A 72089-nucleotide genomic window follows, 5' to 3' on the forward strand; every position below is an offset into this window, starting at 1 on the left:
TACACTAAGCCCTTGTACACACGGTCGGAGATTCAGACGGAATGTGTCCTAACCGACCTTTTTGTCGGATAATCCGACTGTGTGTGGTATGCATCGGACTGATTCCGTCGGAAAATCCGTCGGACCCAATTTTCCAACTTGCTGGAAATATTTTCCGTCAAACTGGTCCGATCGGACATACTCCGATCATGTGTAGCCTACTCCGACGGACAAGGTGCCATGCATGCTCACATTCAAATTCCGACACGAAAGCGCTCGTTCAGGTAAAACTACTGCTCTTAAGCAATATAGCACATTCGTCACGCTGCAATCTTAAAAATTCTTTCATGAAGCGCATTCTCTTGTTCTTTACAATGCTGCAAGAATGAACTTCTTTTGATTCTCATAGTCACACACACTTCTCCCGAACATATTTCATTACTCTTTTTTAACCATTTCAGCAATACAATATTAGTTTGCGTCACATCTACACAATTTTAGATTTTGTTTATTTTTGGGATTTTTTTTTCTTTCGATTCCCTAAAAATCTCCTTTAAAGACAGTTTGCTCACTCCTCCTTTTTTGGGGTTTTTTTTGGTGTGTAAACTTACCACAACAACATTATTCTATTTTTGATATTTTTATTAATTTTTTTTAATCTGCAGGAGGTCGTTTAGTGTTGGTACCCCTTGTTATTAATTTCACTTTGTTTTTTGGAAATGTACCTGCCTGCTCACAAATAAACTGGCCTTTTGGAAGGAAAACACATACGCAAGTATTAATGAAAAATAAAGATCTATATAAAAACCGCGCTATTCAGCACCAGGAGAGGCTTAAACCAAATCAAATAAAAAGCTCTGTATGAATATGACGTACCTGCATGTAAAAACACTACATAGGCTGCTGCCCCCCGGACAGAAGGAAACCCCTTAGTAGGGTTCCTTTTAAAGAGTGAAAATATTAAAATATTAACGGGTTAATTGGCGCTACCTAAAAAACAGGTCTCCATTACAAAAGGGTCTTATGGAGAATAAATGAATGGAGAGGCAGGACACGGTCTTACAAAAAGCCCAGTATTCCCTCTCAACCTGCTTCTAATGACACTGTATATTGGCAAACCCAGAATCATATAAAAAGCCAGGACACCATAAAAAGCCCCAGCTCCGCCCAAAGAAAGGTTTAAATCAAACAATAAATGTAATAAATCTGTGGGCCACCATAGAAAAAAGGTCCCAAAACATAAATTGCTAATGACGGGGATTACTAATCAAACCCATTATAAATTAATACTACAAAACAGCAGAAATATCAGGAACTAATGGTGTTAGAACAAGCCAGGATACTTCCTTAAAGAATATATATTCAAACACACATTCTCAAGTATGTTAAAAATATAGGCCAAAAAACCACATGTACCAGACTACATGTACAACCTGTTGTGATTAAAGATCAAGTCGCCTGAGATGCGACAAAATACATTCAGTGATAGGCCTATTAGCAACAATAATGAAGAACCCTTTATCAGTGTAAAGTGATAAAGATATATATATATATTTAAAGTCCCGTACACTAGTGAACAACCTGGGGTCACATAAGTGTACCCACCAGTGTGTAATGCCAAAAAATATATATATATATATATACACCTCAAACAATATTGATATTAGATCAGTGTATAGTGAAAACCAAAAAGAAAATTATATGTGTAGGTCAAATAGCTGAGAGTGTGAACGTTTCACACCCCAGAACCCAAACGGTTAAAAATAAAATTGTGTGTGTATTAGTGCATACAAAAAGTGAAAATACAATAATACAAAACCTTTGCGAAAAAAGCTAAAAAACATGTGCGAAGTGCAATAACACCTAAAGTGAAAATAGTGAAATAAAAATGAAAATGAAAAATTAAAAATAAAAATAAAAAAATAAAATCTGAAAATAAGTTACAAAAAATATATATATAAAAAATATGCAAGATAGAAAATATATATATATGAAAATAAGTCCCAAAAAAAGTTCAATGGTATTAGTCCAAGGGATCCTAAAAAAATCCTTAACGTGACTTTTGTGCTTCCTATTCAGTCTTCACTGTGACTTCTGTGCTCCCCCACAAGGAATCCTACTCACCAGAAGTAGATACCCCTACAGGGGTTATGCGCCTTAAGAATCAATCTCCAGATATCCCGTTCTTTATTTAGTGATAGATGCCTTCTTGTTAAGGGGGTTCCCACATTATCGCTAGTCACGCCCTTTAACCGGTTTATATATTTTTTACTATTATCCTTTAATCTGTAAACCCTGACATTATGATATTTGGGGGTGTAGGTATGGAGTAATGGGTTTCTTGGACCATTGTGTTCTAGAACATACTCATTTTGTTCACTCTGTTTCCTCCATAATAAGGTTTTAGTATCTGTATTTCTGGGGTATTTCTTCTTCTGTCCCCTGTGTGATGCATATGAGGTTTTTTTCCCATGCACATTTATATAGGTATACTCATGTGTATCTTTACATGCACTTTCTAATGCATAACCTCACAGATATAAGCTTTGTTGACTATATCTCTGGGTTTCAAACCCCGGGTTTTTCGTAAATTATATATTTTTTGGGCATTAAGCGCTATACTTTTAGTATTATTATTACTATTCTTATTTTGTTCTCCGTTTGCTACTTAAAGTCCACAGGATATGGAGAGAAACATATGGTGTATATACAGAGAGAGAAAACACCAATCTTTTTTGATGTACAGGGAGAAGAAATATCAGTCTGCATATAGATAATAATTTCTTGCATATATATAGCAAGTATTTAATGGAGATTTCGCACGATGTGAAGAAAATGTCCGCTGTGAAGAATTTAGCAGTGTCTTTTACAATATAACGTTAATACTGATCAACTTGTAGCTAGTGAGGATTATTGCTTAAATAGCTGGTCTGTAATGTACCGCATATAGTTCTCTTTTCTATTAATCACCTGTGTCGCTTATGGTTTCCTTTTCAATTAACCATCATTTTTATAAAATCCCTCCTAGTCGCAATGAGGGAATTTTTTCTAGTAGATATTTGTGTAAGATGCAAAAACATCTTCATTACACAATGGGTTAACTCTAATTGGATGAATATAAGCTTTCCTTCTTAAACATTCTTGGAAAACTGTACTTCCCCTTTTTTGAGGTTATTTTTTAATGGCCAGTAATTTACTTAATTATATTATCTAGTTTTAAAAAAATTAGTTTCTAAAGCCGTTAGAGTATACAATCAAGGTGTTACAATATTGGTGCTGTATTCTCCTTTGGGATAGATCACCCTTTGAGCTGACAGTCCTGAGTGGGATTCCAATATGAGAAATTAGATTTGATCTTGACACGGTTTATATAAAAAAAATTTTACTCATTACCATATATGAGTCGGTCAAAAATAGTCTCATTTTTTATTTTTTATTTTTTATTGTTATTTTTATTTTTATTATATATATTTTTTATCCTTATCTTTTTATATTTTATTTTTTATTTTGGAGTGCATCGAATAGGCTCCAATATTCCTTTAAAAACGTAGGAGCGAACGTTCTATTCGAGTGTATCGGGACTATGTATTGAGCCTGTTCGATCCCCAGGGTAAAAGTGTTCTCCCGTATGAGCTTACTAACATTTGCGTCGGATGATTGCCTGCCCGCTTGTATACTAGGTCCTCCCCGTTGGTGTATGATTGGACCTCGTACTAAGAGTAATGGCCAATCAGATCACCTAAACAAAAAATCTTTTTCTATATAACGCATGCGACGTGGTAGCGTGGTACCGCCGCTGAAGACGTCTATGACGAAACGCGTCCGACGGAACCACGCCGTTACGTCACTTCCGGGTTGCCGTTGGTGTTCTGGTACGCAGGTGGAACGCAAACCGCGTATCCATCACACGGTCCCCGAAGGAAGGATTTCTTTTTGCTCTTGAACACTACGGAAAGGGCCCTATCCCAGGGGGAACACAGCCGTGATCTACCACCTCTATAGGGAGGTTTGTTCTGGTTTCATGAACTAGTGTTTCCACTTTTCCGTTTGTGTTCTTAATGATACTACATATGGTCTATGGTAGTTTCTGGGGTTAATCCGGAACTTTTTAGGGGAGATTATCATACTAACCCCCTGATTAACTGTGGTTCTACAATATAGCCCACTTTATGAGAATTGTGGCCATTTTGAACATCTTTTATTTTTTGGTTGTTTATTTTCATTTTTTATTTTTTATTTTTTGCTGTGCTGTTTTTGCCTCTTATATATATTTTTATTTATTGTGCCAATAAATCATTTTTATACGGATTACACTATGGAGGCTTCCATTTTTTTCTCATGAGGACTTGTGGATTCCAAGTTGATACAGGCTCGGGCATCTATCACTAAATAAAGAACGGGATATCTGGAGATTGATTCTTAAGGCGCATAACCCCTGTAGGGGTATCTACTTCTGGTGAGTAGGATTCCTTGTGGGGGAGCACAGAAGTCACAGTGAAGACTGAATAGGAAGCACAAAAGTCACGTTAAGGATTTTTTTAGGATCCCTTGGACTAATACCATTGAACTTTTTTTGGGACTTATTTTCATATATATATATTTTCTATCTTGCATATTTTTTATATATATATTTTTTGTAACTTATTTTCAGATTTTATTTTTTTATTTTTATTTTTAATTTTTCATTTTCATTTTTATTTCACTATTTTCACTTTAGGTGTTATTGCACTTCGCACATGTTTTTTAGCTTTTTTCGCAAAAAGGTTTTGTATTATTGTATTTTCACTTTTTGTATGCACTAATACACACACAATTTTATTTTTAACCCTTTGGGTTCTGGGGTGTGAAACGTTCACACTCTCAGCTATTTGACCTACACATATAATTTTCTTTTTGGTTTTCACTATACACTGATCTAATATCAATATTGTTTGAGGTGTATATATATATATATATATATTTTTTGGCATTACACACTGGTGGGTACACTTATGTGACCCCAGGTTGTTCACTAGTGTACGGGACTTTAAATATATATATATATCTTTATCACTTTACACTGATAAAGGGTTCTTCATTATTGTTGCTAATAGGCCTATCACTGAATGTATTTTGTCGCATCTCAGGCGACTTGATCTTTAATCACATCAGGTTGTACATGTAGTCTGGTACATGTGGTTTTTTGGCCTATATTTTTAACATACTTGAGAATGTGTGTTTGAATATATATTCTTTAAGGAAGTATCCTGGCTTGTTCTAACACCATTAGTTCCTGATATTTCTGCTGTTTTGTAGTATTAATTTATAATGGGTTTGATTAGTAATCCCCGTCATTAGCAATTTATGTTTTGGGACCTTTTTTCTATGGTGGCCCACAGATTTATTACATTTATTGTTTGATTTAAACCTTTCTTTGGGCGGAGCTGGGGCTTTTTATGGTGTCCTGGCTTTTTATGTGATTCTGGGTTTGCCAATATACAGTGTCATTAGAAGCAGGTTGAGAGGGAATACTGGGCTTTTTGTAAGACCGTGTCCTGCCTCTCCATTCATTTATTCTCCATAAGACCCTTTTGTAATGGAGACCTGTTTTTTAGGTAGCGCCAATTAACCCGTTAATATTTTAATATTTTCACATACGCAAGTATTTCTTCAAAAAAAAATACCTTTATTTCGCTGTCAGTAACAGCTAAAGAGGGAGGCAGCGATGTAGAAACTGGGGAGATTAGCGAAGCCTTTGGCCCCCAGGGCACACATCAACTATTTAAAAAAAATTGGTGGCCTGAGGAATACATGTCTGAGGGAGAGAAGTCTGGTCCTGAAGTCCATGAAACCCAGAACAGCAGCAGATGACATCTATGTTCCCAGGCTGTGGTACTACAACAAGCTGCATCTTCTGTCAGACCAGACTGAACCCAGGTCATCACTCTCTGGTCTTCCTTCCACGCTTCCTTCCTGGCTGTGACTGTGATGCTGGAGGTGTGGCAGAAGGAGGAGGAGGAGGAGGAGCAGGGGCATGGGCCAAACCACACAAGTGTGTTTCTTGTGTCATTTGGCCCAACAGACCCTTGTTGAGGGTGTGCAGAATAACCTACTCACACAAGATCTGTTGCCCCTGCTCCATTTTATCAAGCTTGCACGCAACCATGGTGGCAAAGGACTCTTGGTAGGTGGGTTTTGCTTGGAGTGCCGCAGAAGCCTCACCAATCAGCCTCAGGGCTGACTCCTCAACATTCCCCCCCTTTCTCGCCCTTTTGCGTGGAAGGTGGAGGGGAGGGACCTGGCATTCAGTGAGGCTCCTTTGGCTGCCCACCGCCTGGCTGCCGCTTACCCCCGCCTCCTCCTGGCTGCCACTTTCCACAGTCACCCCCTGGCTGTTGCATTCCACACCCTCCTGCTCCTGGCTGAGTTCTTCCTGTGTATGAAAAAGGGACATAGTTTGAGTTTTTGGTTCATCAAACAAACACAATTTTCATATCAACACTGTTGCAAATTGTTAACCAATAGAAAAGACTACCATTCTGTGCCCCACATTTTTCTTTCTTGTCCCAAAGGTTTTGGCCACTACTGTCTATTGATATGTGAAACACTTTCAAAACTCAGCAATTAGTGAGAAAAAATCAAGTTAACATCATTCATTTTGACTCCACAAATATGTACAACAATACTATACCTGGCTCAAGCTGGGCTCCCCCAGTTCTTCCTGAGTGGAAGGCCCAGGTTGGGCGTCGGAAGACTCATCGGGTGTGGAATGGAGCATAGAAGGACGCGTGGGAGGAAGAGTAGAGAGGGATTCTCTGACCTCAGCCTGGTCTGCAAGAAAATGCATCCTGTCATAATACCACAGGGTGGGGACATAAACGTCATCTTCTGAAGCTCCAGATTGCATGGACTTCAGCACCTTGCTCCTCTCCCTCATATATGTACCCCTGAGGCTACCAATTTTCTTTTTTAAATAGTTGACGTCTGCCCTGGGGACCACCGGCTTCACAAACTCAACCAGTTGCAACATTGCTTCCTGCCTCTTTTGTCTGTTACTATATAGTGGGTGTGTTGCTTGTCACAGGAAGGGCGTGTCTCTGTATTTATCGATGAACAGAGGGAGGAAGCTATGGTCGTTGAAGCCGTCCATAATGTCTGCAAGACACAACACAAGACAAACCCTAATGTCAGTCTAAAATCCACTAATGCAGGCCTCAATCTAGAAGCAGTGTAGCCTAGTGATGTAACAAGTTCAAAATTTTACCTTCGTTTGCACGTTCGTCGCGTCAGCTTCTCCCTCTGTTCACCGATCGTACGGACGACACACGCGTGTTGCGTTTTATATACAGTGCGCATGTGTGAAACTCCGCCTGCCCCTGACATTCTTTCTAGACTATTCCCTGCCCCTTCACTTCTGGTGCAGTGGGGAGAGCACATGGTGGAGAGAACACAGGTGCGCACTAATAATAGTTCCACTAACGAGGAGGAGGGTGAGGAAAGCCCGGAGCCTGAAACGTCCCAATCCAGGAAGAGAAGATTTAAGGCCTCGAATATGTCTTTTGGAGAGATGTTGGAGATGGTGGACATATAAATAACAGGACCGACTATGATGGGAAGTATGGACCTTACCCAAACTCAAATATCAGAAAGGCCAAGATAATGAATAAAGTTGTGAAGAGTCAACATAAGAATTTTGGGGTACAACGATCCAAGGATCAACTGAGAAAATGCTGGTCAGACCTGAAACTGAGGGAGCACGAGCAGTACATAAGGATCAAGCGTGTTATTGACAAAAGTAAGTAGTTGTTGTGTGTTCATATGATTATTATTGCTTGCATCCTGCAACATGTGCTTTGATTTCATGTTGTGCAGTTTAAAATGGCCACTTTCAAGTTCATGGTTTCATTCGTTCGTAGGAAACATCGTTCTGCAGGTAAGTATTCTAGCTGAACACAGTGTCCCCAATAATGTTATGACCTTGAAGCTCGGCCAAAATAAACAATTGTACAACACTTCCAAACAATGTTTCATATTGTTAATTCTGCCCTCTGTGTGCTAATTCTTTCTTTTTTTCCATTCTCATATGGGAGAGAAGACTCGGCAAGTATGAGGACACCAGGGACCACACCCCTCCCAAAGAAGGGCAACTTCCAAAAGCAGAAACAGAGGAGCAGGAGGAGGAGGAAGAAGGAGAGATCGTGGAGGTTGGGCAAATTGTCACCACAACAGGTGAGTGTCGGAGAACACAGATTCCGGTAAGCTCATCAATGTATATCACCATATTTGGATTACACGGTGTGTTTGTTTGCTTTGTTTTTCTAGGTGATGTGGAGGAAGATTCCCGTTTTTTTCATAGGGGAGAGAAGACTTGGCAAGTATGAGGACACCAGGGACCACACCCCTCCCAAAGAAGGCCAACTTCCAAAAGCAGAAACAGAGGAGCAGGAGGAGGAGGAGGAACGAGAGATCGTGGAGGTTGGGCAAATTGTCACCACAACAGGTGAGTGTTGGAGAACACAGCTTCCGGTAAGCTCATCAATGTATGTCACCATATTTTTATTACGTGGTGTGTTTTTTTGCTTTGTTTTGTAGGTGATGTGGAAGAAGATTCCCGTTTTACCAGTGAAAGTGCCCAGATCCTGATTGGGGAGATAATGGGGTGCAATCGGGATTTGGAAAATATACAGAAAAACAGCAATGATGTTAAAAATTAAATGAAGAACATCATTGATGTTTTGGGGAGAGTATGAAACACACCAAACTAGATAGGGTTTTTTTTTGATATTTTAAACCAAAAATGTTGTATTTCTCGAAATTACAAATTTGGAAGATGCACAGAGTGTGTAAACATGCACTACCTCCCATCATGGGGGATCAATGTATGTGTTTTGTGGAAAGTGTCTGAGATGAAGGGGTTGCAGCCCCAAAGCATGTACATTGATCCCCCATAGTTACATAGTTATATAGTTAGTCAGGTTGAAAAAAGACACAAGTCCATCCAGTTCAACCCCCATGATGGGAGCTAGCACATGTTGACACACTGTATGCATCTTCCAAATTTGTCTTTTTCAGGGGTGACACCCCATGTGATGAAGGCAATATCAGCCCAGTTTGTACATACTCATGTCTGATATTGTCTCCACTTTTCAAAGTTGAACTTTGTAAGTTCCTGTGTTCTGTATTTTACGGTTTGATACATGCCTGTTTACACAAAAACACCAAGTAAACCAAATTTTGATTAAACTCTGTTTTTGATACACACAATTTCGTGGTTTGTTGTAAAAACCTTTTTGAAACGCACATGTGAATGTGCTTGTATTAAAAAGTTTAATTATCAACAATGTGTGGCTTCCTTTTTCATTGCACCAAAAATGTATTTGGAGTAAAATTTTAGTTTGTGCTGAGAAGGAGTGTGATTTAATAAAGGCAACTCCACTTTGCACTCCAAGTGCAGTTTCAGGTGTACTTTTGCAGTGCACGTGTAGTGCATAGTGGATGTGCCTTTAGAAAAAAACACCCACAGTGAGTTGTAAATTTGGACAATCTTGCCATTTTTCCTGCCATGGTGCAGAAAATGAGCACGATTTTGGTCAGTAATGCACTACATACATTAGTTACAAAAGGAAGGGGTGTGTGTGTGTAGCAGACCCACAACATAATAAGATTATCTGAAGAAGAGTCTGTCCCCTCATCTCGCTCTAAACTTGGGTTTGCACTGTTGGTGAAAAAGGCACAACTTGAAAAAACCTAAATATACCTAGGAGACACTTAAAACCAAGCCAAGCAGTAAATGAAGGAGTTTCAGATAAAAATATATTCTTAAAATGCCGCTCAGACATTGTCTGGCATATCAATGGCCCCCTAACCACAAAGTAGTCCATGTATTATGTTCTAACCTCATGGGCGCTTTGGGGGGGGGGGGGGGGGCAAGCCAGGATGAGCATGTTCAAGGCCCGTGAGGTTATTCATTTTCCAGCAAGTCTGCTTCTTGTTGGCCAACTGAGACCGCATAGTTCACAGAAACTTTTTTCATAAAATTGTGCAGGACACAGCACGCCAGCACTATGTGATTCAGTTTGTATTCTGCCATGTGAATAGGCATAAGAAAAAGGCGGAACCGGCTGGCCAGTATACTAAAAGTGTTCTCCACCACTCTTCGGGCTCTGGACAGGCGGAAATTAAAAATCCTCTACTCTGGGGTGAGGGTCCTATGGGGAAAGGCCGCATCAGATGGTTCGCCAGGGCAAACGCCTCATCCGCGACAAAGACGAACGGGAGTCCTTCCTGATTCTCCTCTGGGGGTGGCAAGCCCAGACTGCCACTCTGGAGACGCCAGTAGAACTCCGTCCGTGCGAAGACTCCACCATCCGACATCCGTCCATTTTGCCCAACGTCCAAAAAGTCATATAAAAAGTCATATGTCGCAGACACCACTGCCAACATCATGATACTATGAAACCCCTTATAATTATAATAGTACGACCCCTAGTTGGGTGGTGGGACAATGCGGACGTGCTTCCCATCTATTGCTCCTCCACAATTGGGAAAGTCTCAACGACTGGCAAAGTAGGAGGCCACAGTCTGCCATTTCTGTGGCATTGAAGGACACTGTGGAGTGAAACAAGAACAAAAATTAGTAATTTGACAAATAAACATTGCAAGCAGATTAGACACCAACATTTTTGGTCAAAATTAGTATAACATTTTGGGAACGGAGTATTTAAAGCCTAAAGTCTAAGGTCCCCTTATGAGAGTCATCAGCCCCCCATCCCTCCCCCATCCCCCATATCCCCCATCTGATGGGTCCTTGCTAAAAAATGAGGGGGGGATGTTTAGGACAGGTAACCCTATTCACTTGATTGAGAGATGAATGGCTAAATAATGTGTGCTACTTTGGGAAGCCCCTCCTTAGTTACACTATTGGCAGCCCACCGGACAGGTAAGAAGTGTCATAATACCAAAAAGAAACCAAAATTGAAGCACTTTTTGACATTATGCTATTACATATCCAGATAATTAATAGGTTAAAAAAAAATTGCATTTGAAAGTATTGAGGCAGGCCCTTGCACTACATGCTTTGGTGAATTCGTCCATAAATGTGAGCATCAAAATGGTAGGTATAGTGTGTATTGGGTTTGGTAAAGTCAGCAGATAGAGGATTGCTATCAGCTGAGCTAGCAGTTGGGGGGAGGGGGTTCTTAATGAGTTTGGCACAACCCCAAAAAAAAAAAATGTCACTCTGCATGAATTGAAGCACACACATCACATTTGTAGACATTATAGGGGGTGTTTATGGGAAAGCAATACTATGGAGCTGACAAAAGACATTGGTAAGTGACTAGACCAGTGATGGTGAACCTTGGCACCCCAGATGTTTTGGAACTACATTTACCATTAGGGATGAGCTTCGAGTTCGAGTCGAACTCATGTTCGACTCGAACATTGCCTGTTCGCCTGTTCAGCGAACAGTGAACAATTTGGGCTGTTTGCAGCAAATTCGAAAAGCCGGAACACCCTATACAAGTCTATGGGAGAAATCTAAAGTGCTCATTTTAAAGGGTAATATGCAAGTTACTGTCCTAAAAAGTGTTTGGGGACCTGGGTCCTGCCCCAGGGGACATGGATCAATGCAAAAAAAAGTTTTAAAAACTGACGTTTTTTCAGGAGCAGTGATTTTAATAATGATTAAAGTGAAACAATAAAAGTGTAATATTCCTTTAAATTTCGGAGCTGGGGGGTATTTATAGTATGCCTGTGAAGGGGCGCATGTTTCTGGTGCTTAGAACTGTCCCTGCACAAAGTGTCATTTGTGCAGGAAAAAAAGTATTTTAAAATCACTTGCCGCTAAATTGTCTGCTCCCCGTAATACAGAGAACACTCAATGAGTGTTCTCTGTATTAGCCGACAATTCATTCATTCATTGATAAAAAAAAATAAAAAAAAATAAAAAAAAGCGTGGGGGTTCCCTTAAATTCAATTACCAGGCCCTTCAGGTCTGACATGGATATTAAGGGGAACCCCATGTCAAATTTTAAAAAAAAATTGACGTGGGGGTCCCCCTAAATATCCATACCAGACCCTTCAGGTCTGATATGGATATTAAGGGGAACCCCGCATCAAATTAAAAAAAAAATTGACGTGCGGGTCCCCCTAAAAATCCATACCAGACCCTTTATCCGAGCATGCAACCTGGCAGGCCGCAGGAAAAGAGGGGGGGATGAGAGAGAGCGACCCCCCTCCCTCCTGAACCGTACCAGGCCACATACCCTCAACATTGGGAGGATGCTTTGGGGGTCTGTGACCCCTCAAAGCACCTTGTCCCCATGTTGATGAGGACAAGGGCCTCATCCTCACAACCCTGGCCGGTGGTTGTGAGGGTCTGTGGGTGGGGGGCTTATCAGAATCTGGAAGCCCCCTTTAACAAGGGGACCCCCAGATCCCGGCCCCCCCCTGTTTGAAATGGTAAGGGGGTACTTTTGTACCCCTACCATTTCACAAAGAAAGTGTAAAAATGGTTAAATGAGACCAACACACTTTTGAAAAATTCCTTTATTAAAAATAAAAAAATAAAAAAAAATAAAAAAATATTCCAGCGGTGCTAATCCACTCTTGCTATCCAGCGACGAATCTCCGTTGTCCAGCGATGGATGATCATATCCAGCGATGGGGGATCTCTCAGTCCAGCGCTGTCCATAGATCCATCTTCTGTCTCCACTCTGCAGACACTGCAGAGAGCCCAGCGACGGATTTGGTTGCCAAAATCTCCTACCGTGTGTACGTGGGCTAAGAAAGGCTTGAAGAAAGATTGTCTCATTATTTGGACTATATTCTAAAGAATGGGTAACATAAAATTATGAACCACAGTCAAGCATGGTAGTGTGAGTGTCCAGTGACATACTGAAGCATATCATGATCCCCTCCACTCGGTAACTGGGCCACAGGACAGTATTCTAACATGATAAAGACCCCAAACACACCTCCAAGACAACCACTGCCTTGCCAAAAAAGCTGAGGGTAAAGCTGATGGACTGGCCACGCACGTCTCCAGATGTAAACCCTATTGAGCATCTGTGGGGCATCAGAAGTTGGAGTGCAAGGTCTCTAACATCCACCAGCTCCATGATATCGTCATGGAGGAGTGGAAGAGGACTCCAGTGGCAACCTGTGAAGCTCTGGTGAACTCCATACCCAAGAGGGTTAAGGCAGCGCTAAAAAAATAATTGTGGCCACACAAAATATTGACACTTTGGTCCCAATTTGGACATTTTAACTTGGGGGTGTACCCACTGATCATCATTGAAAAAAATGTCATGGAGAGCGAGGTCACCCAATTATGTCACCGGGTGGCCCCGCCCCTCAGCTATATAACAGCTGTCATTGTGAAGAGGCTTCAGTCATCGGGAGCCTCCCATGGAGGCAGGGTTTTTTCCATGGTTCTTTTTCTTTTTATCGGGTTGTCAGATGTTGTGATCGAAGATGAATGGACATTGCGGGAACGTTTTTATTTTATTTTAATAAAGGACTTGTCCCAAATTGTCTACTGTCATTTTTAACATTCTGACACGTTTTTGGTGAATGTGAAGGGGTGCATTGTACCCAATACCCATTCAAATAGAGGGGTGGGATCTGGGGATCCCCTTGTTAAAGGGGGCTTCCAGATTCTGATAAGCCCCCCCCACCCGCAGACCCTCACAACCACCGGGCAAGGGTTTTGGGGATGAGGTCTTTTTCCCCATCAACATGGAGACAAGGTGTTTTGGGAGGGACCCCAAAGCATCCTCTCCATGTTGAGGACATGTGGTAGGGTACAAATCAGGAGGGGAGAGGTTGCTCTCCTCCCCCCTTTTTCCTGTGGCCTGCCAGGTTTCATGCTTGGATAAGGGCCTCGTATGGATTTTGGGGGGGACCCCTACGCTGTTTAAAAAAAAATTGGCACAGGATTCCCTTACTATCCATACTAGACCTGAAGGGCCTGGTATGGATTTTGGGGGACCCCACACATTTTTTTTTACATTTGGGTGTGGGGCTCCCCTTAATATCCACGCCAGACCCAAAGGACCTGGTAATGGGCTGGGGGAACCCGTTTGTTTTTTTTCAATGATTTTTATCTACATTGCTGGGACCCGACAATACATTACAGTCGCTAGTCGTTTTAAATGAAATTTTTTTCCTTTGAAAAGGTCATTTTGCTGTGGTATTGTTCTAAACATGGGAAAAATGCACTACTTTACAGGCATACTAAGCACACACCCCCAGGCACAATATTTAAACGAATATTTCAATTTTATTGTTTTCACTTTAAACATTATTAAAATCACTGCTCCCGAAAAAACAACCGTTTTTAAAACTTTTTTTTGCATTGATACCTGGGGGAGGACCCAGGTCCCCAGACACTTTTTTATGGCATATGGCACCTTTAAAATGAGCACTTTTGATTTCTCATGTTTGTTCCTATAGACTTTAACGGTGTTCGTGTCTTCGGAAAAATGTTTTGCCTGTTCACAGGTTCTGGTGCAAACTGAACTGGGGGGGATGTGCGGCTCATCCCTAGCACATCCACCCTCATTCATGCTCCATGCCTGGCTCATCCATCCATCCCTGGCTCATACATCCACATTCATGCTCATGCCTGGCTCATCCATCAACATTCATGCTCCATCCCTGGCTCATCCATCCACATTCATGCTAATCCATGCTCCATCCTTGGCTCATTCATCCCCATCCGTGCCACATCCATGCCACATCAGTGATCATATGTGTCACATCAGTGATCATCCATGCCACAGCAGTGCTCATCCGTGCCACATCCATGCCACATCAGTGATCATCTGTGCCACATCCATGCCACATCAGTGCTCATCCGTGCCACATCAGTGATAATCCATGCCATATAACTGTTCATTCGTGCCATATCAGTGATCATTTGTGTCACATCAATATCACATCAGTGCTCATCCATGCTACATCAGTGCTCATCCATGCCACATCACTGTTCATCCATGCCACATCAGTGATCATTTGTGTCACATCAATACCACATCAGTGCTCATCCATGCTACATCAGTGATCACCCGTGCCACATCCATGCCACATCAGTGATCATCCATGCCACATCCATGCCACATCAGTAGGGATGAGCTTCGTGTTCGAGTCGAACATACGTTCGACTCGAACATCGGCTGTTCGCCCGTTCGGCGAATTCCGAACGTTATGGGCCGTTCTCGCCAAATTCGTGTGGCGCTCACGGCCCACAATGCACTGCGTCATTGCAGTGCATTGCTGGCTCATGATTGGCCAAGCATGCACTGTGACCCCGCATGCTTGGCCAATCACAGCGCCAGCAGCGAGGAGAGCCATGATTGGCCACAGGCAGGATGCATGTGGCCAATCATAGCTCAGGCTGTGTAGTACACGCCCCACACTATAAGAGGCCACCAGCGCGGCAGCCTTGTGTAGTGTGTTGGCGTCTGAAGCAGTTAGTGGGTGTTCTGTGTACCTTCAACACAGTGTACACTGATCGTTTTTCGATCTTGCTCTTCTGTAGTGGTTGTTGTCTGCGTGCCCTGACCGCAGTATACACCGCTATATTCACCTCACCTATATAGCTAGTGATCTATCTTTCATAATAGAGCTTGCAGTCAGTAGTGTTAGGAGCTTGTGCGTGCTGTCTGTGTGCTCTATACCCAGTACACACTGCTATATCCACCTACATAGCTCTTCTCTATTTGAGCCCACTTGCCATCTGCAGGAGTTATTGGAAGTTGTGTGTGCCTCCAGCACATCACAGTATACATCTGTATATACCCCTTTATCTCTGGTGTTCTATAATAAAGGCATCTGCAGGAGTTAGTGGGTGTTTTGTGCCTCCAGCACAATATACACCTGTATCTACCCTTTATTGCTGTTCTCTAATAGAGCCATCTGCAGGGCTTAGTGGGTGTTGTGTGACTCCATTACAGTATACCCCTTTATCTCTGGTGTTCTATAATAAAGGCATCTGCAGGAGTTAGTGGGTGTTGTGTGCCTCCAGCACAATATACAGTACCCAACTGCTGTTTTACCCAACTCCCTTCAGGCCATTACCATGTCTGGAAGGCCAGCAAGGAGAGGCAGACAGGTGCAAGACGATAAAAGAGGGCAAGCAGGCTCTGTGTCTAGAGACAACAGTGCTGGTCGTGGACGCGGTGCATTGTCATCAGCACGTGGCCATGGGACACGCTTGTCCTTCTTTTCGGCAGCTGGACATGTTGAACCGCAACATGCCAACGACTTGGTAGAGTGGATGACCAAGCCCTCTTCATCCTCCTCATCCTCTCTCACCCAGTCTCAGGGTACTAGCAAAGCAGCTGCCAACGCATCGTCTTCCCTTGTCTCAATGTCATCAGTGACTCCTTCCCTAGACCCACCACGTCCTCCTGAGGAGTCTCCTGAACTCTTTGAGCACAGTGTTGGGTACATGCTCCAGGAGGATGCCCAGTGTTTTGTAGGCTCTGATGATGACACTCAGCTAGAGGAAGGCAGTAGCGTGAATGTAGAGAGAGGGGATGCTCAAGAAGGACAGCAATCTGGCAGTCATGTTCCACAAGCTGCAGCATATTGCCAGGTTTGCTACAGCGATGAAGAGGGAGGGGATGATGAGGGCACTGACTCCACGTGGGTGCCTGGTAGGAGAGAGGAGGAGGAGGAGGAGGCACATGTCCAACGAGGCAGGATGCGCTCCGGGGCCAGCTTAGGGGCAGCACACCGACTGAATCACACCGCAGAGCTCCGCCTGTGCAGGGCGCTGCCTCTGCGCGTTATTCTAAAAGTTCTTTGGTGTGGGCCTTTTTTGAGACAAGTGCATCAGATCGCACCGCTGCTATTTGCAACATATGTCTTGAGCGTATCTCGCGTGGCCAAAACATTAGCCGCTTGGGCACCACATGCTTGACCAGACATATGTTGACCTGCCATGCAGATCGTTGGCAAGCGTACCTCAAAGACACACACCAAAGAACAAAGCGGACCTCTCCTTGCTCCTCATCAGCTGGCATCTCGAACCCCACTAGACCTTCAGTCCTCTCTGAAACCTGCTCTGAGAGGAATGAAGGTGTAGAATTAGGTGTGTCACAGCCAAGTGCTTCCGGGCACTCTGCTAGCAGTACACCCATGTCCGATTATAGCAGGCAAATGTCCCTGCCCCAGCTGCTGGACCGGCGAAAGAAGTTCACTCCCTGCCATCCACATGTCCAGCGGTTGAATGCTAGCTTGGCTAAATTGCTAGCACTTCAACTGCTGTCTTTTCAGTTGGTAGACTCGGCCCCCTTCCGTGAGTTTGTACAATGTGCGGTTCCTCAGTGGCAGGTCCCCAAACGCAACTTTTTCGCACGGAAGGCGATTCCGGCTCTCTACCGGCATGTGGAAGGCAATGTCCTTGCCTCGCTGGACAGGGTGGTCAGCGGTAAGGTGCATATTACCGCTGACTCATGGTCCAGCAGGCATGGACAGGGACGTTACCTGTCTTTCACGGCCCATTGGGTCACTCTTCTGGCAGCTGGGAAGGATGCAGGACAAGGTGCAGTAGTGTTGGAGGTTGTTCCACCACCACGCCTCCAAAATGCTACTATTGGTTGTGACACACCTCTCTCCTCCACCCCCTCCTCTTCTTCTTCCTCCATGGCCTCTTCCAGTGCTCTGTCCTCAGAACCAGCGGTGCTTCGTAGGCGTTCCAGGGGCTACGCAAGTACGCAGGCAAAACGATGCCATGCCGTGCTTGCGCTGGTTTGTTTGGGGGACAGGAACCACACTGGAGCGGATGTTTTGTCAGCTCTGCAGGGGCAGGCCGAGAGGTGGTTGACGCCACGCCAGCTTAAGCCAGGAATGGTGGTTTGCGACAATGGCACCAACCTCCTCTCTGCCCTCCGACAGGGACAACTGACCCATGTGCCCTGTGTAGCTCACGTCCTTAACCTGGTGGTGCAGCGGTTCTTGGGCAGGTACCCCGGCTTACAGGATGTCCTGAAGCAGGCCAGGAAAATCTGTGTGCATTTCCGCCGATCATTTAATGCCTGTGCTCGGCTGGCTGAGCTGCAAAAGGAGTTGAACCTGCCTAAGAACCGCCTTATATGTGACATGCCCACCAGGTGGAACTCAACGTTGGCCATGCTGCAGCGACTGCACACGCAGCAGAGGGCCATCAATGAGTACCTGTGCGACTACGGCACCAGGACAGGGTCAGGGGAGCTCGGTTTTTTCTCACCACGCCAGTTGGGCATGATCAGGGATGCATGCACTGTCCTGTCACCGTTTGAGGAGGCCACAAGGATGGTGAGCAGTGACAGTGCATGCATCAGTGACACTGTACCTCTTGTCCACCTCTTGGAGCATACGCTGCGTGGAATAATGGACAGGGCACTTGAGGCAGAACAGAGGCAGGAAGAGGAGGACTTCCTTGCCTCTCAAGGCCCCCTTTATCCAGACAGTGTTCATGCTGTGCCACCCATCACACAGGAAGAGGATGAAAAGGAGGAAGAGGAGGAGGAGGATGATTGTGTCAGCATGGAGGTGGAGGCTGGCACTCAGCAGCAGCAGTCTTGTAGGGATGATTTACAGTCCCAAGAAACACGTGGACTTGTACGTGGCTGGGAGGAGGTAGCTGCGGATCATGTTGTCCTTACCGAATGCCTCAGCTAACCTACGCTGCATGGCCTCCCTGATCCTGCAAAGCCTGCGGAAGGATCCTCGTATTCTTCGGAGCAAGGAGAGGGACCATTACTAGCTGGCCACTCGCCTTGATCCATGGTACAAGGGTAAGGTTGCCGACCTTATCTTGCCATCGCAGAGGGAGCAGAGGATGAGACATCTCCGGGAGGCCTTGCAGAAAGGTCTGTGCAACGCGTTCCCAGAGACTGGGAGGTTACAAACTCCTGGTCCTGGACAACGTGTTGCTGAGGCATCGGTCAGAAGGAGCGGTGGAGAAGGTGGCCGTCTGACTGATGCTTTCAGACAATTTTTTAGTCCGCAGCCCCAAGGTATGATCGGTTCCAGCAACAATCGCCAGCGTCTGATTTACATGGTGCAGGAATACCTAGGGGCAAGGTCAGACTTGGACACCTTTCCCACCGAAAATCCTCTGGCTTACTGGGTCTTGAGGATGGATCACTGGCCAGAGCTTGCACAATATGCAATTGAGCTACTGGCCTGTCCTGCATCCAGCGTTCTTTCGGAACGCACCTTCAGTGCTGCTGGTGGCTTTGTTACCGATCACAGGGTGCGCCTGTCCACCGAATCAGTTGATCGACTGACCTTCATCAAGATGAATCAGTCTTGGATCACCCACAGCTACCAAGCACCTGAAGCTGATGTAACCGAATAATTTTTTTTGAAATATCACATCCCTTCAAGACTGCCTATGCTGATGCTGAGTGAATGTCCTGTTATGTTGATTGTCTATCCTCTTCCTCCTCCGCTGATATGTTGGAAGAACATTTCTGGTTCTGGGTGATGCCATCAGCCCAATTTTTCTGCCCCTGTTTAACAGGGGCGTTTAATTACAATTTTTGATGCAATGCTTTGCAGCAGGGCTAATTCCTGCAATAAAAATAGAGTATATGGGAGAGGTTGCAGTGTGGTGGCACCAGCACCAGTGCCTAAGGCCCAATTTTTCTGTCCCTGTTTAACAGGGGCGTTTAAGTACAATTTTTGATGCAATGCTTTGCAGCAGGGCTAATTCCTGCAATAAAACTAGAGTATATGGGAGAGGTTGCAGTGTCGTGGCACCAGCACCAGTGCCTAAGGTCCAATTTTTCTGCCCCTGTTTAACAGGGGCGTTTAATTAAAATTTTTGATGCAATGCTTTGCAGCAGGGCTAATTCCTGCAATAAAACTAGAGTATATGGGAGAGGTTGCAGTGTCGTGGCACCAGCACCAGTGCCTAAGGCCCCAATTTTTCTGCCCCTGTTTAACAGGGACATGTAATTACAATTCTTGATATAATATTTCACAGGAGGGCCCGTTCCTGTGCCCACCCAGAGTAACTGTGAGGACTTATAGTGTTGTGGCACCAGCACCACAACCACCAAAGGTCAATTTTTCTACCACTGTTCAACAATAGCATGTAATTACAATTCTTGATATAATCGTTCACAGCAGGGCGCTCAAGCGCCCACCAAGAGTCACTTTGAGGGCTTACAATGTTGTGGCAAAACCAACACCTTGTTCCGCCATTTCTGCAGAGCATATAGGGCAGGCCCCTACTTTCAAACATCCAACTTACAAACATCTCCTACTTGCAAACGGAAGGAGACAACAGCAAGTGAGATGAAAAAAGATGTACGACAAAACAAATTATACAGGGGTGATAACCCTTCCCTATGTTTTCCAAAAAGCTTAAAAATCGTTTTTTTGACTGGAGCTACACTTTGAAAATGTACCAGTTGAAAATTACAAACAGATTCAACTTAACACAACAAACCTACACAGTCCCTGTCTTGTTTGCACCGCCTGTATACTGCTGTTCTGATATAGGGCCTGGGGGCCACACACATTTCCTTTTTTTAATATGGGTACTGGGTTCCCCTTAATATGCGTACAAGACCCAAAGGGGCTGGTAATGGGCAGGGAGGGCTACCCATGCCATTTTTCTCAATGATTTTCAACCATATTGCAGGAACCAGATATAACATTAAAACCGCAAGCAGTTTTAAATGATGCTATTTCCGTTTAATGTCATTTTGTGCAGGGACTGTTCTAAACACGGGAAACACGTGGCACTTCACAGGCAAACTACAGACACCCCCCAGGCACCATATTTAAAGGAATATTTCACTTTTTTTTCACTTTAATCATCATTAAAATCAGTTCTCCCGCCAAAACTGCCATTTTTAAAAACATTTTAGGCATTGACCCATGTCCCCTGGGGCAGGAGCCAGGTCCCCAAACCCTTTTTAGGACAGTATATTGCATATTAGCCGTTAAAATTAGCACTTTTAATTTCGAACGTTCGAGTCCCATAGACTTCAATGGGGTTCTACAGTTGGTACGAATTTGGGGTCCGTTCGAAAGTTCTGGTGCGAACCGAACCGGGCAGTGTTCGGCTCATCCCTACACATCAGTGATAATCCATGCCACATCAGTAATAATCCATGCCACATCAGTGCTCGCTTGTGCCACATCAGTGCTCATCCATGCCACATTGGTGCTCATTTGTGTCACATCCATGCTACATCAGTGCTCATCTGTGCCATGCCACATCAGTGATCATCCGTGCCACATCACTGTTCATCTATGCCACATCAGTGATCATCCATGCCAAAATCAATGTCATATCAGTGATCATCCGTGCCACATCAGTGATCATCTGTGCCACATCCATATCACATCATTGCTCATCTGTACCACATCTATGCCACATCATTGCTCATCCGTGCCACATCCATGGCTCCTCCCCTCTCCTCATGCTTGTCGGTACAGTGGGCTGGATCTGAAGTGCCCACAGCTCTGTGCCCATCACAGACTCATACATTCATCCCTTGCTCATCCATCCACATTCACGCACAGCCATGCTCCATCCCTGCCTCATTCATGCTCATCCATGCTCCATCCCTGGCTCATCATCCTCATTCATGCTCCATCCCTGGCTCATCAAGCCACATTCATGCTACATCAGTGCTCATCCTTGCCACATCAGTGATAATCCGTGCCATATCACTGCTCATCCATGCCACATCAGTGATCATTTGTGCCACATCAATACCACATCAGTGCTCATCCATGCTACATCAGTGATCATCCGTGCCACATCCATGCCACATCAGTGATCATCCGTACCACATCCATGCCACATCAGTGATAATCCATGCCACATCAGTGATAATCCATGCCACATCCATGCCACATCAGTGCTCGCTTGTGCCACATCCATGCCACATCAGTGCTCATTCATGCCACATTGGTGCTCATCTGTGTCCCATCCATGCTACATCAGTGCTCATCTGTGCCATGCCACATCAGTGATCATCCGTGCCACATCACTGTTCATCTATGCCACATCAGTGATCATCCATGCCACATCAATGTCATATCAGTGATCATCCGTGCCACATCAGTGATCATCTGTGCCACATCCATATCACATCATTGCTCATCTGTACCACATCTATGCCACATCAGTGCTCATCCGTGCCACATCCATGGCCCCTCCCCTCTCCTCATGCTTGTCGGTACAGTGGGCTGGATCTGAAGTGCCCACAGCTCTGTGCCCATCATGGACTCATACATTCATCCCTTGCTCATCCATCCACATTCACGCACAGCCATGCTCCATCCCTGCCTCATTCATGCTCATCCATGCTCCATCCCTGGCTCATCATCCTCATTCATGCTCCATCCCTGGCTCATCCATCCATTCCTGGCTCATCAAGCCACATTCATGCTACATCAGTGCTCATCCTTGCCACATCAGTGATAATCTGTGCCACATCACTGCTCATCCATGCTACATCAGTGATCATATGTGCCACATCAATGATCATCCATACCACATCCATGCTCATCCGTGCCATATCCATGCCACATCAGTGATCATCTGTACTACATCCATGCCCCATCAGTGCTAACCCGTGCCACATCCATGCCACATCAGTGATCATCCATGCCACATCAATGCTCATCTATGCCACATCAGTAATCATCTGTGCCAAATAAGTGATCATCCATGCCACATCAGTGCTCATCCGTGCCACATCGATGCCACATCAGTGATTATCCCTGCAACATCAGTTATCTGTGCCACATCCATGCCACATCAATGCTCATCCATGCTGCATTCATGCCACATCAGTGTTCACCCATGCCACATCAGTGATCATCCATACCACATCCATGCCTCATCAGTTATCATCCGTGCCACATCCACGCCACATCAGTGCTTATCCATGCCACATTGGTGCTCATCTGTGCCACATCCATGCCACATCAGTGATCATCCGTGCCACACCAGTGAACATCTGTGCCAAATCAGTGATCATCTGTTCCACTTCCATGCCACATAAGTGCTCATTCCTTGCCGCATCCATGCCACATCAGTGATCATCCATGCAAGATCAGTAATCATCCATGCCACATTAATTCCACATCAATGCTCAACAGTGCCGAAATTCATGCCATATCAGTGATCATCCATGCCACAGCCATGCCACATCAAATTATAGATATTGTCAATTTTTTATAGATACTGTCAATTTACTGTAATCTTTATGTCTATATCGATTTATGTGTGTGTATAAATAATTAAAGGTGTCATAGTGTATATTCCACTTACATAGGAGGAGTGCCCAATCTGCGTTTATTAACATAAGATTACTAGCAGGCACAATGATATATTTCCTGTATGGCCGGCACAATAATAGGCTTAGTAAAGGCAATTCCCTTAGCAAACATGGCGGTTAGGTCCCGCGCATGCGTGATTGGTAACTATACCCTATATAAGTGGAAAGGTGTATGAAGATGGCCGCTCCAGATGACGTCTGAATGATGAAACGCGTAGGGCGTGGCCAGATACGTACACCTCCAGTGCAAACGGCGTGGTAGCCGAGCGGATGTTCCGAACGCTTTTTTAGCAATACAATACGTGTTTTATCGTACTAAATGTGAGTACTTTTAAGGTTGTTTCAAATAAACTGAGTTTCAAACATACTACACCATGGATAGTCCTCTTTTCTATCACATGTAAAACGAGGTACAACATCCCCATGGAGGAACAAGGGATCTCCCCAGCATCACAGCAGAGACAGCCCAAGAAGCGACACAGTGGCTTATACTGTGGAGGCTGATCCATCCCGGACGGGGTTATATCTCTGGTGAGAGCAAAATTCATAAACGTTCACTGCGAACGGATAGCGAAGTCACTCCCTCCACTCCTCTTCTATACACAGAAGACCTTTTTCACCATCAAATTTTCATTTCATTTTTAATTTTTTAACTTTTTAATCCTTATTCAATTGGACTTTCACATCTGATTAGTCTTCACATAGATTTCATCGCAAGATTTTTTCACTTTCTGGACTTAATCTCATTCTTATTTTTATTTTATTTTGCAAACTTTGGCATGTTCTGTAATTTCACACAGTGTGTTATATTTGTTGCACTCACTATTTCACTTGTATTCACGCCTGTATAATTTTGAATAATTTGTTTTGTCGTTCCCCTTTATGGCCATTTCCTTGATTTTGTAAACCAAGTCACTTGGTCGCGCCATAATCACAGTCACAGGCACTTTGAGTATTTTTTGCACTCCACTATTGAATATTGATTGATTCATGGTATTTTAGCAACATAGCACTAATTATTTATTCATTTATCTCAGCTATTTATTGTGGATTTTATATCCTTATTTCAATTTATTAACCAGCACGCTGGAAAATTTATATTCACCTTGTATTCACTATTTTGATTGATTCTTAGCACTATATCATTTATTGATTTTATTACTTAGTTCATCTAGTTTTATTCGGGATTTTAAAATTATTAGCCAGCAAGCTGGAAAATTTGTACATTTTTACGATATCCATATTTAGTGAGTTTAATAAGGTATAGCGCCATATCTATTTTCTTTTTCTTACCTATCTCACTGTTCCATCCATTTGGATGGAAACAAAATAGAGGCTGCTCTTACCTACATCACATTATATATACTCTCTGTAACAAACTCCATAGCGCATCCTATCCCTTTGTTTTTATTTCCATATCAGATCATTCGCCCCTATTGGTTTCCTTGATTGCCAAGCCGGCTACGGATTTGCAGAGGGCACCATGGAAACTCAATGCGTTTTGGCTTAACCTATTTCCTTCTCATGAAAGGGTGTTGGCTGAGATCTCTGAGTTTTGGAGACTTCATGAGGACCACCCTGATTTAAGGCTGGCATGGGAGACATTTAAAGCGTTTCTCAGGGGACTCATGATCAATGAGGTTACGGAAATTAAATCTAAATCACATGTTATCAAGGAGCAGACGGAACGGCTGGTAAGCCGACTAGAGGCAGATTACATTGCCGAGGCCTCTGATGTAGCTAGGGAGGCGTGGCTTGCCGCGCAGGAGGGCGTTGCCCGGATTTCAAGGGAGGCAGCTGACGGGAAAAGGTTTTTCAACAAGCAGGCCTTCTATGAGGACTGAGAGCAAACAGGCCGCCTTTTGGCCAAAATAGTTAAGGTCTCCCAGACGTCTCCGTCTATTGGAGCGTTGCGCACTGAGGGGGGGGGGGGGGGCTGGTAAACACCCAAACTCGGGTTATGGCACAACTGGTGAGGTTTTACTCTGACTTGTACAAATCCAGGGCGACTTATTCGACCACTGACTTAAGGGACTACCTGCAGGGAATTGAGCTGCCTAAACTCTCTGATTCTCACCGAGCACTTCTGGACTCTCCAATTAGTCTGGAGGAACTGCAAGGGGCTCTTAGCCTCTTTCCAAACTCAAAGGCCCCAGGGGATGACGGCCTCCCAATGGAAGTCTTCAAACAATATGGGGAGGCAATTCTGCCTCGCCTGTTGAGGGTTCTTAACTATGCAAGGGAATGCCAGAGCCTGCCTGACTCCATGACCAGGGCTAATATTGTTCTCCTTCTAAAACCAGGTAAAGACCCCTTAGACCCGGGCTCATACAGACTGATATCACTCTTACAGAGTGATATCAAAATTCTGGCCAAGGTTTTGGCCTTGAGACTTAATGGGGTTATCTCCTCCATTATACACTCGGGCCAGGCAGGTTTTATGTCCCAAAAGTCCACAGCCATTAATCTCCGTAGACTTTACCTAAACCTTCAAACACAGGGGGAGAATGTGGGCGACAGGGCCTTGTTCTCTCTGGATGCCCACAAGGCATTTGACAGCGTGGAGTGAGAATACTTATGGGCTGTCATGGGTAAGTTTGGCTTCGGCGAAGGGTTCCTGTCATGGGTGAAGCTATTATACTGCTCACCTCGGGCGACCATCAGAGAGGCGGGACACATTTCTGCCCCATTCACTCTGCATAGGGGCACTCGGCAAGGGTGCCCACTGTCGCCCCTCCTTTTTGCCGTTGCCATCGAACCCATGGCATTCTTGATTAGAGCAATTTAGAGGGTGCGAGGCTTCCAGTATGGGAGGTTTCAGGAAAAAATCATGCTATACGCAGACGATACCATGCTACTCCTGGGAGACACATCTGATTCCCTGCGGAAGGCTATGGAAACAATAGGAAAGTTTGGAGTTTATTCAGGACTGACCATAAATTGGACCAAATCCTCTCTGCTGTTGCTGGATGCCAATCCAGACAGTGGAGGTCGGATAATACATGACGTGCCGGTGTCCCCGGGTATGAAGTACTTGGGTATACAGGTCACGTCAGAACCACTTGACTATATTTCCCTTAACCTAACCCCACTATTAAATAGAATTCGAAACAAAACCAAAATTTGATCCCGTCTTAAGATGTCTCTGGTCGGAAGAGTCAACCTGATAAAGATGATCTTTATGCCCCAACTTCTATATATTCTGCACAATACCCCTATGGTAATTCCTCTGAAGTTTTTTCGCATTATCAACTCAATTTGTAGAGATTTCATTTGGTTAGATAAACCCCCAAGGATAAAACTAGAACAACTACAAAAGTTCAAGGAGGCAGGGGGCCTCATCCTCACTAATCCTTGAGCCTACTACCTGGCAGCACAGGCACAGCATATAGCCAGGGCTCTGATGTGCTTGGCTTCCAGCCATGGCGATGTACCCTCGGGTATGGAGGCCTTGGCTTACACAAAATCAAACAAACGATTGCCCACTTACGCTCTTATGCAGAAAATCTGGAATAAACTTCGACAACTGCTGGGGGTGGAGGGCTTCACTGAATACAGCCCAATATGGGAGAATATGCACTGAGGAGCTACTATTGCTGGATTGTGGCGCTCGGTGGAAGAGATATGGGGTTGCGCATTTGGGACAAATTTTTACAGCAGGGAGGCTGACTCCCTTCCCCAATTTGAGGGAGAGATTTCACCTCCCACAGTCCATGCTCTTCTACTACCTACAACTGCAACATGCAGTGAAGGCGCAGGCTGGGGGGACCCTATGGACTCTTTCACCGACCCCGATCTTCCAATCTATGGCTAACATATCACAGTTCCAGGGCTTTATCTCTATAACTTACTCTATGGTCCTTACTGCCTGCCTCGGAGGCTTTCCGCAGATGGCACTAAATAAATGGAAGAGGGATTTTGGTACATTTGAGGATGAGCAATGGGAGGAGGCACTACAGGCGGTACAATATTGTTCGGTAAATGTGGCCCAGTGGCTATCTCAATTATATATTGTGCTCAGAGTACACTACACACCTGACAGACTGTTTAGGATGGGGGTGCGACAGGACTCAGGCTGCCCCAGGTGCGTGAGAGATCCCAGGGATTTGATCCACCTGCTGTGGAGATGCCCCAAACTGCACCTATTCTGGACAGGGGTACTGGACATTATTAACAGAGTGTTTCAGACTACCATACCCTCAGACCCGAAACCGTGTCTACTCGGAATCCTAGACGACGTTTCCATGGGGAACAATAGTAGACAGGCCGTGGCCAGGGCCCTGTTCCAAGCACGAAAGATGATTCTTCGGCATTGGAAAGCGACGAGCCTCCGGCACTGGGGGAGTGGATTGCCCAAATGGGGGACACCATTAGGATGGAAAAGTATATTTTTCAACATGGAGGGCGACCGGAAAAGTTTGAGAAACTCTGGGCACTCTGGTTGGATGCTCCCGGCCTTTCTCCGGTCGATCTGGTCATGGACAGACTGCTGAGATAAAAGCAGGGAAAGTGAGATTTTTGTTGGGGGGGGGGCACTAACTGTTAGACACCCACTGTAGGCAATTTTGTATGGGTGAATCGAGGCACAGCCAGGATACATGGTGTCAATATCTAAGGTGGTTGGGACGATATGGCATGAGAAGTTGTGAAACAAATGCTTGAATATTCCTTTTGTAGAGGTGAATAAGTTTATGTGCTGTGACAAGAATCTATGCTTGAGATGTAAGCTGCAAGTTGCACTTATATGTTATTGTTATTTAATAAACTTTCTCGGATTAAAAAATTATTACAGTGCCTTGAAAAAGTTTTTGTATCCCTTAAAATTTTCCACATTTTGTCATGTTACAACCAAAAACGTACATTTATTTTATTGCGATTTTATGTGATAGACCAACACAAAGTGGCAGATAATTATGACGTGGAAGGAAAATTATAAATGGTTAATTTTTTTTATTTTTATAAATATGTGAAAAGTGTGGCATGCATTTGTATTTAGACCCCCTGGAGTCAATACTTTGTAGAACCACTCTTTTTTGCTATGTCTCTACAAGCTTTGTGCATCTAGAGTAACATTTTTGCCCATTCTTCTCTGCAAAATAGCTAAAGCTCTGTCAGATTGGATGGAGAGCATCCATGAACAGCAATTTTCAAGTCTTGCCACAGATTCTCAATTGGATTTAAATCTGGACTTTGGGTCATTCTAACACATAAATATGCTTTTGATATAAACCATTCCATTGTACCTCTGGCTGTATATTTAGGGTTGTTGCCCTGCTGGAAGGTGAACCTCCACCACAGCCTCAAGTCTTTTGCAGACTCTTATAGGTTTTCTTCTAAGATTGCCCTGTATTTGGCTCCATCCATCATCCCATCAAATCTGACCAGCTTCCCTGTCCCTGCTAAAGAAAAGCCTCCCCACAGCATGATGCTGCCACCACCATGTTTCACGGTGGGGATAATGTGTTCAGGCTGACGTGTAGTGTTAGTTTTCTGCCACACATAGCTTTTTGCTTTAGGCCAAAAAACTCAATTTTAGTCTCATCTTTCAACAATTTTTTTTTTCTTGCCACTGTTCCATAAAGGCTAGATTTGTGGAGATCATGACCAATAGTTGTTCTGTAGACAGATTCTCCCACCTGAGACATGGACCTCTGCAGCTCCTCCAGAGTTATCATGGGTCTCTTGGTTGCTTCTCTAATTAATGCTCTCCTTGCCCGGCCTGTCAGTTTAGGTGGGCGCCCATTTCTTGGTAGATTTGCAGTTGTGCCATACTCTTTCCATTTTTTGGATGATGGATGGAACAGTGCTCAGTGTCTGCCACCCCTCTCTGCCAATTCCTTCCACAAGCCATCCACAATTCTGCCCTCAGCTACATCATTAACCTGGTCTAAAAATATCAACTAAACTGCTCTCTTGAGTCCTCCCAGGATCTCCTACTCTCTAGCTCCCTTGTCCACTCCTCCCATGCTCCACTTCAGGACTTCTTCTGAGCTTCTCTCATCCTTTGCAACTCCCTACTCCAATCTCTCTATGTCCCAATCTATCCATCTTTAGCCAATCCCTGAAAACCCTTCTATTTTTAAAGAAGCCTATCCTGCTCCTAACTAATACACTGGGGATTATTTACTATTTACTAAAGGCAAATCCACTGTGCAATTGTAAGCACAGTCGCTGTAGATCTGAGGGGAAAATGAAAAAACAGCATTTTTGCTTGCACATGATTGGATGATAAAATCAGCAGAGCTTCCCCTAATTTCAGAGCTTCCCCTTGAATCTACAATGACTGCACTTACAAGTGCATTTGTAGTGCAGTGTGGATTTGCCCTTAGTATATCAACCCCACTGTGTTTTTACTTTATCCATCAGCTCATCTCCCACAGTTATTACCTTTTTTGTATCACTTGACCTTCCCTCTTAGATTGTAAGCTCTAACAAGCAGGGCCCTCTCATTCCTCTTGTGCCAAATTGTATTGTAACTGTAATGTCTTCCTTCATTTTGTAAAGCGCTGCCTAAACTGTTTGCACTATATAAATCCTGTATAATGATAATACAAATAATAAATAGATCATCAATATAAACTTATCATGGCTCCTTCAGTTTTGATCTAAATTAAGGCAAAACAAAACTTATTAGCAAATGTTTCTACCTATTTCACACAGGGTGATCATTCTTGACTTAACAGGATGGAAATCTAGGATGGAAAAGGACCTGGGGGTCCTAGAAGATGATAGGCTGAGCAATGGCATGCTACTAACAAAGCAAACGGAATATTGGCATGCATTAAAAAGGGGATCAACCCCAGAGATAAAACGATAATTCTCCTGCTCTGCAAGACTCTGGTCCGGCCGCACCTGGAATATGCTGTCCAGTTCTGGGCACCAGTCCAGGAAGGATGTACTGGAAATGGAGCGAGTACAAAGGAGGGCAACAAAGCTAGGTCTGGAGGATATTAGTTATGAGGAAAGGTTGCGAGCACTAAACTTATTCTCTCTGGAGAAGAAATGCTTGAGAGGGGATATGATTTCAATATGCAAATACCACACTGGTGACCACACAATAGGGTTAAAACTTTTTTTCGCAAAAGGGAGTTTAACAAGACTCATGGCCATTCATTAAAATTAAAAGAAAAGAGGTTTAACCTTAAACTATGTAGAGGGTTCGTTACTGTAAGAGTGTCAAGGATGTGGAATTCCCTTCCACAGGCGGTGGTCTCAGTGAGGGGCATTGATAGTTTCAAGAAACTATTAGATAAGCACCTGCACGACCACAACATACAGGGATATGCAATGTAATACTGACATATAATCACACACATAGGTTGGATTTGATGGACGTGTCTTTTTTTCAACCTCACCTACTATGTAACTATGTAATAGCATCAATTCAAACTCCAAAGACACGCTGGTAGGTTAATTGGCTTCTGTCCAAAAATTGGCCCTAGTATATGAATGGGGACCTTGGATTGTGGGCTCCTTTAGGGTAGGGACTGATGTGAGGGACCGATGTGAGTGTGCAATGTACAGGGATAGGGACAATTGTAGACACTCACTCAGGTTGAACTGGATGGACTGGTGTCTTTATTCAACCTTAGTAACTATGTAATTAAAATTGTAATTAAAATATTACTGTAATATAGTTATTAATAATAAACATTGTTATTTGTATGGAAAATGATTAAATATTGTAAGCATATGAATCACTTCCCTTAATTGTGCTATTCTGTTTGCTTCTTAACTTGCTGGAAAAAGGGGAAATTATTCAAAAGGTATTGAAAAAAGAGGCAATCCATTGTAGCTTGGGGTATATCTAAAACTAAAACTTTTTTTTATTTTGAATAGAGTAGGGGTGGGTAAAAAGCACTGTATTTTTTAATTTTGTTGCCATCTGAGAAACTTTAAGGAGATTTCCTTTCAATTCCAATCCTGTAGTCCTAAGCCCTTGTACACACGGTCGGAGAATCTGTCGGAATGAGTCTTATCGGACCGTGTCGTCAGATAATCCGACTGTGTGTGGTATGCATCGGACTGATTACTGAATCTCCGTCCGACCCAATTTTTCAACATTTTGGAAAGATTTCCCGACCAACTGGGCCGGACGGACCTAATCCGATCATGTGTAGGAAATTTTGATCGGACCAAGTGACACGCATGCTCACATTCGAATTCCGACACGAAAGTGCTCGTTCAGGTAAAACTACTGCTCGTAAGCGATATAGCTGCAATGTTAAAAATTCTTTCATCAAGTGCATTCTCTTGTTCTTTACAATGCTGCAAGAACGAACTTCTTTTGATGCTCATAGTCACACACACTTCTCCCGAATGGATTTCATTATTCTTTTTTAACCATTTCAGCAATACAATTTTAGTTTGCGTCACATATACACAATTTTAGATTTGTTTTTTTCTTTTTTGGATGTTTTTGGGGGGGAGTTCCCCTAAAAATCTCCTTTTAAAGACAGTTTGCTCATTTCTCCTTATATATATATACAACATTATTGTATTTTTTATATTTTCTTTTTCTTTTTTAATCTACAGGAGGTTGTTTAGTGTTGTTACCCCTTGTTATTTAGTTCACTTTGTATTTTTGAAATGTACCTGCCTGCTCACAAATAAACTGTAATTTTTGAAGGAAAACACATTACACAAGTATTTCATCAAACAAAAAAAAATTGATTTTGTTCACTAGAAACTAAAAATAGGAACGCAGCACTGGAGAAACTTCTTAACTTTGGTGCAGCCTTTGGCCCCCAGGGCAGACATGACTAAATTAGATATTAAAAAATTGGTGGCCTGAGGAGTAGATATCTCAGGGAGAGAAGTCTGGTCCCGAAGTCCTAGAGAGCAGGAAATTCAGATGCCATTTCTGTCCCCAGGATGTGGATCTTCAAGAGGCTGCATCTTCTGGCACACCAGACTCAACCCAGGCCATCACTCTCTGGTCTTCCTTCGGGACTTCCCACCAGGCATCCTTCCAGGCTGTGGCTGGGCTCCTGTAGCTGGGGCAGGAGAAGGAGGGCATTGGTCAACCTCCTGGCTGCCACTTGCCACAACCTCCCCCCGACTGAGGTCATCCTATGTATGAAAAGGGGACATATTTTTAGTTTTTTGATCATCAATCACACCATTTTGTGCTCCAGGCTTTTGCTAATTGAATGTTACCAAATAGAACAGACTATCATTCTGACACCAGCATTTTTCTTTCCCGTCCTAATCATTTTTGGTCACTACTGTCTCTTGAGATATAAACCACTTTGAGAAATCACAACTTACTGATCAATAAGAACATCTAGTTAACATCATTAAATGTAACACAAGAAATATGTTCAACAATGCAATACCTGTCTCAAGCTGGGCCCCACCACATGGTGCTGCCTGGAAGGCCCAGGTTGGACATCAGAAGCCTCAGCTGGGGCTGACGGATGCCTTGGAGGAAGCATGGAGAGTGGTGGCCTGAGTGGTGGCCTGGGTACCCCTTGGTCTACCAGAAAATGCAGCCTGTCAAAGTGCACCATCCTGGGGTAATAAACAGCATCTGGATTTCCTGCTCTCAAGGACTCCAGGTGCTTCTTTCTCTCCCTGAGATATGTCATCTTCATGGCCACAATTTTGCGATTCAGATAGGTCATGTCTGCCACAAAGCAAGCAGTTTCTCCAGTGCTGCGTTCCTCTTTGATCTGTCAGTATAAAAGTTGTCGTGGAACTGCCACAGGCAAGGCATTTCCATGTACAGTTCTATGAATAGCCCCATAAAGTTGGCATTTGTGAATGGATCCATATTGTCTGCAAGACACAACACAAGACAAACCCTCAAATACTAAAAATGCAATTAAAATCCCTCCTAATCTTGTCCCAACATCGGCCTAGATAGAAGCAGTCTAGTCTAGTGAAGCACCAAGTTAAAAATGTAACCTTCATTTCCACGTTCGTCGCGTCCGTGCCTCACACTCTCCTCCCAGATCGTACGGACGATACACACGTGTTGCGTTTTATATACAGTGCGCATGCGTGAAACTCTGCCCGCCCCTGACGTTCTTTCCAGACTATTCCCCGCCCCTTCCTATCCTGCGCAGTGGGGAGAGCACATGGTGGAGAGAACGCAGGTGCGCACTAATAGTTCCACTAACGAGGAGGAGGGTGAGGAAAGCCCGGAGCCTGAAATGTCCCGATCCAGGAAGACAAGATTTAAGGCCTCAAATATGTCTTTTAGAGATATGTTGGAGATGGTGGACATTTTAAAGAGGAAGTAAACCCCTTCAAACCACTTTGACCTACAGGTAAGCCTAGATTAAGGCTTACCTGTAGGTCCAAGCAATATCTCCTAAACCTATATGGTTTAGGAGATATTTGCCCGAAAATGGGCACCGCTGTCTACGGCGCATGCGCCGTAGACAGCGGCGCGCAGGCGCACTAAATGCGGCAAGTCCAAGAATGGATTTGCCTAATTTGTCGACTCCCGTGCGCATGCGCGGGAGTGACGTCATCGCGGCTTCGCCGAATGGCAGCGTCGGAGCTGCGAGACACAACTCCCGTGCGCATGCGCGGGAGTGGCGTCATCGCGGCTTCGCCGCTGTCATTGGTCGGAGCTGCGAGACGCCACCAGCAAGATGGACGCGGCGGACTACAGGGATCAGCGGCGACTTCGCTGGCTCCTGTGTCAGGTAAGTGACACATAATGACCTACTATGCGATGCATAGTAGTCCATTATGCTTTACCTTTGCAGGGAAAAAAAGAGGAAGTAAACCCATCAGGGTTTACTTCCTCTTTAAAGAGGAATGACTATGATGGGACTATGATGGGAAGTATGGACCTTACCCAAACCCAAATATCAGAAAGGCCAAGATCATGAATAAAGTTGTGAAGAGTCTTCTGAAGAATTTTGGGGTACGTCGATCCAAGGATCAACTAAGAAAACGCTGGTCAGACCTGAAACTGAGGGAGCACGAGCAGTACCTAAGGATCAAGCGTGTTCTTAAACTAAGTAGTTGTCGTGTGTTCATATGATTATTCTTGCTTGCATACATGCTCCATGTGCTTTGATTTCATGTTGTGCATTTTAAAATGGCCACTTTCAAGGTTATGGTTTCGTTCATTCGTATGAAACATCGTTCTGCAGGGAAGTATTCCAGCTTAACTAAGTGTCCCCAATAATGTTCTCACCTTGGAACTCAGCCAAAAAACACAATTGTACAACACTTCCAAGCAATGTTTCATATGCCTATTTCTGCCCTCTGTGTGCTAATTATTCTTTGTTTACATTCTCATAGGGGAGAGAAGACTCGGCAAGTATGAGGACACCAGGGACCACACCCCTCCCAAAGAAGGGCAACTTCCAAAAGCAGAAACAGAGGAGCAGGAGTAGAAGGAGGAAGGAGAGATTGTGGAGGTTGGACAAATTGTCACCACAACAGGTGAGTGTCGGAGAACACAGCTTCCGGTAAGCTCATCAATGTATATCACCATATTTGGATTACATGGTGTGTTTGTTTGCTTTGTTTTGTAGGTGATGTGGAAGAAGATTCCCATTTTACCAGTGAAAGTGCCCAGATCTTGATCGGTGAGATAATGGGGTGCAATCGGGATTTGGAAATTGTACAACAAAACATCAATGATGTTAAAAATAAAATGAAGAACATCATTGATGTTTTGGGGAGAGTGTGAAACACAAAAAAACTAGATAGGGTTTTATTTTTGCTTTTTAACAAAAAAATGTTGTATTTTGCGAAATTAAAAATTTGGAAGATGCACAGAGTGTGTAAACATGCGCTATCTCCCATCATGGGGGATCAATGTACATGTTTTGTGTTAAGTGTCTGAGATGAAGGGGTTGCAGCCCCAAAGCATGTACATTGATCCCCCATGATGGGAGATGGCACATGTTGACAGACTATGTGCATCTTCCAAATGTGTTTTTTTCAGGGGTCACCCCCCATGTGATGAAGGCAATATCAGCCCAGTTTGTACATACTCATGTCTGATATTGTCTTCACTTTTCAAAGTTGAACTTTGTAAGTTCCTGTGTTCTGTATTTTACGGTTTGATACATGCCTGTTTACACAAAAAAAACAAGTAAAAAAAAAAATATGATTAAACTCTGTTTTGGATACACAAAATCTCTTGGTTTGTTGTAAAAACCTTTAATAAACACACATATGAATGTGCTTGTATTAAAAAGTTGAATTCTCAACAATGTGTGGCTTCCTTTTTCATTGGGCATAAAATGTATTTGTAGTCAAATTTGAGTTTGTGCTGAGAAGGAGTGCGATTTACTAAAGGCAACTCCACTTTGCACTCCAAGTGCAGTTTCAGGTGTACTTTTGTAGTGCATAGTGGATGTGCCTTTAGTAAAAAGCACTCACAGTGAGGTGTAAATTTGGACAATCATGCCATTTTCCTGCCATGGTGCTGAAAATTAGCACGATTTTGATCAGTAATGCACTACATACATTAGTTAACAAAAAGAAGGTGTGTGTGCAGCAGACCCACAACATAATAAGATTATCTGAAGAAGAGACTGTCCCCTCATCTCGCTCTGAACCTAGGTTTGCACTGTTGGTAAAAAAGGCACAACTTTAATAAAACTGGCAAAGTGGGAGGCCACAGTCTGCCATTCCTGTGGCGTTGAAGGACACTGTGTAGTGAAACAAGAACAAAAACTAGTAATTTGACAAATCAACATTGCATGCAGATTAGACACCCAATTTTTTTGACAAAATTAGTATAACATTTTTTTTAACTGAGTATTTAAAGCCTAAAGTATAAGGTCCCCTTATGAGAGTCATAACCCCCCCCCCCCCATCCCCCCATATGATGGGCCCTTGCTAAAAAATGAGGGGGGGTGTTTAGGACAGGTAACCCTCTCCACTTGATTGAAAGCTGAATGCCTAAATAATGTGTGATACTTTGGGAAGCCCCTCCTTAGTTACACTATTGGCAGCCCACCGGACAGGTAAGAAGTGTCATGATAACAAAATGGAAGCACATTTTGACATTCTGCTATTACATAGCAAGAAAATTAATGTGTTAAAAAAATAAAAATAGCATTTGAAAGTATTGAGGCAGGCCCTTACACTACATGCTTTGGTGAATTTGTCCATAAATGTGATCATGAATAGTGATGGACGAACTTCCGACGGAACGTTTCGCGCATGCGGACCGCGAGCGCGGCCGATAGTTCGCGAACCGGAACGTTCGCGGCGGGCCCCATTGACTTCAATGGGAGACGAACTTCGCAAACCTACAGGTCAAATTTGCAGCCACAAAATAATTAATAGCTGTGCAAACATAGTCCCACCACATGGCCAATGACATAACACATGTATGAGGTGAATCTGGGATCGACAACTACAAGCATTCTTTTTTTATATGGGAAATTGTTGTGACAATTTAGGACTGTGGAGTGCATGAAGGCAATGGAGGAGAGGGAAGGTCAGGGACCAGGGTAGGCAAAGAAGAGGGTGCAGGAGATGATCACCAGCAGCGTGACATACAGCAATGACACCTGCACCGTGATAGAGTGATCTGACAACAGCACCGTGATAGAGAGCACTGACATCAGCAGCGTAACATAAAGCACTCACACCAGCACTGTGATATACAGCACTGACAGCAGCACCGTGATATACAGCACTGACATCAGCATCGTGATATACAGCACTGACACCTGCACCATAAGCAGCCCCAGGAGGAAGTCAGCATAGCACAGGGATGGTGGGAGCCCCTCATAATGAGCATAGCACAGGGATGTGGGAGCCCCTCATAATAAGCAGCCCCAGGAGGATGTCAGCATAGCACAGGGATGGTGGGAGCCCCTCATAATAAGCAGCCCCAGGAGGATGTCAGCATAGCACAGGGATGGTGGGAGCCCCTCATAATAAACAGCCCCAGGAGGATGTCAGCATAGCACAGGGATGGTGGGAGTCCCTCATAATAAGCAGCCCCAGGAGTAAGTCGGCACAGCACAGGGATGGTGGGAGCCCCTCATAATGAGCATAGCACAGGGATGGTGGGAGCACCTCAAAATATGCACAGCAGAGGTACAGCCCCAGGAAGAAGTCAGCACAGCACAGGGATGGTGGGAGCCCCTCATAATATGCACAGCAGAGGTACAGCCCCAGGAAGATGTCAGCACAGCACAGGGATGGTGGGAGCCCCTCATAATAAGCAGCCCCAGTAGAAATATGACACCGCTCAACCTCTTCAAAGAGGAGGGTACGGGCATATAGTACGGTGTGCTTTTTTTGAACAAGGAAGTGAGCCAAATGAAGAAAGAAGGTCTCTGTGCTCGATTAAAAAAATTGTTTATAGACATATACATGGTCTACTGGTCACATGTGTTGAATTCCTCCGAGATCCATGCCTCATTCATTTTTAGAAATGTGAGGTAGTTAACACTGTCGTGAGCTAGGCGAGTACGCTTATCGGTCACGATCCCCCCTGCTGTGCTGGACATCCTTTCAGACAAGACACTGGATGAGGGGCAAGCCAACAGTTTGATTGCAAATTGGGCAAGCTCTGGCCAGAGGTCAAGCCTGCCCACCCAGTAGTCCAGGGGTTCATCACTCCTCAGAGCGTCCACATCAGCCGTTAACCCGATGTAGTCGGACACCTGACGGTCTAGGCGTTCCCTGATGCTGGATCCGGATGACACCTGTCGATGGGTCGGCTGAAAGAATGACCTCATATTCGAAGTCACCAACACATCTTCAAACCGGCCTCTTCTTGCAGGCGCTGTTGGATTGGTACCCGCAACTCCTCTGGGAGTGGGAATTGCTCCTCTGCCAGCGTACGCAAAAGCAGAATGCAGCATTTCTCGAAGGAAGGCCTGGAAGTGCTGCATTCTGACAGCCCTCTGTGACGGCGGTAACATTTCCGCCATTTTGTGTTTGTACCGGGGGTCTAAGTACGTTGCCACCCAGTACTGGTCCTTGACCCTTATGCTTTTTATACGGGGGTCCCTGTTAAAACACTGGAGCATGAAGGCCCCCATTTGCACTAAAGTGGAAGCGGTGTGGTGGCCTGGCTCCTGCTCATCATCCAGGATAATGTCGTCCTCTCCCCATCCATGCACAACAGGGATCCCAGAAAGGTTTAAAGCATGCTCTTCTTGCTCCTCCTCATCCGCCCCAGCACCATCCTCCTCTGACTCCTCTTCAGACTCCTGTTGTTCACTTGTCTCAGATAGAGTAACCCCCCCTGGGAATTCATCCAGCATTGCGACTTCCTCATCTTCCCGCTCCTGCTCCTCCACACCTTGGTCAATGACATGAAGCAATACACGCTCCATAAAGAAGGCATAAGGTACTATGTCACTGATGGCACCATGGCTGTGACTGATCAGTTTGGTGATCTCCTCAAATGGGCGCAGAAGTCTGCATGTGTCGTGCATGAGCAGCCACTGGCGCGGTGAAAAAAAACCCAGCCCCCCAGAACCGGTTCTGCCGCAGAGTTCATACAGGTAGACGTTAACTGCACGTTTTTCTGCTGGAGCAGCCTATTAAGCATATAGAAGGTTGAGTTCCATCGCATCGGGCAATCGCAAATAAGACGTCTGACCGGCAGATTGTGTCGCCGCTGAATGTCAGCAAGGCGAGCCATGGCCGTGTAAGATCTTCTGAAATGGGCCGAGATTTTCCTTGCCTGCCGCAAGATGTCCTGGACCCCAGGGTATTTGACAAGGAATCGCTGCACGACCAAGTTTAAGACGTGTGCCATACATGGCACGTGCGTGATTTTGCCCTGTTTCAATGCGCTAAGCAGATTGGCACTGTTGTCACACACCACTTTACCAACTGTCAAATTGAGCGGTGTTAGCCACTGATCTGCCTGTGAACGCAAAGCTGAAAGGAGTGCCGGGCCAGTGTGGCTCTTGGCTTCCAGGCACAACAGACGCAGCACGGCATGGCAACGTCTCACCTGGCATGTCGAATAGGTTCTAGGGAGCTTGGGCGGCTCAGCAGAAGAGACGCTAGCAGCGGAAAAAAAGGAGTCAGCTGAGAAGGAGAGGGAGGAGGATGGAGTAGGAGGAGGAGGAGAAGAAGAGTCAGCCCTGCATGCAATCCGTGGCGGTAAAACCAAATCTACACAGGTGCCACGGGTTACATGCTTGACAGCCGTCAGAAGGTTCACCCAGTGGGCAGTAAAAGTGATATACCTTCCCTGCCCGTGTTTGCTAGACCACGTGTCTGTGGTCAGATGTATCTTGGCACCGAAACTGTGTGCCAGAGATACATTCACTTGCCGCTGAACATGGCCATATAGCTCTGGGATGCCCTTCTGTGAGAAATACTTCCTTCCTGGGACCTTCCATTGTGGTGTTCCAATGGCCACAAATTTGCGAAAGGCCTCCGAGTCCACCAGTTTATATGGCAGTACTTGGCGGGCTATGAGTTCTGACAAGCCAGCCGTCAACCATTGGGCAAGAGGGTTATCCGACGTCATTATTTTTTTACGCTCGAACATTAGGCCCACAGAAGCCTGCCTTTTTGCAGAAAAACATGAGCTTGGCGTGATGGAAGGTGGAGTGGAGGACAATTGTGAGGAGAGAGGAGAAGGAGAAGTAGAAGACGAGGCTGGACGGTGAGAGCCTGCAGTGTGGCTTTGTGTGTTCCGTTGCTCCCGCTGGGCTCGGTGATGGCTGCTCATGTGCCTTCTTAAGGCGGTCATCCCTAGGTGAGTGTTGGGCTTACCGCGACTAATGCGTTGACTGCAAAGATTGCAGATGGCAACGCTATTGTCAGCAGTGGACACGTTAAAAAAAGCCAACACTGCGGAGCCATGTGCCGGTGTCCTGCGAGTGCCAGATGTGACCGTACATGGTCGATGACTCGCTCCTGATACATTTGCAGTCTGATTTGTCCCTCCTGTGCAATGTAAGTTATTCCTGCTTCTCCTCCCTATCTGCTGGTCCATATCTCCCTCTGAACTCCCCTCCTCTTCCTCTCTTGTGGGCACCCACGTGACATCACTAGACACGTCATCATCAACGTTACCTTCCCCACCGCTATAAGTAGAGATCTCGGAGTAGGCAGCAACACCGGGGACCAACCTCCTCCTTGGGCTGATCTGGGTACTGTCGTCAGACTGCTGAGTAGCGGTTGTTGCTGCCTCCTCTTCCTGATCCAATACCAAGAGTGACTGCGCATCAGAAATGTCTTGATATGGATCGGAAAATAATTCCTGTGACTCAAGTGGAAGGTATGTGGTGGTGATGGTGTTGTTGGTGGTAGTGTCTTTGGGGGTGCACATAGCAGAGAGTGAAGAAGAGGGTGCAGATCGAGAGGATGAGGAGGGTGCAGAAGAGTAAGACTGAGCGAGCCACTCAACCAAGTCTGGTGCGTCCTTTAAATGAATTGAACGCACCTTCTGCAACTTCTCACTTTGGCTCAAGCCTGTTGCTCCTGCCCTACTCCTACCACCCCTGTGGAAGGGCCTGCCTCTTCTTCTGCCTGTCATTTTTTAAATGACCCTGTGACAAAACTCTCAGTCCCTATACCGATGAAGGACTGCTGCAGTATAGGGCAGCGGTCAGCAGTAGTGCACCTCAACCCTATGTATTGTGGACCTATACCAGTCCTTATAGAATGGCAGACTGTACCTCACTCAACCCTATGTACTGTAGCACCCTAGGCAGACCAAGTTACCAGTCCTTATAAGGAGCTTTGTGGAACAAGTGGGTTGTGAATGATTAGCAGACTGCAGCAGAAGGGCAGCAGTCAAGTATAATATTCTTTCTATATTTGGAAGAAAAAATATTATACGTGTACAAGCCTATTACCATACCACTGATACCAGTCCTGAAAAGAACCTTTGTGGAACTAATAGTAACAGCTACTGATTAAACTGACCCTCACTGCATCACACACTGCTTCCTGCCTGTCCCTATATAAACTGACAAAACAGAGGCTACTGGAACAATAATTGAAACAACACTTTTGTGGACCTGATAGTAACAGCTAATGACTAAACTGGCTGTCCCTGCAGCACACACCGTCCTGTCCCTTTCTCTAAACTGACAAAAGACACTCAGGCTGCTGCAACAATCACTAGCACAGCACTGCCTATCCTGAACTATACCTAACACCTATACCTATACCTATGAGTAAGCGCTGTTTGTAGCGTGAAACGCCTTAGCTATTTTATTCAAAAATCCTTTTTTGTTCCCTTTTTGCTGTGACGTTTTGTTCAATGAAGTTTTGCACTTGCATTTTGAAGAAATAAAGGCATCTAATTTTTACACAATCCGGAGTGCGGCTATCCAGAGTTTCGTTCTGTTTCCACACATATCCTGAACTATACCTAACACCTTTACCAGTCCTGAAAATAACTTGTGTGTACCAAATAGCTAGCGATTTGGGTCACTGTAATCTCTCCCTGCTCCACACAGCAACCTCTCCCTATAGTGACAGAAGAAAGAATGTAAAATGGTCGCCGGATCGGGTGTATTTATAAGTTAGGGGGCATGTCCAAGTGTCCATGTGCTGTAATGTCTCAATTGGCTGTCCTGTACCCCATGATGGATGCGTCATCATAGGTCAAAGTTCTTTTACACAATAAACACGGAAGTCCACCGGGCGAACGGCGCCAATAGTCCGCCGAACGGGCGGACTGCGAACAGCCGAAATTCGCCACGAAACGACCGCCGGGCGAACCGTTCGGCCATCACTAATCATGAAAAAGGTATTTAGAGTGTGTATTGGGTTGGGTCAAGTCATCAGATAGAGGATTGCTATCAGCTGAGCTAGCAGTTGGGGAGAGGGGGGTTACTAATGAGTTTGGCACAACTCCAAAAATCAAAAAAGGTCACTTTGCATGAATTGAAGGACACCCATCACATTTGTAGACATTTTAGGGGGTGTTTAGGGGAAAGCAATACTATGGAGCTGCCAAAAGACATTGTTAAGTGACTAGACTATAGTCTTAGGGGCCAAGAAGAGCATGGTGGGGAAGTTAGTGAGGCAAATAGGCATGAGGACAAAGGGGCAGAGCATATGAATTGGAGCATATTGCAATGATGGTAATTAGGGAATGAGGAAAGAAATGCAAGACATTAGCAATCATGAAATACATAGAATGTGATGTTTAAGGATAAAAATTTGCATAATATAGTCCTTCTGCAGGAGCTGAATGATGGCAGAACAGGTCTCTGGAATAATGATCCCCAGAGCCTGGGGGGAGATGCCTGTAGAGAACTTGAGGTCCAGAAGACTTCTCCCTGTTGCCAAGTAGCGCAACGTGGCGATGAGCCTCTGCTCCGGAGTGATGGCTTGCCACATGCAGGTATCCTGCCTGGTGATATAAGGGGTCAGCAAAGCCAGCAGACGGTGAAAAATGGGGTCCGTCATCCTGAGAAAAATCCAGGAATGATCAGGATTATTCTTACGGATCTCACGGAGCAAAGGCATCTGGGAGAACTGGTGACGCTGGCGCAACCAATTCTTGGTCCACAAACGCCTCCCCTCCCTGTTCATGGACTGGGCTTGTGTCAAAGTCAAAGTAAGAACCCCAACAAGAAGCCCCTGCACAGCACAAACTGTACGATGAGTACGTAGACGAAACATGTTTGGAAAACGGTCGGCTGGTCAGAATGGACACCAGAAAGCACCGATAAACAGCAAGGCCTGAGAGGACGACCTGAATAGCAGAAGCAAGCAGACAATAAAAAATGCCTGACAAGCACAAACTGAAGAGCGGTAGCGATCTGAATCACTAATCTGAAAAGCACGAATCGTCTCTCACCAAACTTCTACTAAAACACGAGATCAGCAGAAGGAGCCCAAAGGGTGCCGGATGTGGTGCTGAACTTCCTTTTTCTAGTCCCGCCATACACGGCTTATGTCACCGCATTCTTGGCAACCGCTAAATCAGACTACTTGTTCCGACCGTGTGTATGCAACAGTTTCGGACACAATCCGTCGGACTAAATCCGACGGACAAAATCCAACGGATTTGGTTGGCAGAATCTCCGAGTGTGTGTACAGGGGCTTAGAGAGCTGTAACAGGAACAAGTGTCCCACTTAGATTTCCCCTCTATTCTGTTCTGAAATCAATTAAAAATTTTGGATTTAGTCTCACTTTCATTCCCAGTGACATTTTTATTGTGACATTATGGCGGACACATCGGAAATTTTTGACACATTTTTGGGACCATTGTCAGTTATACAGCAATCATTGCTATATAAATGCAGTGATTCCTGTGTAAATGACAATGGCAGTGAAGGGGTTAACCAGTGGGTGGCAGTGTAGGGGTGTCTTACTAACTGTGGGGGGGTTGGGCTTTCATTTAGTGAACACTGATCTCTGCTCCAATCACATGGAGCAGAGATCAGCGTCACTAGTTGCTAGGCAGAATGGAGAAATGCTGTTTACAACGGCACTTCTCCATTCAGCTGTCCCGTGAGACGATCGCGGGTATGCCTGCGGCGATCGAGTCCGCGGGACCCGGCCCGGACTCGCGGGGGTCCCAACCGGCGTGCTCGCGATGGCAGGGCGGCATTGAAGATTGGACGTACCTGTACGCCAATATGCCTGCCCGTGCCATTCTGCCGACGTACATCGGCGTGCGCTGGTCGGGAACCGGTTAAAGTTGTCTCTGCAAGCTTTCTTTATTTGGTAAACAACGTCATGGGAAACCAGTCTGTATGATGAAGCCACATTTTAGTGCACTCAGTACAAGATTAGAGATTTTTTGGATACAATACCGGCATAAATTTCTACAGCCAGTGGTACAACTAACCACCGCATATCTTAACCACTTAAGGACCGCCGCATGTAAATCTACGTCGGCACAATGGCACCGACAGGCACAAGCACGTACGTGCTTGCCTTCCAGCGGGTGGGGGGTCCGGTCGGACCCCCTCCCACTGGCTGCGGTGGTCCATTTCGCTTCAGGAGCGATCCGGGATGAGGGGATGGCCGTTGGTTTCTGGCTATCCCCTCTCGATCGCTCCTGGCGAATGAGAAGCTTCCCCTGTCTGTGTAGTGTAAACACAGGCAGGAGGAAGTGATGTCACTCTCACTCTCTTCGGGGCGGTCTTTTTGACCGGACCGCGAGGAGAGCACATAGTAAGTGCACCAATCACTACACTGACACGTAGGTACACATAGGCACACAAATCACCCCCCCCCCCCCCATCGCCCCCCCTCCCAGTCACAGCATCACTGCAATTGCAGTGATTATTTATTTACTTATCACTGCATTTAGTGTCAGTTGTGACAGTAAAAAGTGTCAGGGCAGTTAGTGTTAGGTACAGGGTAGCCCCCTACACCCCCCTAATAAAGGTTTAACCCCCTGATTGCCCCTAGAGTTAACCCTTTGACCCCCTTTTTCTAGTGTCACTAAGCGATCGTTTTTCTGATAGTTGCATTAGTGTCACTGGTGCCGCTAGGTAGCTAGTTATTTTTTATGTTCACCACCAGGTTTTTATAGCGTTAGGTACCCCCATATACTACCTAAAAAGATTTTAACCCCCTGATTGCCCCTAGTTAATCCTTTCACCAGTGATCACCGTATAAGTGTTACGGGTGACTCTGGTTAGTTAGTTTGCTTTTATAGCATCAGGGCACCCACCATTTATTACCCAATAAAGGTTTAACCCCCTGATCACCCGGCGGGTGATATCAATTAAGTTTTAGGGTCAGGGTCTGCATCGCCCCAGGCAGTGCTAGGTTACTGCCAGTACTGCTAACACCCACGCGCAAAGCATACACCTCCCGTAGTGGTATAGTATCTGAACTTTGTGTGTCTACTTTCCAAAATGGGGTAATTTGGGGGGGGGGGGTTGTGCTATTTTGGCATTTTATGGCCTTCGATACTGTGATAGGTAGTGAGGAGTGAAATCAAAAATTTGCACCCTTAGAAATCCTGAAGGCAGTGATTGGTTTTCGGGGTGCCGTACGCGGTTAGACTCCCAAAAAGTCCCACATATGTAGTATCCCCATACTCAGGAGAAGCAGCAGAATATATTTTGGGGTACAATTCCACATATAACTATGGCATGTGTGAGCAATATATAATTTAGTGACAACTTTTTGTAAAAATTTTTTTTGTGTCATTATTCAATCACTTGGGACAAAAAAAAGAATATTCAATGGGCTCAACATGCCCCTCAGAAATTTTCTTGGGGTGTCTACTTTCCAAAATGGGGTCATTTGGGGGGGGGGGGTTTGTACTGCCCTGCCATTTTAGCACCTCAAGAAATGAGATAGGCAGTCATAAATTAAAAGCTGTGTAAATTCCAGAAAATGTACTCTAGTTTGTAGACGCTATAACTTTTGCGCAAACCAATAAATATACGCTTATTGACATTTTTATTACTAAAGACATGTGGCTGAATACATTTTGGCCTAAATGTATGACTAAAATTTAGTTTATTCGATTTTTCTTATAAAAAAAGTAGAAAATATCTTTTTTTTAATTTAATTATTTTTACATTTTCAGTCTTTTTCCTTTTATATCGTAAAAAATAAAAGTCACAGAGGCAAGCAAATACCATCAAAAGAAAGCTCTATTTGTGGGAAGAAAAGGACGCAAATTTCGTTTGGGTACAACATTGCATGACCGCGCAATTACCAGTTAAAGCAGTGCAGTGTAGACATGTGCAGAGTAAAATATTTTGTTTCGGAATTTCGTTTTCGTCCGAAAACTTAATTTATTTAGTTACTCCCGAAATTCGTTTTTATTTATTTCGTTTTTCGTTCAAAAATTGCATTCGTCCGAAAATCCACATGAATTACGGTCGAATCTGTCTTGGAAGGCTTAATGTGTCTGTCGAATGTATAAAGAAGATTCGACGGAGCTAACTATATAGCATACTTTAGAACCCTATTAAAGTCTATGGGACTCCAACGTTCAAAATCTAAAGTGCTAATTTTAAAGGCTAATTTGCAAGTTACTGTCCTAAAAGTGTTTGGGGACCCGGGTCCTGCCCCAGGGGACATGTATCAATGCAAAAAAAAGTTTTAAAAACGGCCGTTTTTTCGGGAGCAGTTATTTTAATAATGATTAAAGTGAAACAATAAAAGTGTAATATTCCTTTAAATTTCGTAGGGGGGGGGTTGTCTATAGTGTGCCTGTGAAGGGGCGCATGTTTCCCGTGCTTAGAACTGTCCCAGGAGACACTGCAGGCATTCTGGCGGCTGACGTTTCTTATATACGGAGGGCGGGGCCACCCGTCACCTGACCCCGCCCCCCTCTGACGCAAGGGGAAACCCGGGGTTCCCCGTGACGTATGGGTGACCCCGCCCCCCTCTGATGTAACGGAAACCTGCCTGTGTTACATCAGAGGGGTGCGGGTCACCCCTACGTCACAGGGAACCCCGGGTTTCCCCTTGCGTCCGAGGGGGGCGGGGTCAGGTGACGGGTGGCCCCGCCCTCCGTATATAAGAAACGTCAGCCGCCGGAATGCCTGCAGTGTCTGCGTGGAGGAGACAGAAGAAGGATGAATCGCTGCGCTGGATGAGATGAGACATCGCTGGAGAGATGACCGTCCGTCGCTGGATAGCAAGAGTGGATTACCGCCGCTGGAATCTTTTTTTATTTTTTTATTTTTAATAAAGGAATTTTTCAAAAGTGTGTTTGTTTTATTTAACCATTTTTTACACTTTCTTTGTGAAATGGTAGGGGTACTTTTGTACCCCCTTACCATTTCAAACAGGGGGGGGGCCGGGATCTGGGGGTCCCCTTGTTAAAGGGGGCTTCCAGATTCTGATAAGCCCCCCGCCCGCAGACCTCCACAACCACCGGCCAGGGTTGTGGGGATGAGGCCCTTGTCCTCATCAACATGGGGACAAGGTGCTTTGAGGGGTCACAGACCCCCAAAGCATCCTCCCAATGTTGAGGGCATGTGGCCTGGTACGGTTCAGGAGGGAGGGGGGCCGCTCTCTCATCCCCCCCTCTTTTCCTGCGGCCTGCCAGGTTGCGTGCTCGGATAAAGGGTCTGGTATGGATTTTTAGGGGGAACCCCACGTCAATTTTTTTTTAAATTTGATGCGGGGTTCCCCTTAATATCCATACCAGACCTGAAGGGTCTGGTTATGGATATTTAGGGGGAACCCCACGTCAAATTTTTTCTTAAATTTGAGGCAGGGTTCCCCTTAATATCCATACCAGACCTGAAGGGCCTGGTAATTGAATTTGGGGGACCCCCACGCTTTTTTATTTATTTTTTTTTTTTTTTTTTTATCAATGACTTTCAATGAGTGTTCTCTGTATTACGGAGCCGACAATTCATAATAGCTGCGAGTGATTTTAAAGGACTTTTTTTCCTGCATAAATGACACTTTGTGCAGGGACAATTCTAAGCACGGGAAACATGCGCCCCTTCGCAGGCATACTATAGACAACCCCCCCCCCCCCCCCTACGAAATTTAAAGGAATATTACACTTTTATTGTTTCACTTTAATCATTATTAAAATCACTGCTCCCGAAAAAACGGCCGTTTTTAAAACTTTTTTTTGCATTGATACTTGTCCCCTGGGGCAGGACCCGGGTCCCCAAACACTTTTTAGGACAGTAACTTGCAGAATCTTTTCTCTCTGTCAAATCTTTTTTCTCTGTCGAATATTTTCTCTATATAATCTTGGACTAATAGAGGTAAGGTTAGGCACATTCGACCACAGGTTCTATAGACAGATTGTTGTCAGAGTCATGTCGAATCTCATATTCTATATCGAACTGTTGTAACAATGAAAACGAAAATAAAGCATTTATTTATGTCGGATCTTTCGTTTTTCGGATTTTGTGCTTTCGTTATCGTTTGTCAAAACGAAAACGAAAATAGCTGAAATTCGGACGAAAATGCATTCGGACGAAAACGAATGCACATGTCTAGTGCAGTGCGAAATTGTAAAAAGACCTCTGGTCCTTAGGCTGACAATTGGTCCGGGGCTTAAGTGGTTAAGGACACCAAACATGTTCTCCAGCTACTTGAAACCATCCCAGTATTAGAAGGTAGATCCTTATTAGTGACAGTGGAGGTATCTTCCCTGTACACCATTGTACAATACCATCGGGCCTGCGAGTCAATAAGATGGCTGTAACGCAATCACAGCACTCTTATCTGTAAACAAAGAAAGTATTTGATCAAATGCTTAGAGTTCTGCCTTAAGTACAATTACTTTTGACGATACAACGATACATCGGAGGTCTTTTAGGAAAAATTAAACAATAATGATAAAAACATCAAACGTACATGGAATATCAGCAACAAACAAATCAACTTCTTAGATCTGGATATCACTCTCGTAGAGAACAAGTTAATTACCAAGACACATCTCAAAAATATTGATGTGAATAGCTACCTTCCTATCAACAGCTGTCATTTTAAACCATGGCTCTTCAATATTTCAAAGGACCAGATTAGTAAGCATTAAGATAAATTGCACAATTTGAAGAAGATTTCCTAACCCATGCCACGTTTATAAGTAGTCAATTCAAGGACAAAGTTTACACTGAAGAATTTATCCAAAATCAAATAGACAAGGTAAAAAACCTGGATAGCTCCACTATGCTGCAAAATAAAAATAAGGACGATCATCAACGACTATCAGAAGCATCTTTTTTAATATTACACTGGCACATACTAAAAAGTGACAGACATCTCAATAAAATTCTTCCTGAAAAACCAAACAAACATACTCTATAAGAGAACACCAACTTTGAGAAATATTAGTCTAAAAAAGGTAATTGAACCACCGAAAACTAAGGGTTACTCCTTTTTTTTGATGGCAAAGGCTTTTTCCCTTGAAAATACTGCTTTGCTTGTAAACATTCTAAGAAACCACAAATAAAACATACACAGTTCACCTCCATTAAAACAGGACAAAGCTATCCGATTAAAGATTTTATTGTCTCACGGAGGGGGTAGTGTACATTCTACAGTTTAGCTGCAATCTGCAGTATGTGGGAAGAACAAAAAGACCATTAATGGTTAGGACAAGGGAACATGTTCAAAGCATCTTTAAAGGCTTCCTGAAACGCAATGTATCAAGACATTTTTCTCAAGTACACAATAAACATCTACAATTTTGGGGCATAGAGAAATATAACAGACCGTGGAGGGGGGCACATAAAGTCAGGTCCATCAGTAAAAAAGAATCCAAATGGATACACACTTTACATACTTTTGTACCTGACGGTCTGAACATTCCTGGGTCATGAGGTATACTACTCCTTGAGTTTGACAATTAACAGAATTTTTGTCCTTTTTTGAAGTTTTGTAGCCGCTTCATTAAATAATGTCGCGGTAGAGCAATTTGCGAATGCGCAAATATTGCCCATAATGGATTGTTTTTTAATGGCATTGGATGGAATCTATCTGCGTGCAGGACTGTTTCCCGCAATACTTTTGTGAAAAAGTGTACGCTGCAATTTCCCTTCCAAACCTTATTTAACCTGAACATCCAGGAAGATAATGGTGTCATAGTTGTACACCATGGTAAATTTTAAGTTATGTTGGTTTACATTAATTAGATCAAAAAATTCAATGAGAGTGTCTTTGATACCCTCCCAGATGACGAAGACGACATTGATATACCGGAACACATAGAAATGTGTCCCGTGTATTCGACAAGGTCCTCGTCATCTAGAAGGGACTGCTCCCACTCCCCCAGATACAGGTTGGTGTACGATGGGGCACAACATGTCCCCATCGCTACCCCCTGTACCTGGAGGTAGTGGAAGCCATTGAAAAGAAAAAAAAGACCACAAATACTGGGAGGTCTGGAGAGCTTCTCACTTTGCCTCCTCTCACTTGTGACAATAACTCTATATTTTTCATACTCATGATAACTTAAATAAATACCCAGTCGTTTAGTGGTAATAACAAAAATTATTCTTGGATGTAGTCACACCAAGGGACCTGCAACCAAAACTATGAATATGTGACTATACCAAAAAACAAAATATGTGTTCTTCTAATATTGTGTTCAGAAAGTATCACTGTTTGTAGTTCATAGGATATTAACCTACACTGACAGAATTTTATAGATACCTCACCACCGGGGACCCTGAATAAAGTCACTGGAGGGCTACCCCTTTCAAGTCTCTTAGAGGAACCTGTTCACAGTATATACCCAGTCGGGGTGACAGGTTCTACCTCCTGTTGAGGTTGAAAGCCATGTGAATATAGGTAGCAGAATTTCTTTGTAGTAGTAAGCCTACTATTTACCAACCAACATGTTCAGGTAAATGTTGTAAACAATGCTACGCAATTCATGTATAAAATGTTTTCTTTTCTTCAATAAAAATCTATGGTTAAAAAAAAGAAAAAAAAGAGAGACTTATGGGGAGAACCCTGTTGAAGAATCTTCTGTATAGTAGCCATCCCCCACTGGTGGGGGATCGAATTATACAGGACCTCAACATCGATGGCAACAAGAATGGCATCGTCAGAAACTGTGACTTCCTCAATTTTGAAAAAGTGAATTGTTTCTTTAATGAAAGAGGGCATTGATAAAACATAGGATTATAAGTTTGAGTCAATGACCCTACTTACATTTTCTGAAATACTGCCATTGCTGGACACTATGGGCCGGCCAGAGGGCTTTTTTGGATCTTTATGAATTTTTGGTAGACTGTAAAATGTTGCTACTTTTCATCCTAATGAAGTCACGTAAAGCCTTTGAAATGGCTCCATTATTAAATGCTTGGTCTACCAAAATGAAGAACTTTTCATTGAGGGAATCCACTAGACTGGCTGGTATTTTTTTTTGTACCATTATTTGTTATTTAAAATTCTCTCACACGAGGGGCATGGCTAACCGCCAAGAATTATGCAAGCCTAATCCCACAGCTCCAGCGCCAAACAGAGAACTAAACAGCTGTACCATTAACCTATCAATCAGCGATGGTATCCACAGACCCCCACACACTGGGGCATCAGCTTCGGATCATCCTACAAAAGAAAAGAATACCGGCAGCCAAAGAGACTGACAGATTACTTCACAGTGCTTCCTGGAGACCGGATGCAAGATGGCGCCCACCGCTCTTTGTTTTCTTTTCTTCAATAAAAATCTATGGTTAAAAAAAAGAAAAAAAAGAGAGACTTATGGGGAGAACCCTGTTGAAGAATCTTCTGTATAGTAGCCATCCCCCACTGGTGGGGGATCGAATTATACAGGACCTCAACATCGATGGCAACAAGAATGGCATCGTCAGAAACTGTGACTTCCTCAATTTTGAAAAAGTGAATTGTTTCTTTAATGAAAGAGGGCATTGATAAAACATAGGATTATAAGTTTGAGTCAATGACCCTACTTACATTTTCTGAAATACTGCCATTGCTGGACACTATGGGCCGGCCAGAGGGCTTTTTTGGATCTTTATGAATTTTTGGTAGACTGTAAAATGTTGCTACTTTTCATCCTAATGAAGTCACGTAAAGCCTTTGAAATGGCTCCATTATTAAATGCTTGGTCTACCAAAATGAAGAACTTTTCATTGAGGGAATCCACTAGACTGGCTGGTATTTTTTTTTGTACTATTATTTGTTATTTAAAATTCTCTCACACGAGGGGCATGGCTAACCGCCAAGAATTATGCAAGCCTAATCCCACAGCTCCAGCGCCAAACAGAGAACTAAACAGCTGTACCATTAACCTATCAATCAGCGATGGTATCCACAGACCCCCACACACTGGGGCATCAGCTTCGGATCATCCTACAAAAGAAAAGAATACCGGCAGCCAAAGAGACTGACAGATTACTTCACAGTGCTTCCTGGAGACCGGATGCAAGATGGCGCCCACGGCTCTTCACAGCATAATGGCGCCACTTATCTCCCTGATGCTGATGGTCCAGAAATAACCCCATCAGAGGTTTCTACTAACTCCCCTGCTTCATCCCAGCCATCATCTGTCAGCAATAGTCCTGCCAAGGCACAAATTCAACTGGATTCTGGCTCACAGCCTCCTGAGGTAAGCCCTGCTTTGGACTCTCTCACTACACAGCAGACCCAGTCACCTCCCATAGCAGAATTTCCCGAATCTAACCAGCTAGTCCTTGCTACCACTATGAAAGATATGCTCATGTCTTTACGTAGCTCACTTCACAATGACATATCATCTATGTTCACAAGATTCAAAACTGAAATTAACTTTATGAACCAGAAAGTATGTCATATTGAGCAAAAAATTATGGTCATGACTGAAACAGTGAATGACCTGGTAGACGCCCATGACCATACCTGCGATGAACAAGTATGGATCAGAGCCAAGATGGTGGACCTGGAGGACAGGTTGCGACGTAACGGTGTAAAATTAAGGGGTATACCTGAAACAATCATGCCATCTGACCTCAATTCCTATACCAGGAAACATATCTGTGCTTCTTCCTGATCTATCACCCATGGAAACCATCATTGACCGCATACACCGCCTGCCCAAACCTCCTCACCTCCCCACAGAAACACCACAGGATGTATTAATGAGAATTCATTTCTGCCACACAAAATATTTACTCCTGGCCAAAGCGTGACACCTGGGGCAATTACCAGCACCATACATGAGACTTCAACAAAATGCAGATCTCTCTCAATACACCCGCCAACAACCCCGCCAACTAAACACCATCACTAAACCTCTCAACAACCACAAAATCCCTTACCAATGGGGATTTCCAACCAAACTTGTAGTTTCAAGAATGGAATGAAGCACAACATACATATGGTTGAAGAGGGCATACACCTGTTACGCACCCGGGGAATTATTCCTGATGAGGCCACATCAGCAAAAACAAGCATCAAGGAGAAGGAGTCCAACTCCGTACATAACTGCTACTTAACACAGGTCAGTGGTATCCACTCATCTATGCCACTACTACACTCCATTTGGTGCCTGCTTGCTGCAGCCGATTCACAAACTTTCATCCTTACAAAGCCCAGCAGTTACCTTAGATCACTGCTGATCCTTGTCTTCCCTACCCCTACGGGTACTTTGTTCTAACCAAAGTTGTATTGTTTAACTACTTACTCTCATTCCTTTCCAAGAGCACAAGAAGAAATCTAGCCAGAATCTACCTACCACATCAATGCATCCAACCCGCAACTCTTCAGAAGATCCAGGTCAACAACTAAGAGGTTGAACCACATACCCACAGAACTGTAAGTACCGCATTCTTCACACAGCTACAACACCCTACAAGCCACGATTCCTAAATTCCTCACTCAATGCAGAAGGACTCAATCGCCCAGCTAAGAGAACGTCCTTGTGGCGTACAGCACAGGATTCTCCGAGCAAAGTCCTATGCATACAGGAGACCCGTTTTAAATTACACGCAGAACCTACATGCTCTGAATATTTGGGTGAAATGCTTATCGGTGCATCTGGACCCTCAAAGAAAAATGGAGTCATGATAGCTATTAAAAATACGAACGCTTTCACCCTACATAACAGTCTTGTGGACACTGAAGGCAGATACCTCGCACTTGACTGTACCTTGAACAACTCCAGATATACTATAGTGAATATCTACTCACCCAACTCTAAACAGATCAGACTCCTTACTAAATTGATAAAGAAAATGAATGTTTTCCACCAAGGTCAACTCATCCTATGCAGAGACTTCAATATCGCACCTGACATCTCGCTTGACGTACCTTCACGTACCAGCAGACTCACGTCACCCATGGGTTCCTTCAAAAGGAACAATGAGCTCTACGATGTGTGGAGATGTCACCACACCACTGAATGAGACTATTCCTCCTTTTCCCAGCCCCAAAACTCGTATACATGGATTGATTACTTTTTGGTGGATAAATGGACTCTACCCAAAGTAACCGAATCAGCTATAGCCACAATAATCTGGTTGGACCATGCACCAGTCAAAATGACTACAGATGGCTCGCTGTCTACCCCGCACACAAGAATTTGGAGAGCCAACCCCCTGATCATTCATTTGCCTATTTATTCCACTTGCATCAAGGATCGCATGGAGGAGTTTTTTACTCTGAATGAGGGAACTGTTTCTCATAGTACAACTCTTTTGGAATGCTCATAAAGCATTCATAAGAGGAATCATTATTCAAATGAATTCCAGAGAGAAGAGAGGAGGAAATCACAGCATCTAGACACATTTAGTATTAAAACTATAGAGTCACAAAACAAAACCAATGCTAATCCTGCACTTAAAGCTGAACTAGGTTTTTTTTTTTTCTAAAAACACTAACGCACTTCAAGGCCAACATTACTCTACAGGAAACAAGGCGGAAAATGCTATGGCCACCAGACTAAAAAAGGCACTATGCTAAAATCAAAAATCACACATATATACCACCCTACCACACAAAAGAAATTATTAGAACCACAATCCATTGCAGATGCATTCAGTCAGTACTACAACACACTGTATAACTTAAAAAAATTACACCTCTGTCACACAGCCAGCCACACAGGACATAGAGGCATTCCTACAAGAAATAAATCTTCATAAATTATTCACAGAACAAATTACCACCCTAAATACACTATTCTCCACATCAGAAATCTTGAAGGTAATATCTGCTTTACCCTCTAATAAATTTCCTGGACCAGATGGCCTCACAGGCCAGTACTACAAGCAATTTAGTGCAATACTGGCACCCTTTTTATCAAAAGTATGCAACGACGATGCTTCCTCCTCATTTCTCCCACCAGAAATGTTAACCGCATTGTAATATTGCCAAAGCCAGGGAAGCAACCTACCACGCCACAAAATTTCAGACCCATATCGCTTCTCAATTTAGACACTAAAATCTATGCAAAACTCCTAGCCACAAGATTGATAGACTTAATGCCCATGCTGAATAATCAAGACCAATCAGGGTTTACAAAAGGAAGGCAAACTTCTGACGCAACACGCAGACTGATTAACATAATCCACACTGCTGAGATGACTAACGCCTTCTCTGCTCCTATCTCTGCAAGGCAAGGTGTTCAGTAGGGTCCACTGGTCTTACCTAAAAGCGACACTCTGCAAATTTGGTTTTTAAGGACACATTCTATCCGCCATATTAGCGTTATATTCAAATCCAGCAGCCTAAGTGAACACTTCAGAGATGCTATCCAATCCATTCCATATTACTAATGGCACCCGACAAGGATGCCCCTTGTCACCACTTATCTTTAACCTCATGATGGAACCTTTAGCAGAACACATATTATCTAGTGCCACAATCTCAGGATTCACAATAGGCGCCGTAGAACGTAAAATGAATGTATTCGCAGATGATGTGATAATAATGATGAACCCCCTTGCCTTGCTTCCCTGGCTTTAGTGCATCTTTTACTACAACGATTCAGCTCTATTTATTATTATAAGGTAAATGAAAAAATAAATCATACAAATTAGACCTAGGACTAGATGCAGTGACCACTAATTTACTTAGAAATCACTTCTCGTATCCATGGGTGGAATCTGGAATATCTTACCTAGGTATCACTCTTACTAAATCCAGAAAGGTTTATTTGCCAATAATTATGTAGAAGCAAAACAAATGTCAATAAGGGAAACTACCACACTCAAACACGATCTTTAATGGTCAGGACGACTGGCAGCATTCAAAATGCTGGTCTTACCCAAATTGCTCTGTTAGGCACACTGCCAATACCACTATAACCTTCATAATGTACCTCTGTTCCCTACAATCCATCCTAAGTCATTATGTATGGCAAGGAAAAAAAAAAACAGGAGAAATCATACAAAACTTAACATAGACTTGCAGGGGGGATGGGATACATTGATCTGAAGGATTATTACCTGGCTACCATATTATCACAACTGAAAGACTGGATGAACGTAAAGCCCACAACACACTGGGGTGACATAGAAAAGAACATGACACCAGGGAATGACCTCAAAAGCTGGTTACTGAGTACCCCCACTAGGCAAATACACATAACACACTACTCTCCAACCATAAGAGCATCCATAAAAGCATGGAAACTACTGCACTACACTAAGCCCTTGTACACACGGTCGGACATTCTGCCAACCAAATCCGTTGGGTTTTGTCTGACGGATTTTATCCGACGGATTGTGTCCGAAACTGTTGCATACACACCGTCGGACCAAGTTGTCGGAAAATCCGACGTTATTTCATTACGACGGGACTACGTTCAGGCTAGTAGCCAATAGCTTTGGTGTAGGAATTTGATCTGAACATGCGTGGCACTTAATCCAATCGGAATTCTCTACACATGATCGGAGTATGTCTGATCGGACCAGTTTGTCGGAAAATATTTCCAACAAGTTTGAAAATTGAGTCCGACGGATATTCCGACAGAATCAGTCCAAAGCATACCACACACAGTCAGATTATCCGACAACATGGCCCCATAGGACACATTCCGACGGATTCTCCGACCGTGTGTACAAGGGCTTAGTGGTCACAACTTCTGACCAAAATTGTCCACATACCATTGATAACGGGTCAGTTCATATCTCTGGACCAGACCATACCTGCCTGGTTATCAGAACAGGCAAACCACATATCAGCGTTACGCACCAAGACAACAAACCCTCCACACAAATCCAAAAGGAATACAATGCACACACACTATTTCTCATACTACAGGATACAACAATGCCACCCCCTTTTAGAAAGAATGCTGCCTATAAAGATATGGAACTTTCTTTTCACTGATGACATGAACACTAAAGGAATCTCCTTATTTTACTCTACATTACAGGAAAAAACTGTTTTACAAAACAAAACCCATTATTGACTGGGAAGTAGATTTACAAACACAGTTCACTAACCAGCAATGGCAAACAGCTATAAAATCAATCTCAAACACAACCAACTGCACTTGCTTATGGGAATGAACACAAAAAATCATGATGCATTGGTACTTGACTCCTCGGAGAAAGGCTAAATTTCAACCGCACTCCTCCTCTAAATGTTGGAGAGACTGCGACCACATAGGCACACTGTTACACACCTTATGGACTTTACTGAAAACTGAGACTTGATACAAAAGGTACTACATATTCAAATCACACTAACTCCACAGCTAAGCATTCTAAATCTATCCATAGTCTCGATCCCAACCAAGCTAAGACTTGTTACCACTCATATACTGTTGGCTATCAAATTTCTAATAAGTAGACGTTGGAAGACAAAACAGGTTCCACACATTGCTGAAGTAATTGCTCTAGTGCAAACACATTACACCTATGAAACAATGTTCTCATTAGGCAATCCCTCACACTACCGTATTTGTGAATTATGGCTCCCTTGGGAGCAATGGTAACTACAAAATCCTACTTAAACTATTAACATTGACAGCTTTAAATTCCCTCATGCTATATGTTGACCAGTCAGTATTATCAATGTGGTCTTTATTTTTGGTATACATGCATTTTAGCAGTAGTTTACATGTGAATATTTCTAAGTCAGTTACGAGTTCAAAAAGATAAAAATTCTCCTCTGGGCAAAAAGTCAAACCCCAGAGAGAATCTGGAACTCTGCCTGAGTCAAGGAATGTGATGACAGATGGTTACACTTAATTGTGTGGTTGAATGCACGTGAGGTATTGATCCAGCCCTTTCCCATTCTTGATTGAGGAGAATGGGGCCCCCTGTGGAGTTTAAAGGTTTTAGTGTAGTTAATCTGGATTTAATAGTAAAATGAGAAATGTGACAGGTGCTGTGTGAAGCGTCAGACAGCGACAAATCAGATGCACTCCTGCCCATATGATGGGTATTATCATTTGTTAGAATTGATGATGTTTGTGCATCAGATTCTGCATCTACAGTACATTTTTTTGTGTCTTCTTTAAGTGAGCTTCTGTTGTTACGGCTCCTCTTGTTTTCCACGTACATGCTGGGGTAGGTTTTGGCTGGAACCCATAGATTTGGAATTCTTAGATTTCAACATACTGCTATACATGCTTTCTAAGTTCATAAGATTTTTTGGTTTGTTTGTTGGTGGTATTCCATCTATACGCGCGTCTTAGAAAATGCTGTTTTGTCCCGCCAAAATGTAATCTCTTTTGTACTATGATTTTAATAAAGGTCGACAGGCTGACATTAAAGTCAATCTGAGCCACCAAAAATTGTGTATGCCCTGAATAAGGTGCCAGGGCTGTTTCTAAGTTATTAATTTCTAAATCTAGTGATTCAATCTGTCTTTTATATTCCGGATTTAAGATGATTCTTCAGAGCACAAGATTCAATTATCTTCCCATTGCTTTTAGCATTCCACACTGATTTGGTCAAAATTAGGAAAAATTTGCACCCGTAACCCAAAAGGGTTACGGGTGCAAATACCTCACGTGCATTTAACCACACAATTAAGTGTAATCAATCTATCATCACATTCCTTGACTCAGGCAGAGCTCCAGATTCTCTCTAGGGGTTTGACTTTTTGCCCAGAGGGAGAATTTTGATCTTTTTGAACTCGTAACTGACTTACAACTTTTCACACGTAAACTACTGCTAAAATGCATGTATACCAAAAATAAAGACCACATTGATAATCCTGACTGGTCAAAATATAGCATGAGGGAATTTAAAGCTCTTTGCAATTTGACCACTCTCTTCAAGGAAAATAATACAGTAGATCTGATTATGCTGTTCGAAGATATCAATAAATCAACACAAAAATCTATCACTATGTTTGAAAAGCCATCAACGAAATTTCCCTCACCCGATATCAATCCCAGTGTAGCCTTTTTCCTAAAACAAACAATATAAGATATTTGCAAATTGCCTCGCAAAAAAAACTTTTCCCCAAAACCTGACACCTCAGGAAAGTGAAACCCTTAAATCATTTCCTAATAATACAATTGTGGTAAAACCCTCTGGCATGCCGGGCAACGTTGTATTAATAAACAATCAAGATTATGTAACAATGTGTGAGAGAATTTTAAATAACAAAGAATGGTACAAAAATACCAGCTAGTCTAGATTTCCTCATTGAAAAGTTCTATGTTTTGGTAGACCAAGCATTTAATAATGGAGTCATTTCAAAGGATTTACACAACTTCATTAGGATGAAACATACGAAAGTAGCAACATTTTACAGTCTACCCAAAATTCATAAAGATACAAAAAGCCCTCTGGCTGGCCCATAGTGTCTGGCAATGGCAGTATTTCAGAAAATATAAGTAGGATCATTGACTCATACTTACAACCTTATGTATTATCAATGCCCTCTTTCGTTAAGGACACAATCCACTTTTTGAAAATTATTGACAATTTCTGACGATGCCATTCTTGTTATCGATGTTGAGGCCCTGTATAGTTCGACCCCCCCTCCCCCACCAGTGGGGGATAGCTACTACATAGATTTTTCAACAGGGTTCTCGCCATGAAAAATCTATAAATTAATTTATATTGAATGGTCAGGAGTACATCCTAAACCATATTTTTCTTTGCAAGGGCTCCCACTACCTCCAGGTACAGGGGGTGGCGATGGGGACGTGTTGTGCCCCATCATATACCAACCTGTATCTGGGGAGTCGGAGCGGTCCCTCCTAGATGATGAGGACCTTGTCGAATACATGAGCCACATTTCTACGGGGTTCCAGTATATTGATGCAGTGTTCGTCATCTGGGAGGGTACCAAAGACACTCTCATTAAATTTTTTGATCTAATTAATGTGAATCATCAAAAATTTTAATTTACCATGGTGTACAACTATGACACCATTACCTTCCTGGATGTTCAGGTTAAACAAGGTTTGGAATGGAATTTGCAGAGTACACTTTTTCACAAGACTACTGCGAGAAACACAGTCCTACATGCGGACAGTTTCCATCCAACGCCATTAAAAAACGTAATCCCTTATGGGCAATATTTGCGCATTTACAGAAATTGCTCTACCGAGACATTATTTAATGAATAGGCTACAAAACTTCAAAAAAGATTGATGGCAAGGGGATATAGTAGATCCTGTCTACATTAGGGGTACAATCAGACAAAAATTAAAACCCGTTTTGAACTTTTGTTTAAACAAAATTCAACAAAAATTTCTGACTTCAATGTCTGTCAGACCCACGTACCTGACAGGGGAGACCGAAATAGCAGGGGAAGGTCTCCCTTATGGGTCTGGTTCACGGCCCCTGGAAGGATGGACAGGAGGCACGGGAGCGCAGACGGGTATGAGAGCCTGGCGGGTTAGTTGCTGAAGGAGGGATCCGACGGCAGGGTTCAGACAGGTAGACAGACTCTCACAGCTGGATGCAGGAGCAGATGCAAGCAGAAGGTGGTGAGCAGGTCCAGCCACAGGCACAGATGACAGCAGGCAGGTAGTGCAGAAAAGGGATAAGCAAGTTTGAGTCCGGGTCACAAGCAGGGTTGGCAACAGGCGGGCAGCGTGGTACAAAGGAGCAGGCAGATGCGAGGTCAAAGACAGGCCGAGGTCAAAGGCAGGCAGCAGACAGGAAAATCCAAGGGACGAGCCGGGTAAACAGGAGTTCAGGAACACAAGCAAAGTCACAGGTAACAGGGCACAGGAAGCTGCAGATCGGACAGCACCGAGCACACCACGGGGGAACACTTAAGTAGGCCGATTGGCGCCAACGCGCACCAACGCACGCGCGCCAACTCTCTAACAATGTCACTAGAATAATCATGAGATATTCCAAACAACATGAAGAAATCAGAAAAATAGTTTGAAAACATTGACGCATCTTAAGAGATGCCACTAAAGTAAATTTGTTTGTTACCAATTTTCCTTCAATAACTTATAAAAGAGCTACATCTTTAAAAGACAAACTAGTTCAGAGTAAACTAAAAAATGAACAGCAATTGTTGGATCCTTTCCATGTGGACACTGCTCCTTTTGTTCCCTCATGCGGAAGGGCAAAAATCCCTGTCTTCCCAATGGTGAAATACTTCGATTTTTCATTTTGTAAATTGTCAAACTCGAGTTGTATACCTCATGACATGCGAATGCGGAGCATTCTATGTTGGCAAGAAAAAACAGGAATTTAGATGCCAGATATCACAACACATGTATTGCATGGAGATTGGCAATCACCATCTCCCTGTAGGAAGACACATTGCAGTTGAACACAACTATAAAGTACCTGGGGTTTCTTTTGTGCCATTGGAACATGTTCATGTCCCCCCAACAAGGAGGTGACTCGAATAAGATCTTACTCCAGCTCGAACAGAGGTGGATCTTCAGACTGCAGGCTACCATACCTCGAGGTCTGAATGATTCAATCTCTTTCGCACTATTTCTCAAGGGTTTTGCATCAGGCAAAACACAGTGAAAGCCCTTAAATCACATTAAAGAATGATCATGGTGGTATTTTGAATATTTCAAAAGATATAAATGTGATATTTGGGCTAGTCCAAAAATAATGCATTGCTCCTTTAAATTAATTTTGGTAACTAAAATACACAATATATATTTAACTGACAACACAAATTTTGATTTGAGTTGTCACAGTTACAATTCAAAATGTTTCAATGAAAAATGTTTGAGCATAATATTTGAATAATTTCTTTCTTCTCTTTTTTTTTCTCCTCATTTGTCCGTTAGATCCCTGTGCCCTGCTCCTTGCTGGGATTTCGTGCCCATGTGCCTTCACGGCAGCAAAAGAGGCAATTCCACACTGCCTCATTTTTTCTCCTCTGATGGGTATGGCTATTTAATACTGGTGTTGCAGGGAGTCCTCAGTTGATTCCCAGCACCCGGCGTTGAAGGTCAGTATACATATTACCAAACTTTATAGAGGTTAGTCCTATTTCATACTTTTGTTACTATATTGATCCTTTTTCTTGCTTGACAATTTCAGCAGTTTCTGGAGCGATTACAATAGTTGTTTTAACCTTTTTTTTTTCAGATAATCCCCACAGTCATCAGGCCTAATATAGCTATATGGGAAACTTTCCCTTGAGTTTGGCATTTATTTTAGATGCTGCACCCATTGACCATTGGGACTGAATATTTAAGATACCGTTTTAAGAATACATAAACTAACTTAAACAAATGTGGGGAGAATTATGGGATATCACATCACTTGATATACACTATTTTTCCATACCACACTGCTCCCACCCACCTTTCCATTTCCCCTCTTAGGTTGAATTTTTTTCTCCCTTTCTTTTGGCATTCATCACTTTGAATTTATCTCATGCACAGAAGTCACTATTTCACTGTTCCGGGTTTAGTTCTTCGTTTTTTTTATAGTTTCACCAGGATCACCTTTCTTCTTTTCTATTTTGACATTCTTTATGCACTTTATGCTTGGACCTTGATGTCCTCTTTTTTTTATTCATTCTTGTGCAAGTAAATAATCATAAAGATTTAACAGAAGTACAGTTAGAAATTCCTTTTTTTTTTACTTCATGTGTAGCGGTGTCTCACAAACACATGAATAGTCCAAAGAGGGGAAAACAGGAAGAAGGGGTGAATAATCTGGTTACACATTTAGATGTTAAAACTAGGGGGAAGAGGGGGATAGGGTGGTGGGTAGGAGAAGTTTGGTGTGTTTGGAAGTCTCTTACCTAAATATCAAAACATAGATACAGTATCTCACAAAAGTGAGTACACCCCTCACATTTTTGTAAATATTTTATTATATCTTTTCATGTGACAACACTGAAGAAATTATACTTTGCTACAATGTAAAGTAGTGAGTGTAAAGCTCGTATAACAGTGTAAATGTGCTGTCCCCTCAAAATAACTCAACATACAGCCATTAATGTCTAAACCACTGGTAACAGAAGTGAGAACACCCCTAAGTGAAAATGTCCAAATTGGGCCCAATTAGCCATTTTACGTCCCTGGTGTCATGTGGCTCATTAGTGTTACAAGGTCTCAGGTGTGAATGGGGAGCAGGTGTGTTGAATTTGGTGCTATTACTCTCACTCTCCCATACTGGTCACTGGAAGTTCAACATGGCACCTCATGGCAAAGAACTCTCTGAGGCTCTGAACAAAAAGAATTGCTGCTCTACATAAAGATGGCCTAGGCCAGTGATTGTGAACCTTGGCACCACAGATGTTTTGGAACTACATTTCCCATGATGCTCAACTACACTGCAATGTGCATGATCATCATGGGAAATGTAGTTCCAAAACATCTGGGGTGCCAAGCTTCGCCATCACTGGCCTAGGCTATAAGAAGTTTGCCAACACTGAAATTGAGCTGCAGCAGGGTGGCCAAGACCATACAGTGATTTAACAGGACAGGTTCCACTCAGAACAGGCCTTGCCATGGTCGACCAAAGAAGTTGAGTACACATGCTCAGTATCATATCCAAAGATTATCTTTGGTAAATGGACATATGAGTGCTGGCAACATTGCTGCAGGGTTTTAAGGGGTGGGGGGTCAGCCTGTCAGTGGTCATACCATACACCGTACACTGGATCAAATTGGTATGCATGGCTGTCACCCCAGAAGGAAGCCTCTTCTAAAGATAATGCACATGAGAGCCTGCAGTTTACTGAAGACAAGAAGACTAAGTTATGTTAAGCTATGTTATCATGGAGGAGTGGAAGAGGACTCCAGTGGCAACCTGTGAAGCTATGGTGAACTCCATGCCCAAGAGGGTTAAGGCAGTGCTGGAAAATAATGGTGGCCACACAAAATATTGAGACTTTGGGCCCAATTTGGACATTTTCGCTTAGGGGTGTACTCACTTTTGTTGCCTATAGTTTAGACATTAATGGCTGTGTGTCTTCTCTCTCTTTCCTGGAAAACTGCCATTGCATCACAAAGGCCAAAAGGCATTAAGAGGTACTCATAATGGCTTGTTCTGGTATTAAAACGGTTTACCACTCATCGCCCTACTTAATTCTCACGAGTTGTATGCCCCTCTCAAATCAAGCTTCGTGAAAACCGTTGCTCCCTTGAGGTGGCCATATAATTAAAAAATAAATGGAATCAGATAGTCTTTCTTAATCATAAAACGATTGAGACTCCTATAATCAAAACAAGGTCTCAGTTCACCACTCTTCTTCTTCACAAAGAAGAAACCAGCAGGAGACAAGGATTTGCATCTGCAACATACTCCTCTATGGCCTTATCCAAGACAAAGGGTAAACTTGGCTAAGAGGGGGGTATAGCACCAGGTTGAAGGTCGATTGCGCAATCATACGACCAGTGTGGAGGAAAACTACTGACTTGATCTTTGTCAAAGACATCGCTAAAATTGCGGTACTCATCCGGCAGGGAGGAGAGTGAAGAGGTGCACAGGACCTTGGCTACTTTCTGGAAGCATATCTTAGAGAATTGTGGTAACCAGGAGGGAACCTCGACACGGAGCTAATCAAACTTCCATCCTATATCCCTCTTAAACTTAGATTTAAAAATCTACACGAAAATAATTGCAACACGATTACTTGAAATAATGCCTTCACTAATGCACAGAGATCAGTCGGGCTTCACCAAGGAACGAAAAGCGTCCGATGCCGCTAGAAGATTGATAGACATCATCCACTATGCTGAGTCCAGAGGAACACCTTCTCTGCTTCTATCTTTTTAGATGCAGAGAAGGCATTCGACAGAGTCCATTGATCATACCTCCAGGGAGTTCTTTAAAAAAATTGGATTTAGTGGATTCATATTAAAAGCCATACTAGCATTGTACTCCCCTTCAGCGCCAGGCAAGGTTGCCCATCATCTCCCCTGATTTTAAATTTATTGATGGAACCCCTGGCAGAGCATATTAGACAAAACCCACTGATCTTTGGGTTCACAACAGGCCAAACATCCCACAAAATCAATCTTTTCATGGACTACATAATACTAATGCTTACTAATCCGGCTTCTTCCCTGGCAGAAGTACAAAAACTCCTTCAACAATTCAATAATGTATCTTTTTATAAAGTCAATACTACAAAATCGTATATCCTAGATTTATGAATAACAACTAGAACCTTCTGCAATCCCAATACTTCTATACTTGGGCAGAAAACTTATCTAGGGGTACAATTAACAAAATCAAATGAAAAATCTTTTTACTGCTAACTTCAAACCTTTTCTTACCAAACTATAGTCTGATACACAGCAGGTTGAGAAACATGAATTAACATGGTCAGGCAGACTGGCATCTTTTAAAATGCTGCACTTACCACAATTACATTACAAATTCAGAACCATACCCATCCCTAACCCTCTATCCTATTTTAGATCTCGCCAAACCATACTTAACAAATTCTTATGGAAATGGAAAAAATCCAGATGCCCACAGCTCTCACACCAAACAAAAATTTTGCAGGAATAGTAGAAGCCATAGCCTTTTGCAGATTACTACCTAGCATCAGTATTGAACCAGTTACAAGACTGGTTTAACCTGCTTCCCAATACCCTTTGGGGTCAAATAGAGGCAGCTACATTGCCACGCACTAGCCTTCATAGTTGGATTCTAGGCATCCCAATTGGAGCTCCCATGCCCACAGCACTACCTACAACGATAGCATGGAAAAAATTAGCTAACAGACTAGACATGTGCACACTGAAATATTAGAATAATGACTTCACTTTCATGACATTTACATGTCTTTGTTAATTGTGTGGGGTGGATTTTCCCAAGTCATATATTTTCAGGGAAGCCCCAGTGTCTGGGGAAATTGACATGTAATTGTCAACCATTACACAATTAATGGCGTTTTGCTAAGCCAAGGTCAGAAGGTCATGTCAATCACATTTAAAGTAATTTCTGATACAACACTGCCCCCTAGAGGGAAAAATAATAAGAATCTAAAATGGCCGCCCATACATGGTTGCCATAGAAACATATAAACACCATCATCATTTTACAATAATAAATTACATACACACCCACTTTTGAGGGAAATAAAAAGTAGTTACAGACCACAGATCAGTGGATCTGATGGGAAAGAACTAATGGATGGACGATTCCATTCTTATACAGGCTGATAGGAAAGATCTCCAGGGAGCTAGCTATAGCTCACTAAAAGACAGAGAAATGTAGGGAGGTTGGAAGAGGTCCCTCTGGGGGACTCATCACCATCATAATGGAATCTTCTCATACTGACAGACTTCTTAGCCCTTCTACACATGGTCGGACATCCGACAGAAAAATATCCGATCGGACCGTGTTGTCAGACAATCCGACTGTGTGTGGGCTTCATCGGACTTTTTCCGTCGTAATGTCCGACCAACAAAGTTTGAGAGCTGGATATAAAAATTTTCCGATAACATGATCTGATCGGACTTTGTTGGATCGTTTGTAGAGGATTCCGATCGGACAAAGTGCCATGCATGCTCAGATCAAATTCCTAGACCAAAGCTATTGGCTAATAGCCTGAATGTAGTCCCGTTGTAACTATATAACGTCATCACTAGTGATGGACGAACTTCCGACGGGACGTGGCCGATAGTTTGCGAACCGTAACGTTCGCGGCGGGCCCCATTGACTTCAATGGGAGGTGAACTTTGCAAACCCACAGGTCAAATTTGCAGCCACAAAATATTTACTAGCTGTGCAAACATAGTCCCACCACATGGCCAATGACATAACACATGTATGAGGGGAATCTGGGATCAACAACTACAAGCATTCTTTTTTTTATATGTGAAATTGTTGTGACAATTCAGGACTGTGGAGCGCATGAAGGCAATGGAGGAGAGGGAAGGTCAGGGTAGGCAAAGAAGAGGGTGCAGGAGATGATCACCAGCAGCGTGACATACAGCAACGACACCTGCACCGTGATAGAGTAATCTGACACCAGCACCATGATAGAGAGCACTGACATCAGCAGCGTGACATAAAGCACTGACACCAGCACTGTGATATACAGCACTGACATCAGCAGCGTGACATACAGCAATGACACCTGCACCGTGATAGAGTGATCTGACACCAGCACCGTGATAGAGAGCACTGACATCAGCAGCGTGACATAAAGCACTGACACCAGCACCATGATATACAGCACTGACACCAGCACCGTGATGGAGAGCACTCACACCAGCACCATGATATACAGTACTGACACCAGCACCGTAAGCAGCCCCAGGAGGAAGTCAGCATAGCACAGGGATGGTGGGAGCCCCTCATAATATGCACAGCAGAGGTACAGCATCAGGAGGAAGTCAGCACAGCACAAAGATGGTGGGAGCCCCTCATAATAAGCAGCCCCAGGAGGAAGTCAGCACAGCACAGGGATGGTGGGAGCCCCTCATAATATGCACAGCAGAGCTACAGCCCCTGGAGGAAGTCAGCACAGGGATGGTGGGAGCCCCTCATAATAAGCAGCCCCAGGAGGATGTCAGCATAGCACAGAGATGGTGGGAGCACCTCATAATGAGCATAGCACAGGGATGGTGGGAGCCCCTCATAATATGCACTGCAGAGGTACAGCCCCAGGAGGATGTCAGCATAGCACAGGGATGGTGGGAGCCCCTCATAATAAGCAGCCCCAGTAGAAATATGACACCGCTCAACCTCTTCAAACAGGAGGGTACGGGCATATAGTACAGTGTGATTTTTAGTACAAGGAAGTGAGCCAAATGAAGAAAGAAGGTCTGTGTGCTCGATTAAAAAAATCGTTTATAGACATATACATGGTCTACTGGTAACATGTGTTGAATTCCTCCGAGATCCATGCCTCATTAATTTTTAGAAATGTGAGGTAGTTAACACTGTCGTGAGCTAGGCGAGTACGCTTATCGGTCACGATCCCCCCTGCTGCGCTGAACGTCCTTTCTGACAGGACACTGGACGAGGGGCAAGCCAACAGTTTGATTGCAAATTGGGCAAGCTCTGGCCAGAGGTCAAGCCTGCCCACCCAGTAGTCCAGGGGTTCATCACTCCTCAGAGCGTCAACATCGGCCGTTAACCTGATGTAGTCGGACACCTGATGGTCTAGGCGTTCCCTGATGCTGGATCCGGATGACACCTGTCGATGGGTCGGCTGAAAGAATGACCTCATATCAGAAGTCACCAACACATCTTCAAACCGGCCTCTTCTTGCAGGCGCTGTTGGATTGGTACCCGCAACTCCTTCTCTGGGAGTGGGAATTGCTCCTCTGCCAGCGCACGCAAAAGCAGAATGCAGCATTTCTCAAAGCAAGTCCTGGAAGTGCTCCATTCTGACAGCCCTCTGTGACGGCGGTACCATTTCCGCCATTTTGTGTTTGTACCGGGGGTCTAAGTACATTGCCACCCAGTACTGGTCCTTGACCTTTATGCTTTTTATACGGGGGTCCCTGTTAAAACACTGGAGCATGAAGGCCCCCATTTGCACTAAACTGGAAGCGGTGTGGTGGCCTGGCTCCTGCTCATCATCCAGGATAATGTCCTCTTCATTCTTCTCTCCCCATCCACGCACAACAACAGGGATCCCAGAAAGGTTTAAAGCATGCTCTTCTTGCTCCTCCTCATCCGCCCCGGCACCATCCTCCTCTGACTCCTCTTCAGACTCTTGTTGTTCACTTGTCTCAGAGTAGCCCCCCCCCTGGGAATTCACCCAGCATTGCGACTTCCTCATCTTCCCGCTCCTGCTCCTCCACAGCTTGATCAATGACACAACGCAATGCACGCTCCATAAAGAAGGCATAAGGTACCATGTCACCGATGGCGCCATGGCTGCGACTGACCAGTTTGGTGATCTCCTCAAATGGCCGCAGAAGTCTGTGTGCGTCGCACATGAGCAGCCACTGGCGCGGTGAAAAAAAAAAACAGCTCCCCAGAACCTGTTCTGCCACAGAGTTCATACAGGTAGGCGTTAACTGCACGTTTCTGCTGGAGCAGCCTATCAAGCATATAGGAGGTTGAGTTCCATCGCGTCAGGCAATCGCAAATAAGACGTCTGACCGGCAGATTGTGTCGCCGCTGAATGTCAGCAAGGCGAGCCATGGCCGTGTAAGATCTTCTGAAATGGGCCGAGATTTTTCTTGCCTGCCGCAAGATGTCCTGGAACCCAGGGTATTTGACAAGGAATCGCTGCATGATTAAGTTTAAGACCTGTGCCATGCATGGTACATGCTTCATTTTACCCTGTTTCAATGTGCTAAGCAGATTGGCACCGTTGTCACACACCACTTTACCAACTGTCAAATTGAGCGGTGTTAGCCACTGATCTGCCTGTGAACGCAAAGCTGAAAGGAGTGCCAGACCAGTGTGGCTCTTGGCTTCCAGGCACAACAGACGCACCACGGCATGGCAACGTCTCACCTGGCATGTCGAATAGGTTCTGGGGGGCTTGGGTGGCTCAGCGAAAGACGCTAGCAGCGGAAAAGGAGGAGTCAGCCACGAAGGAGGATGGAGTAGGAGGAGGAGAAGAAGAAGAGCCAGGCCTACATGCAATCCGTGGCGGTAAAACCAAATCTACACGGGTGCCACGGGTTACATGCTTGACGGCCGTCAGAAGATTCACCCATTGGGCAGTAAAAGTGATATACCTTCTCTGCCCGTGTTTGCTAGACCACGTGTCTGTGGTCAGATGTATCTTGGCACCGACAATGTGTGCCAGAGATACATTCACTTGCTGCTGAACATGGCCATATAGTTCTGGGATGCCCTTCTGTGAGAAATACTTCCTTCCTGGGACCTTCCATTGTGGTTTTCCAATGGCCACAAATTTTTCAAAAGGCCTCAGAGTCCACCAGTTCATATGGCAGTAGTTGGCAGGCTATGAGTTCTGACAAGCCAGCCGTCAACTGTTGGGCAAGAGGGTTATCCGGCGTCATCATTTTTTTACGCTCGAACATTAGGCCCACGGAAGCCTGCCTTTTTGCAGAAAAACGTGAGCTTGGCATGATGGAAGGTGGAGTGGAGGACAATAGTGAGGAGAGAGGAGAAGGAGAAGTAGAAGACGAGGCTGGACGGTGAGAGCCTGGAGTGTGGCTTTGTGTGTTCCGTTGCTCCCACTGGGCTCGGTGATGGCTGCTCATGTGCCTTCTTAAGGAGGTCGTCCCTAGGTGAGTGTTGGGCTTACCGTGACTAATGCGTTGACTGCAAAGATTGCAGATGGCAACACTATTGTCAGCAGCGGACACGTTAAAAAAAGCCCACACTGCGGAGCCATGTCCCGGTGTCCTGGGAGCGCCAGATGTGACCGTACATGGTCGATGACTCGCTCCTGATACATTTGCAGTCTGCTTTGTCCCTCCTGTGCAATGTAAGTTATTCCTGCTTCTCCTCCCTATCTGCTGGTCCATATCTCCCTCTGAACTCCCCTCCTCTTCCTCTCTTGTGGGTACCCACGTGACATCACTAGACACGTCATCATGGACGTCACCTTCCCCACCGCTATAAGTAGAGATCTCGGAGTAGGCAGCAACCCCCGGGGACCAACCTCCTCCAGACTGCTGAGTGGCGGTTGTTGCTACCTCCTCTTCCTGATCCAATACCAAGAGTGGCTGCGCATCAGAAATGTCTTGATATGGATCGGAAAATAATTTCTGTGACTCAAGCGGAAGGTATGTGGTGGTGGTGGTGTTGGTGGTAGTGTCTTTGGGGGTGCACATAGCAGAGAGTGAAGAAGAGGGTGCAGATCGAGAGGATGAGGAGGGTGCAGAAGAGTAAGGCTGAGTGAGCCACTCAACCAAGTCTGGTGCGTCCTTTAAATTAATTGAATGCACCTTCTGCAACTTCCCACTTTGGCTCAAGCCTGTTGCTCCTGCCCTACCCCTACCACCCCTGTGGAAGGGCCTGCCTCTTCCTCTGCCTGTCATTTTTTAAATGACCCTGTGACAAAACTCTTAGTCCCTATACTGATAAAGGACTGCTGCAGTATAGGGCAGCGGTCAGCAGTAGTGCACCCTATGTATTGTGGACCTCTACCAGTCCTTACAGAATAGCAGACTGTACCTCACTCAACCCTATGTACTGTAGTACCCTATACCTTACCAGTCCTTATAAGGACCTTTGTGGAACAAGTAGGTTGTGAATGATTAGCAGACTCTACCTCAGTCCCTATACTGATAAAGGACTACTGCAGCAGAAGGGCAGCAGTCAAGTATAATATTCTTTCTATATTTGGAAGAAAGAATATTATACGTGTACAAGCCTATCACCATACCAGTCCTGAAAAGAACCTTTGTGGACCTTATAGTAACAGCTACTGATTAAATTGACTGTCCCTCACTGCCTCACACACAGATTCCTGGCTGTCCCTATTTAAACTGACAAAACAGAGGCTGCTGGAACAATAACTTGAATAGCACTTTTGTGGACCTAATAGTAACAGCTAATGATTAAACTGACTGTCCCTGCAGCACACAGCGTCCTGTCCCTCTCTCTACACTGACAAAAGACAGGCTGCTGCAAAAATCAGTAGCACGCAGTGCCTCAAACCTATATCCTGAACTACACCTAACACCTATACCAGTCTTGAAAATAACTTTTGTAGACCAAATAGCTAGCGATTTGGGTCACTGCAGTCTCTCCCTGCTCCACACAGCAACCTCTCCCTATAGTGACATACGAAAGAATGTAAAATGGCCGCCGGATCCTGTCTATTTATAAGTTAGGGGGAATGTCCAAGTGTCCATGTGCTGTAATGTCTCAATTGGCTGTCCTGTACCCCATGATGGATGTGTCATCATAGGTCAAAGTTCTTTTACACAGTAAAAACGGAAGTCCGCCGGGCGAACAGCCGAAATTCGCCGCAAAACGACCGCCGGGCGAACCATTCGGCCATCCCTAGTCATCACATTCCGAACTATCGGATTTTCAGACAACTTTGTCTGACCGTGTGTATGCAACACCAGTTTCAGACAAAATCCGACGGATTTTGTTGTCGGAATGTCCGACCGTGTGTACAAGGGCTTAGAGTTTTGGTAAACTATTAATCTTTCCATATTATACCTTTTTGGTAACTGAATTGTTTTTACATATACATTAGTAAGACAAATATAATGCAAAGCAAATTGTAGTTGTATTATTTTTAACTGCAGTATGAAATAAGTAGTTCCG

Source organism: Lithobates pipiens, unplaced genomic scaffold (assembly GCF_037356315.1).
Source record: "Lithobates pipiens isolate NorthernLeopardFrog02 unplaced genomic scaffold, aLitPip1_a1.2 Scaffold_22, whole genome shotgun sequence".
Lineage (NCBI taxonomy): Eukaryota > Metazoa > Chordata > Amphibia > Anura > Ranidae > Lithobates > Lithobates pipiens.